The sequence below is a fragment of the Cynocephalus volans genome, chromosome 6, assembly GCF_027409185.1.
Source record: "Cynocephalus volans isolate mCynVol1 chromosome 6, mCynVol1.pri, whole genome shotgun sequence".
NCBI classification, from domain to species: domain Eukaryota; kingdom Metazoa; phylum Chordata; class Mammalia; order Dermoptera; family Cynocephalidae; genus Cynocephalus; species Cynocephalus volans.
Genome location: NC_084465.1, coordinates 147,740,047 through 147,812,135, shown reverse-complemented (window position 1 = coordinate 147,812,135; position 72,089 = coordinate 147,740,047). Strand labels below are relative to the sequence as shown.

Below are 72,089 nucleotides of genomic sequence, written 5' to 3'. Positions count from 1 at the left end.
TAGTATGGGATGTACTAGCTAGAGCAATCAGGCAAATGAAAGAAATAAAGTGCATCCAGATTGGAAAAGACAAAGTCAAACTGTCCCTGTTTGCAGATGACATGATCTTATATATAGAAAAACATAAAGACTCTACAAAAAAACTCTTAGAGCTGATAAATGATTTCAGTAAAGTTGCAGGATGTAAAATCAACATGCTAAAATCAGTAGCATTTTTACATTCCAGTAATGAACTAGCAGAAAAAGAAATCAAGAAAGTTAGCCCATTTATAACAGTCATGAAAAAAAAAGAAGAAAGAAAGAAAGAAAGAAAGAAAAATATCTAGGAATAAACTTAACCAAAAGTGAATGATCTCTACAATGAGAACTACAAATCACTGCTGGAAGAAATTAAAGATGATACAAAAAGATGGAAAGACATTCCATGCTCTTGGATTGGAAAAACTGGCATTGTGAAAATGTCCATATTAACCAAAGCAATTTACAGATTCAATCCAATCCCCATCAAAATGCCAGTGACATTTTTCAAAGAACTAGAAAAAACAATCCTAACATTCATATGGAACAACAAAAGGCCACAAATAGCCAAAGCAATCCTGAGCAAAAAAATAAAGCTGGAGGCATAATGCTAGCTGACTTCAAATTATACTACAAAGCTATAGTAACCAAAACAGCATAGTACTGGCATAAAAACAGACACTCAGACCAATGGAACAAAATAAAGAACCCAGAAATCAACCCACATACTTACAACCAACTGATCTTTGACAAAGGAAACAAGGACACACATTAGGGAAAAGACTGCCTGTTCAATAAATGGTGCTGGGAAAATGGAACATCCATATGTAGAAGAATGAAACTAGACCTGTACCTCTCCATACATACCAAAATCAACTCAAAATGAATTAAAGATTTAAATAAAAGACCAGGAACTATAAAACTCTTGAAAGAAAACATAGGGGGAACACTTCAGGGAGCGGGACTGGGCCAAGACTTGGTGAATAAGACCTCAAAAGCACAGTCGACAACAACAAAAAGTAAACAAATTAGATAATAACCAACTAAAAAGTGTCTACCAGTAAAAGAAACAATTAACAGAGTGAAAATATTTGTAAACTATTCATCTGACAAGGAATTAATATCCAGAATATGCAAAGAGCTCAAACAACTTAACAGTAAAAAAACAAGTACCCCATTTAAAAAAAGGGCAAAGGAGCCGTATAGGCATTTCTCAAAGGAAGATGTACAAATGGCCAACAGACACATGAAAAAATGGTCAACACCTCTAATAATTAGGGAAATGCAAATCAAAACCACACGGAGATAGCATCTCACCACAGTTAGACTGGCCCTTATCAAAAAGGCAGAGAATAATAAATGCTGGTGAGGATGTGGAGAAAGTCCCTCCTACACTGTTTGTGGGACTGTAAATTAGTTCAGTATTATGGAAAACAGTATGGAGGTTCCTCAAATAAGTAAGTACAGATAGAACTGCCATAAGATCCAGCAATCACACTGCTGGGCATATACCCAAAGGAATGGAAATCATTGTGTCAAAGGGATACCTGCACTCTCATGTTTATTGCAGCTCTATTTACAATAGCCAATAGCCCTATCTGTTCATCTGTTCCATTGACAGAGAACAGATAGGGAAAATGTGGTATATATACAGAACGGAATACTACTCAGCTGTAGAAAAAAATGAAATTCTGCCATTTGCAGCAACATGGATAAACTTAGAGAAAATTATGTTAAGTGAAATAAGCCAGGCACAGAAAGAGAAATACCTCATGTCCTCACTCGTAAGTGGGAGCTAAAAGAATAAGAAAAAAAAAAAAAAAGATATAAAAATCACAATAATTTGTTGAACTTTCAAAAGGAGAGAACAGAACTGAGGCCAACAGAGGTGGGAAGGGGAGAGGTGGTTAGTGAAAAATTAGTAAAGGGCCACAAAAATGATTACAATGTGTAAGGATGAATATACTAATTATCCTGATTTGAGCATCACATTTTGCACACAAGTATTGATATTCAGCTCTGTACCCCCCAGATATGCACATGCAATTATGTTTCAATAAAAACACACACACACACACACAATCCAGTTTTTAAAAAGTTAACCTTGAATGCAGTGACCTTGAGAAATTCATTTATTTATTAAAATAGTTTATTCCCTATGTTCCAAATCATGGTGCTTGCCAATCATGGCAGTATTATTTTTTATAAATTTTATTATTCATGTATCAATTTATTTTTCTAATTGCACTAGCTAGGAACTCCAGTACCAGAATAAACAGAAGTGGTGAGAGCAGACCTTGGTGTTTCTTTCCTCATCTCTGGGGAAAGCCTTCAGTAATTAATCACTGAGTGAGATGTTTGTTGGAGGTTCTATTAGACTTTCCCTTTAGCATACTAAAAAAGTTCTATTCCTAGTTGCTGTTTATCACAGATGGGTATTGAATTTCAATACTACGTATTTTATTTATTTTGTTTTTCTATTTCCTCAGTAAAATTCAGCCTCTCTGAGAGCAGGGATTTTTGTCTGCTTTGTTCTCTGTTGTTTTCCCAGTGACTAGAACGGACACCTGGAGTGAGGCCCAGCATGTTGTGAGGGTTAAAGGAGATCACGTATGTAAAGCAGCAGGTGCAGTGCCCAAAGCACAAGAGAACCTCAGTAGCGTTGTGGTTTTTGTCATCATTGTGATGGTGGTGAGCTCACCATCTGTCCAGGGGTGTGTTCATGGGCTTGTCCACTATCAAGGGCATTCACAAGGATAGTGAAATGAGTGCCTTTTGGAGCTGGTCAGGCACTGAAGCTTTCTGAAGCCTCCCTTCTTGCCTACCCTGGCGCTGCCCCACGTGCCTCCCAGGACAGGGCTGGAAACCGCCCATGGACCCCACCAGATGCTGTCCATTCACGTCTGGCATCTCATTACCTGAGTGATGCAGGCCCACAGCAGGGTCATTGCCAGCAGAAGGAACCACGGGGAGAGAAACTGTCTAATGTGGTGTGGCGCTGGCGTGAGGGAGGCGTTGCTTGAGATACTCCAGGATGCAATGAAGGAGAGAAGCTTTGAGACTGGCTTTTGTCGACAGTGTACCCGACAAGGAAAGCAGGAAGTCTGCAGAGTATTCTTTCAGCAGAAGATGAGGGGCCCGTGCCACTTAAACAGCAAAAATTTAGACAAGGTAAAGCACTATACATTGGTATTGATGAAACTTCTGGAACCAGCCCAGGATTGACCCTAATTGGACATCTTTGGTCTTTAGGACACCAGGACATCGAGGAATTGCCAAGAATCCTTGATCTTGTCATTCGAATCCTGTTTGGCTCAAAGGAGTAGAACCAGCAGCACATTTAACTTATTCAAATTAAAATAAACTTGTACAAGTCAGGGAAGGGGCTGAGCAGAGCTCTGGAAGATGCATACACAACATCTGCCCTGCTGTTCATCTCAATAAGCCTATGCTATAGAGCAGGGTGTTTCCACCTCAGAACTATTGACATTCGGGGGCAGATAATTCTTTGTTATGGGGGCTGTCCTGTGCCTTGTGACATGTTTAGTGGCACCTCTGCCTTTACCCACCAGATGCCAGTAGCAGCTCCACCGCATTCATAGCAATCAAAAATGTCTCCAGAGATTGCCAAATGTCCCCCCGGTGGTGAGGGGGGTGTGGAGAGTCAGAATCACCTCTGGTTGAGAACCCCTGCCCTAAGGTGAGACGAGCGTGACAATCTGAGCATGAGAATCTGCTCTCTGTTCTGTCTGTCTCAAAACCCAAGCCTTTCTCATGTTGTGAGCATCTTGCCACACTGAACACAATTTAAGGACATTTCTTCTACTCCATAGCTTGTAAATGTAACCCAAATATTTTGTCTGGCATGGATGTTTGGCATATTGAGAGATGCTCTTATCATGGAAACTTCGAAAAGCACTATTCAAGCCTCACTTTGACTTGTGATTTTGACCTTATGCTCTAACTTCATAGCCTAACCTGTAAGTAGGATGTTCTTCATTGTAATAACCCTTTGCCACTCCTGGGATTATAAGAAAGAATGATGGAATTCAAGGTCTTTTGGAAATAGAGGCAGGCAAGTTGCCAGTCTTGAGAAGGTAGGAGTTGATAGTCATGCGAGAGTGAAACCGTGATACAGAGGAAATGTCCATGAAACTTGTGTGGGCAGAGAGTGGACTAGGGTCAAGGCTAAGCTGCCAAAGAAACCAAAAATAGTGTGTGATAAGGAAGACAGATGTTTCCTTTTCTCTCATGTGACAGTCCCCACATTGGGGGACTGGCTCTGCTAAGTAAATCAGTGCTTTGACACACTAGCAAGGACCCAGATGTCTGTCCTGTGACTCCATCATCTTCTAAGGCATTGCTTTTGGCTGTGAAGCTGAGGCCCGGTCATGAGATGTCACTAAAGGCAGGAGAGGGAGAGAGAGAGTCCAGGGCAGTAAATTCCATCTTGAGTAAGTGACGCAGAACCGATCTCTCCTGCTCACGTTCCCTTGATGAGAACATAGCTGCGTGACTACGCCTAGTTACAGGGAAGGCTGGGAAATGTAAACTGTGGCTGTGTGGCCAAGTACCCAGGCAGAACAGGAGGACAGCGGAGGAAACCAGAGCCTACCAAATGAGGAATTTGAATTCAAATTGTGTTGCCCTTCAGAAAAGGACTAACATGTTTTTCATAATCTCTCTAGACTGTATTTGATCTCCTCAAACTTTCCACACATTCCTTGATTTGGGGCCAAAGAACGTTTAAGGACAGGCATCTACCACTCCTAAAACACACCCCTAGGGGAAGAGACAGTCAAGCCACCCCAGGATAGGGGTCGCTTGAGAGCAGATGGGGCAGCATTTCTCATTTTTGGTAGGTCCTTAGGGGTCCCTCTCACAATGCCAGGATATGGCTGAAGGTGGCGTGTGGCTTGCGTGGTAGGGCACGACGTCATCCTACCTCCGTGAAGAATTTCTGCCCTGGAGGAATGACCTTCCCAGCCTCTCCCTGGGGGTCGGAGCTGACTTTTCCTAACCAAGAGGCCCATGGAAAATAATAAAAAAGAACAAATTTTTCTCCCCTTGCCCTCCATTTTTGGTCTGGGCACCTGAACACTGTCCTGGGACCTATGGCTGCGCAGGGCTGGAGATGGGACAGAAATGAGCCCCTCTCCTTTCCCACCTCCTGGGTATCCTCAGGAAGGGTCCAGCAAAGGCAGGGGAATGTCGGGGGACAGAGGACAGGTCAGAGGTAAGGAGAAGGGAGCCGAACCTAAATGCCAAAGAGTAAGGGAGGGCTGACCCTGAGGCTTGTATTTCCCATGGGGACAGTTGATCCCAGCTCCACCCACAGCCAAAATTGCCCGTGCCCAGGTTGAGTAAGATGGCAGTCAGCTGATTTACCATTTCCACCGACCCAGCCCTGCACCCCGTCACCTGCTGCTAAAGCACCCAAGAGCAGAATGAGAGGAATGCCAGTCATGTGACACTTGCCACAAGCCCAGGGTTTGGGAAAAGGGGGAATTAACCAGAGGAAGCCTGGCACGGCCACAGCCTCCCAGATCGTCTATCTGCGGAGAGTTTCTGGTTTCCACATGCGAATGATACTCAAAATTTCTCAAGCCTGTAGAGTTTGCTGACGTTCTCGGAGGGGCTTTTATGTGTAGTGGCTGTAGCTGCATAGTAGAATCAACTGGGAGAGTTCCTATAACATCACTGATGCTAATCCAAACACCCAAGAATTCTGATTTGATTGATCTGGATAAGGACACAGGCATCAATGTTTCTAAATGTGCAGCCAGGGCCAACACACTGACGTATAGGATCTCAAGCGATCTTCACAGTTATCCTATTGAGAAAAGTGGGACATTTTATGACTAAGGAAACCATCTCAGAAAGTGAGATGATTTGCTAAGATCATCTGGATACCAGTCATTAGATTATTAGCCAGAAACCACAACTTCATTGCCCCTTGGAGGAAAGAGATAATGTTTTTTAGAGTGAATTCATAGGTTATCTGTGTGGTGTCTAGAGATATTGTGATTGCATTTTACTCTTACAAAAGTTAATGAAGGAAAGCCATCAGGATCCTCTGTGTGCCCTCCTTGGACGGGCCTTCATGCAGGAGAGCAAGGACCATTCAGCCGCTGGTTTACATGTGTTTCCAATGCGCGAACATTTGTTCCACATGTATTGGGGCTCTCCAGGAAGCTCAGCCATTAGATATTCATGTCTCATTTTTTTCTTGTCTGGCACAAGACAAGGGCTTCCTCCACCTTGGAGCCTCCAGCTCTTCCACAGCTGCCTTCAATCACTCATTGCCACCTCCCCCAGCAAACATCGCCTCAGGGCCTGGAAGCAAGCTGTTTCACGCAGGGCCTGGAACATCTGAACCACAAAGACAGCCTTGAACTAGAGTTTCCTACTTGAGACTTCTTGAGGCCTGCAGAGGACATTCTGGGCTATCATGGGAATAATTTAGTGCTGAGGAAAGAAGACAATGCTGCAACAAGACTCTGATGGGATTTGGGGGCCCCATTTGTAAACAGGGGACTCTCCCACAACTGCCTGAGGATGTTTGGGACAGGTGTCTACTGCTACAAGGGTGGGAGAAAAGAGTTAAGCTAAGGGACACTGTCACCTTTGGAGCATTAAAAGAAGTGCAAATGTGCACATGCATCTTCACCCACATGCACAATGCACACACCACACACACATGCAACAAATAACACACAATGCATGTGCACTCTTCACAAGCTCATACAACACACATGACACATGCAGTCATAACACATGCATGCAATACACACAACACACAGTACACGTACACTCATTGCAAACTCACACAATACAACATATGCGAGCAACACACATGCAACACACAACACATAGTATGTGTGCACTCAGCACAAGCTCACACAACACACACATGCAACACACACAACACACAGTACATGTGTACTCAGTACAAGCCCATACAACACACACAGCACAGGATGACAACACACACATGCAATACACAACACAAAGTACATGTGTACTCAAAACAACACACATGACACATGCAGTCATAACACACACATGCAATGCACACAACACCCAGTACACATGCACTCATGCAAGCTCACAACACACACAACACAAGTGGGCAGCACACATGCAACACATGACACATAGTACATGTGCACTTAACACAAGTTCACACAATACACACAACACATGAAGTCACAATACACACATGCAACACATACAACACATAGTATGTGTGCACTCAACACAAGCTCACAGCACACACAACACACACATGCAACACACACAACACACAGTACACGTGCACTTGATACAAGCTCACAAAAAACACACAACACATGCAGACACAACATACACATGAACCATACAATGCACAGTATATGTGCACACCATACAATCTCACAACGCACAGGACATGCAGATGCAACACACAACCTACAGGACACGTGTATACTGTGTACACAATACATGTGCAATATACACCCCCAAGCAACTTCTGGGGGACCTCACTGAGCACTTCCAATGACCAGCCAGCAGGGGACAGCATTGCAAAGGCATTGTAGGATGAGCGTTTCACACCCAGAGGCAGCAAGCATGAAGGATTAATTAACTTAACAACCTGTATCCTGTGCCTGGGCATTGTGCTGCATGCTTCCAGCAACAAAGAAAACATCCATGTCCCTTCCTATAAAACCAAGATTCCTTCAAAAACTCTAAAGAATTGGGGGGCTTTATCCAGAGTCAACATGTGGCCACCCTGGCTCTGAATCTGGGCTTGGGTAAGAGGATTGCTGCCTTAGATCCAGCTCTGCCACTAACTGGGGTTGTGACGTTATGTGAGCCACTTAATCTCTGTCCCTTTTCTGTAACACGAAATGGCTGCTAGGCCAGCCTTGTCCAACAGAAATACAGCATGAGCTGCAAATGCAAACCACACGTGTAACCAGATTCTCTACCGTGCCGTTCAAAAAAGGAAAAAAGAAACAGGTGACATTAATTTCAGTAATACATTTTATTTAACCCAATATATCAAAAATAGTATTTGAATGTGTAATAGAAAAATATTGAACTAGTTCACAATCATTTTTTGTGTGGAGTTTTCAAATTGGGGTCCATATGACACAGTACATCTCACTTTGGCCAGATCACACTGCAAGTACTCAGGAGTCACATGTGGCCAGAGGGGACCATGTTGGACCGCGCAGAACTAGAGGATTGAGTCCCAGGCCTTGCAGTGTATCAGAATCACCTGGGGAGCTATTAAAAAAATGATGCGTCCCCCAAGCAAACAAAAGCAACAACAAATACAGCCCCTAGGCCCCACAATAGTAATTCTATTCTGTCTGAAAGCCTGAGGTTATTGCTGAAATACCCAGTGACAGCCTAGCCCATTTCTTTCCCTTTTCCAGCGTGTACCTCCATCCTTCTTTTCTATAAACATACACATGCATGCTGTTTGGAGTCTGAGCTTAGAATTTCCACAGAGGTCCCTTTCATCACAAAACACAAAGTGGAGAGGGACAAGACGATCCGTTTCTCTTCCATCTCTTCGTTGCTGGACTCTGGGTCCCACGACTCCTGCTAACATCCCTTGGGAGAAGCTCTGGCATTTGTCCTCCTGCCCCTAGTAGATGCCAAGTCTAGGAAGGGCCCCTCCTCTTGTCGCTGTCCCTCCAGGCCTGTTGGAGCCCATCCTTTGTCAATGAGGAAGCAGCGATCGAGCAGCTGCTGCTCTTTCCTCTCTGAGCACAACACCGAGCTCAGCCTCTGCCCATCCATGTCCCCTGCACTCACAGGACACAGACCTGGGATGGGGAGGGCGGTGTCTCTTGGGGTTTCTTACCTGTAGTCATGTCAGTTAATGGGAAGAGTCCTGCTGATTGGCATGGACTGACAGCTTTCCAGAGGGGGACAACCAGAAGCCACCTGCCGCCTCCTGGCACAGGTGTCAGGTGTGTGGCTGCTCCAGTTCCAGCAGTCACCCACCTGCCTGAGGAAAACTGACACAGTTTGAATGACTGAGGGAAAAAGCTATGTCCTTTGGCCCCTCGGACAAGAGGATCATATAGCAAAACCCATTTGACATCACTTCTCTGTAGGGAACTGAATATTAATTTTAAAAACAAAGTAAATCTTTGTTACCCTATCCAGGTTGGGGAAGAGAAATGAAATTTGGAGAAAATGTTGTCTGATTATGTAGCACTTATTTTTCTAGACATAAATATCTCCTCTGCCAAGGTATTAGCTGGCCTTGGAAATGTCCCTAAACTTCCTGAGCCTCTGTTGTCTTATCTGCAAAAATGAATAAAAATACCTTTGTATTGTTGTTGTCAAAACCAAATAAGTAAACTGTAGCTGAAAGTTGTCAAGGACTGTGATGGGTCTGAGATGTTTTCCCCACTTGTAATCTAACAAGTGAACCTGCCACCGCTTCATGGGTGGTGGTAGAAGACACAAGACTCCTGGGTCAGACCTAACAGAACTTATGAACTTACAGCCACAGCAGTAGCCAGAGCCTCAGCATTCTCTTACACCAGATCCTAGACCCCGCTTCCCACAGGGTGATATGAAGAGGGCCCAGCGAGACCTGCACCAGGCAGGAACCCCGAGTTTAGGAAACTCACATTTTTTAGAATGGGTATTAAGCCAGCCTGAACTTTGCCCCACAGGGAGACATTACCTTTGTTGGATGGTAGACAAACCTGCCCATTCCACTGCAGGCAGGCACTGTTGCTGTCCTCCCAGACTGCTCGCTCTGCAAACATCCTTGGAAACCTAGTCCAGAACAAAGGCAGCCAGCACCATTGTTGGCACAACAGCCAGAAAGGCGAGAGATCCATGCTGGTTTCTTCCCCACAAAAGCGCTATTTAAAGTGTCAGGGCTATCCATGCATGAGGTATTTTAACTTCATTCATTCTGACCATTGTCCCGTGAGAAGGGAGGGGGAAAAACCACGCCATCATGCCGCTTACACGGACAGGGAGTCTGAGGCATGAGCAGGTTACATACATGCCCAAGCCACCCAGCTATTTGGTGAATCTCCATGTCCAACCCTGAGAAATCTAGACTCCAGGCCCTGAGCTTTTCCACCACACCATTGGTATGACGATCACTGGTGTCAGTCAAGGCTCACTCATCCCCACCACAATCGACAGACTGTAACACCCACAAACACTCAGCAGTCACTGTCGTTAGAAACTTCTGCAGCTTCCATGGCTGAGCTCATCTGAAAGCAGGTAATATGTGTGCTAAGTAACTAGGCTTTGTTCTAGGTTATCGAACTTCGTCTATGGTCTGCTCCGACATGCCAGCGTGAGCGTTGGGGGTGTTACAAGGCACCCTGGGAGCTGCCTCAGGGTGGGGTGAGCAGGACTGAGGGGCACGAGGTTGGCAGCCACCGACACTCACTCCTGCACTGAGGTTGCTGCTGTGTCCTCTGCAGGATTCATACCCCAGAGGTTCTTTCTGTGCAAGGAAGGGAGCTGGGCTCCAGGGTTATGTGGCTGGGGACTGAGGTCTCTCTGTGGTTCAACACGTGTCGATGAGGGTCTCTTGCTCTGGAAGGGCTCTCACTGTGCTTCTGCAGGGGAGTGGGGACCATATAGGAGCACTGGTTCCTACACTGTCGCCTCATGGCACTCTGCTAAGCCCTCCCCACGCATTCTTATTTAACCTTCCCAACACCCCTTTCTGTGGGTGACATGCCTGCGTCACATAGTCAGTGACAAAGCTTTGACTCCTTCAGGCCCCATCTAGCCCTAGGGCCCAGATTGCTTCCTACAAAGGGCTTGTGAGTTATCTGCACATTTTCACGAATGAATAGGAGTCTAGGAGCAGAACCCCTTAAGAGCCTTTCTTTTGTGCCAGCCCGTTGCAGCAAAACACCTAGATTGATAGATAAGCAGGTCTGTGGGGTTGGCTTGCAGGACAAACTGCCAGCAATTGCCACCACCAGCCTGGATTGTGACTCCCTCTGAATGAATCCTTCCCTGGCGTGAACATACGCTGCCCTCTAGTGTTTAAACACCGCCAGCTACCTCCACCACACGGGACGCTCAAGGTGGCAGCCCTCATCTTCACTTGAGTGGCAGAACAGAGCTCAGCATTTTCCCATTTTGAAGAATGAGCCACTTCTCAGGGGTCTTTCCCACCCAGATGGCAAGGGCCCCTATGTGGAAATGTCCCAAGCGTCAGTGTGCTGCCTGGGGCTGCGGCCACCTTCAGCAGGCTCCACTCTATGAGAAGGGAAGAAAAATTCTCTGCAGGTGGCTTGTGTACACTACTTGTTACAGTCTGTCATCCCTGAAGCCATTTATCCTGATGGCTAATGCTAAGTCTTCATATTTGGCTGGACTTTCAACTTGGATCCCACAAACCTCAAATACATTTCTTATTCTCTCCCATGTTACTGTCCTTTTAGAAAACAAATGTATTTCAAAAGAAATTCACCTGATCCCAGAGCTGACTCCGTGAAGTGGGTGGCCTATCAGAGGTTCTCAGACAGGCCATGGGCAAGGCATATCAAAGAAATCCGCCGTGAGAAGCCACCTCTTACCTTCATATGATGCTTTCTCTCCATTGCATGTGGTACTGGCATCTATGCAATGGTTCTGTGACTTGAAACTTCTCTGGATTAACAGAAAAATAAAACCCTTTTTGGGCCACCATCATTGGAAGTACCCAAACTTAATAAAGATGACCTATTGTAAATGAAATAAAAAATTCTGCCAAGTTCAGCTTATTTTTCTTCATGGTGCAACCTTATACATGTGGGATGGATCTGAACCAGATATAACATGGGAGCAATTATAAATCTGACAGGCGATCCTCTGAGAGTAGCAGATCCTTATAATAAAGGCAGTCATTTAAAAATTTTGGTATAAACTGTGCAGCACAATCTTGGCAAGGCTCAAATGTAGCGTTCTAAGTTCATGCATGTAAGGCTTCCCAAAGGAAGAAATAACTCTTCTGACAGCTTCTATTTCTTCTCTCATCATTGAAGACAAAAAGGGCAGACCTGATGGCAAAGTTATGAGGCCATCGAAATAATCCTCCCAGATCCCAGTCTTACATTTCTTCTTTTCCCTGTAACAAGCATGAGTTTACCTTTTGCTTTCTGACTTTCTAAGGTTCAAGGTCAAACCTCCTAAATACGTTTTCTGTTTCTGCAAAATACCTTACCCCCATACTTAGCAACTTAAAAGAACAATAATCATTTACTATTTCACATTGTTTCTGTGGGTCAGCATTTCCAAGGAGCTGAGCTTGGTGGTTTGGGTCTTTGTGAGGTTGCCCTCAAGATGTGAGCTTCAGTCATTGAAGGTTTCCCTGAAGCTGCAAGATCCACCTCCAAAGTAGCTCATTCACAGGTCTGCAAAGCTGGTGTTGGCTGTTGGCTAGAGGCCTCAGTTCCTTGCCATGTGGACCTCTCCACAGAGCTGCTTGAGTTTCCTCATGACATGGTAGCTGGCTTCCCTCAGTGAGGTATCGAAGAGAGCAAGTTGGAAGCTTCAGTGTTTTTTATGATCTAGCTTCAGAATTCACACAATGTAGTGGATTGAATTATGTCCCCCCAAAACTCACTGCAGCTTGAATTGTCTTCCCCAAGTTTTATGTATTAAAAACTTGGCCCCCACTATGACTATTAAGAGGGTGGGAAATCCTATCATGGTAATTGAAAGGTGGAGTCTTGAAGAGGTGATTGGATTATAGGACCATGCAATTGTGAATTAAAATGGTGGTCAAGGGCGTGGTTCTAAGAGCTTTACAAGAAGAAGAGAATCTGTCTTTCTCTCACTCTCTGTGCTTCCACCATCTTGCAATGTGAGACCCCTGGGTCACTGTCACCACCACCAGGTGGACTTTGGACTTCCCAGCCTCAGAAACTGTAAGCAATAAATTTTGCTTTCTTTATAAATCACCCAGTTCTGTGTATTTGTTATAAGCAACAGAAACTGACTAAAACACACACCATCCTTTTTGCAATATGCTAGATGGCCACAAAGTTCAGCCTTATTTAATGTAGGAGGAAACTACACAAGGGTATGAATGCCTTACAGCAAGAATCATTGGGGCCATTTTGGAGGCTGGCTACCACACCTACAGCTCACTTTCAGGAGCCTTTTAAGAAAAAAGACCTCTCCCCTATTAAAACTGAAAATAATCTGGTATCAATTATTTACACAGGCTGATTGAGTGGTTAGGTTTCAGAATGGGTTTCAGTCAAGAGTAACTCTTGTCACCTAGACCCCTGTGTTTGCCATTTACCTCTCCTCACATGTCCCTTTGGTGAATAGCAAGGACCACTGACTGGGAAAAGTCATTTTCTTCACTTGAATGTACATCTCCCAGGAATGCAAGGGTTTACAGTTGACAGACCCTAAGACTGGACTCCAAAGGCAGCTGCTTATATCTGGCCTTTTTAGCCTCATGGTTGCTCCCTGGTTGCATTGGAGACACTATTAAAAACTCCCCTTTTCTTTGGGGAAGGATGTTTAGACTTGGGTGAGATAAAATCTTCAGTGCTGCCTGAAAGGTTCCTGTCACACCAGCTTTGCACAGACTCATGGGAGGCACACAAGCTATTCTGTACTGCTGGCTGGTAAGCATCCATCTGCCCTGGAGCTAACACCTGTAGGTAGTTTAAGTGTGACAGAGGCTGCTGGTTGCCAGTCAATATTTATGGTCATTCTCTTCATTGGTAATAAAATTTGGATTTTATTCAGAACCACAATGGTGCTCAGTGAAATGGACTACATTTCCCAGACTCCCTTGCAGCTAGTTTAACCATGTGACTAAGTTCTTGCCAATGGAATATATACAAGAGAGAGTAGGACTTCCTGGAAGTCTCTTTAGAGGAAGCTAACTCATCTAGGAGGAGAATTCTTTCTCCTGTCAGCTACCCAAACATTGTCCAAGATGGCTGACACTCTGGCAGCCATCTTGGACCATGATGTTACCTTGAGGATGGAAGCCACTGTGTGAGAATGTTGGAACAGAAAGACAAAAGGATCCTAGCTTCCTGATTGCCACGGAACTGACATGCTAGCTCTGGACTGCCTACCTCAAGACTGCTTTGTAGTATGAGTGAAATTAGCTGTAGTGTGAGAGAAAATGTTTAAGCCATTGCTGTTTCCAATTTTCTGGCATTGGCAGCTGAACCTGATTCTAACACTAGCATTTAGTGTTGCAAGAATGTTGTCTTTGAATTTCCTGATGAAATGGAGGATCATCTTCTCATTCTCCTGGGATGCAGCAAGCTAAAGTGGACAGCATGGACTCTGGGGTTATAGAAATAGGCTTGAATCCCTGCTCTGCTGCTAGCTGTGTGCCATGAGCAATCATTCAGCCTCTCTGTACCCACTTTGTCTCCCATAAAAAAACGATGTGCATTAAATTAATTAATGCATATAACGTACCAGGCTCACAGGTAGGGACCTAACAATGTTAGTTTCTTTGTCTTTCCCCTCAACTACATGTTGAGCATTTTATTTTAAATACTCAAAAGAAATTCTGGATAAATGCACATTTGGGTATATTTCTACACAAGCCACCCTGCAATCATAATATTAGAAAAATACCAGTGGGGTTAGGCTAGGTAAAATACTCACAGTTAAGGAATACTCGCAGTAGGAAGCACAGGACAGAGGGAGGTAGTCAAGAGCAGAGTCTCTAGAACAAACATCCTCTAACTCAAAGAAAAGCGGGGCTCTGCAGTGGAAATCAAACCAGAGGCACTGGACCTGTGAGAGCTGGTGCTCATTTTTCCATGGAGTTGTTGTCCCCAAAACCCTGAGCAATAGGGTGACCGATAGCATTTCCAGCCTGTGTGTTGCAAGTTGACCATCGGGGGAAAGATTTATGTTGGGGTAGAAGCAGAAAGCCTGATTTAGCTAGTAAGACACAAATATCTCTGAATCTAAGTGTATTTCAAAGGATCCCAACAATGAAATTGTGAGGAAAGCAGTCTCTTTAGGCCACTGTAGATCAATGCCGTGGGCTGACTGCCAGGCTCATGACCACCCCAGTGCCCTGCCCTAGTGTAAGAAAAATATGTTGGGAGAATTCAATATCGTCAGTCCCTTGGCTGGTCCATAGCTATGGTGAGGGGGAGAAAGGCATGATAAGTTACTGGAGTGGGGTAGTGGACCACCCTGGTGAGTGAAATAATGGCAGGACTCCCACACTGGCGATGACCCAGTCCTCAGTCATGCAGAGCTATAGTTTTCAAATTGTTTTAGACTTGGACCCTTCTGGCACAGCAAAAGACTCTATGCACTCCCAAGTTTGCCAAAAAAATAATTATACCATCTTAGAATTGGAAGAAACCAGTTGACTTAGTTCCATCCCCTTTTTTACTTATGGAGTGCAGAGTTACAGAGAGGGTGGCCAAAGTCACAGCTAGTTAATGGCAGAGCCAGGCCCATGACTAAGCCCCCAATTCCTAGGCTGTATGTTTCATCTTATAGCATTAACTTGGTCAAGGGACTTTTTTTTCAGTTATACTTAAATATGTGGATTCAATTATCAACCAACAGGGGAATAGTCTTTACTTTAAAACCTGCACTTAGTGTGATCTGAAATTTCAGACTACCTAGACTGCCCTGAAACACTCATGCTGTAAGCCACACACATGTGGAGCCTGGGAAGATACGAGAATAGCCTACCAAAGCTGCCGGGAGTGGGAGGAAGACTAAGCTGGAAAGAAGGGCCACATTTTTAAAACTCAGAAACAATAGCTTAGAAGTTTATTGGTCTGACTGCTCTGAACAACACATCCAGAGCATGATGGTGTACCAAATCTCCACCCGCCTCTAGATCTGCCACACCAGAAACAGGAGGGGAATCCCTGCAAGACCAATGGCTGGATCTCAAAATCTACAAGCTTCCAGACACACGTTTTCTCTGTAAGGCATAGGTCTAGCCTCATTCTCCATGCACTGAACACCCATGTGTCAGGTGTCTTTCTATATATTTGATTCTTATATTCAAGCAGTAGAAGAGGCAGATAAGGTAAAGGAGACAGGGAGGTGACATATGCAAAGCCACATGGTTAGTGATGAAGCTAACATTGGCATCCAGTCCCCACATTAATTCTAGGCCTCTTTCCACCATGTCAGGAAGCCTTTGGGGAAAATGCAAATAGGAGCTTTACCTCCTAGGAAATACTCGATGGAGACCATGGGTGCTGGAACTCCGTGGGCCACCTGTCCCTCTGTTACTCACACCATTGGAACTGTTCCCCCGTGAAGCCTGTGCCCTCTGGGGACCAGCCTTCAGGGCTTACAGGGCAGCTCCTGCACCCACAGCCATAGACAATGGACATAGGTACTTTCATGAAAAATCTTTATTCAGAACATGTGTTACTGAGCAGGCCAGCCACCCTGAAATACCCAGGGTATTTACAGGGTGCAGAGAAATACAAGAGATCCTGGAGGACGTTCATCTGCATTCACCAGAATTGCACCTGCTGCCTGCTCCGCTCCTTGCAGTGCTCACTCTTCCTCCCCACCCTCCCCTCTCATCACCTGAAGGTCTCCAGTACTTTCTGATCTGGGGGTGATGACCACAGCTGGCTGTTGACCATTGCCAATTGTGTCTCCTGGGACCCTCTCTACCTGCGTTTGGTATTAATGATACCCAAAGAAAGGATGAGCAGATATAAAGTTTCCGTGGGGTTGCAGGGTCTTGTCTTCACCAAATTTTAGAACTGTTTTTTTTGTGTGTGTGCATAATGTTTCTGCCTAGCTTCTCTGACAGGCCTGAGTGTGAGGGCTTGAATTTCAGCTGACCCAGGTGCAGAGTCCTTCACTGGTTTTTATAATCGGTGGGTTACTGCTTTTCTCCCTGGCTGGGACATATGGTTCCCATTTCTAATCTCTGCCACATGCAGCTCAACTTGAACATGCCTTTGTCTCCCTCTTGCTTACTTGGCTCTGTGCAGGGCAGGGGTGAAGAGAGGTAGGGAAAGAAGTGCGACTGCTTTGGCTTTGCTGCAAGCCCCACAGGGCCTGGCTTCCATATGGAAGGGCTTCCTCCTCACCCCCAATCAAGGCATTGGGACCAACGGTTGGACAATCCAGGCTTGCCTTTGGGTTTACAGCTCTAGCCACTGAGCAGAGGCCACAGGACAAGGACCTCCCTGTCCTCTGCTGTATTCGCAAACTCAACTGTGACAGGGGCTCTCAAAAGCTGACTACAGGGGCCGACCCCGTGGCTCACTGGCTGAGCGCGGTGTGGGCGACACCACGCCAAGGGGTGCGATCCCCTTACCGGCCACAAAAAAAAAAAAAAAAAAAAAAAAAGCTGACTACAGGAATCCGCAGGAGCTCTGGCCACTTCCCCACGCTGCTAAGAAACCCAAGGACTGTTTCAGTGGGCAGATTGCTAGACCGTATCAACCTTTTCAAGAGGCCTCAATCTGAATTTATAGTCTTAACCACTCCCCTTTTCCTTCTTCCCAGCAAAACACGCAGGCTGGGGACGATTTTTCCTTTGTTATTTTATCATCCCAGAGTGGACCCTCCCATACTCCTGGAAAAGGACTCCCACTGTGTAGACTCTTAAAGGTCATTTGGAAAGTGTCTCTTAAATCCTGTCCTGAGAAGCAACTCTCCTCCCACAAACAGATGCACAGAATCTGCAGTCAAAAACAAACAAAAAGAAAATGCAAAAATCCCCCAGGCCCTCAATAGCTTCAGCTTAAGAAACACACTCCGCATTCTCACCCCTCCCTTAAGCCGCCCCTGCACAGATGGCTCTGTCCGAACAATGCGCCCAGACACCGAGGCAACTGCTTATAAGAACTTGGGACATCAGAAGTGTTTCTTTAAACCTAAATATTGAGAGAGAGAATTCTGCAGCACTGGTCACTTTGCAAGTGATACTAATCTGACACTTAATTGTGTATTATTCAATCATTTTAAATAGACAAACAACAACAAAACTCAGCCACAACATGCAAACATAATCTTTGGGGGTCACAGGATGAAATGGTAGGTTAATGTGATCTTACATCAGTCCCTGCTGCTGAGTGCTCGGAGGTAGTGGCTTCAACAGTAGATCAGCCTTGTCATTTTTCCTCGAAGCCCTAAACCAAGATGCTGTCTGAATCAGTCATTTTGCTGCTGCAAAAAGCGGCCAGGGTCTATCTAGATTCAGAGTCATTTGAGATTAAATGCTTGAACTTCCATGAGTCCTTCACCAACAAAATGGAAGAGAAAACGTTCTACCTAGAATTTCGGTATGAATCAAAACCTCAGCCTACGCTTCTAATAAGGAAACCAGGATCTCAAAGGGTAAATCATATTTTAGGGAATTTTAAAAAAGAAACCTATGCGATCATGAACAACATGGAAATAATTCTGAAGATCCAATCAGGGGCTGGTTGCATCTTTAGGGAGGAGTTTTCTGTGGTTTACAGAAACAGAAGTTTGGAAATAATACAGATATTTGGTTTTCAATCATTCAGAAATTTTCTTCAAAAAAAGGTAGTTAATCAAATCATCATTTTTTCCCTTCTTTTGCAAATCAAGAAATACAAATACATTTCATATGTAATTCCTCATACAAGTTTTAGTCCAAGTCATCAGAATTATAACTTTTAATTTAATTTTATAAGCTCCAAATTATTAAACACCAACAGTAAGTTGTGTGTATAAGAAAAACAATGACAAATACAAAAAATGAAAGCTTTTTTTCAGCCACAAATAATAGCAGAGTTGTGTATGTATGAGAAATAGAAATAATTTTTAAAAAATGAGTATTAAATTCAAAACCTCAGGGGAAGCTATTTTTGATTAGAGACTTTTATTTACTTCAGAATATGAAAGTTTAAAAGTCAAATTTTCAAGTTACATAAATTTTTAAAGTTACCTTTTTCCCCACAAAAGATTTACATACAGGCTTAAATGCAGAAAAATTAAGGTTAAAGTATACATATTGATAAGTTTAAATAAATTTGGAATGGTTTCAGAAAGATATGCTACAATAATTTAGAATAAAACGAAACAGTAGAGCATCATATTTTGGTTTGCTTGAGATATACATAAGGTACAATAATTCGTTTTCTTGAGACTCCTCTTTCTTTTGAGGAATAAGCTAAAATTTAATTATTTTGAGTAAAGAAGTCTTTAGGTGGTGTTAACAAAATTTAAGAGGAAGTCAGAACAGAGTTAATATATATGTATATGTATGCATATGTGTGCATATGTACATGTATATATATGTATATGCATATATACATATACCTTCTTTCATTTGCATTTAAAGAGGGAAGTACGACCCCAAACCTCCAGCCGGTTCAGCCTTCATTTAGTTCCACCAGATGATTTGAATGATTCCACAGCCATAACAGGGTGACCACCTCTTCCCTACTAAATTTTTCCTGGGAAGAGATGTGGCCCATCTTACTGCTGCTCTGAAAACGCGAGGCTACTATAACTTTTCTTAACAACCGAATCCTGGAAAGAGCTGACTATGAGTAATAGGTGAGAACCAAGACTGCCAATAAGTGCATTTGAAAAGATTTTTTAGGGTTATTTGGATTTTGTTTTGTTTGTTGTAATCCAAAGACATGGAGTTCTCATGAAATAAAACCATATGGTACAGATAAGAACAGGCCAGGAAAGCCCAGGCAGTCATTTTAGGGCCAAAGGACAGACCACCCAACGATTCACATTTTAGGAATTTGAAATGTCTAAAAGTAGATAAGGTGGTTTCTCAAAAAAAAAGAGAGAGAGAAGGAAAAAATAAAGGGGGAAAAAGGAGAGGAAGAAAGGAGGAAGGAAAGAAGGAAAGGGGAGAGGGAAACAAGAAAGCATTCAGGAAATGTTAGCTAACAAGATTACCTCACTTAGAAAAAAAGGGCAGATGCATAAAAAATGCATAAACTTTGTGCAGGTTGATGCAGTATTAAACACAGCAGAATACATAGGCCTCATAATAATTTGGAATGCCGTATATCTATATATAACGTCTCCAAGCACTTTAAAAAAATATGCAAAGACTCAGTATCATTCTAAATAAAAATACCTATTTCTTTTAAAGGGGCAGGGTAGGGGTAGGAGAAAAGTACGGTCTCGGGGCAGATCCTCACAGACAAAGATGAAACTATGTTTTTTGGTAATTCTAGTTGATATGGCAGCAAAAATTGTTGTAAAGATGTTGGCTGGTTTTGAGAGGGTTATTTTCAAATATAACCTTATAGCTACATTTGAAAAACAAAAAGATCTTTGTGAAAAGTTTATTTTATTAAAACCGTGATATGCTATATTGACATTTTCTAAAATAAAACAGAAGTAGCAGAGTTGTGAATGGGTAAGGGACAGATGCTTTAAAACACAAGTGAACCCTCTTTGAGTTCCTCTCACACAAAGGGATACAGACTCTTAAATAAAATAATACTTCTTCCTTAAAAATCTGCCACCTAACAATTGTTTACATCATAGAAAAATAGCATTTTTGTAAAAAGAAATATAGTTACTTTGTTAAAATGGTCTATTTTAAACCAGCAATTATTTTTCATATAAAGAATTTCTAAATATCCATACAGAAAATAAAAATAGATTAATACTGAGTGCAAAGCAGACAATGGCATGTTTGCATACGCTCAAAGTATTTCATTGCCAGATAAATAATACTCTTAGTATATTACAGTACATGTTTTAATCTTTCAGGAACTTAAGAGATATTGCTTTTATCCTCTGATGGCAAATTACTTATAAACAGAGTTACTTCCCAGGAGCAGAAGACCAAATTGACTAGAGGTGGATCACATATATTCATTCACATTTCCCCTAATCTGAAAGTGCTGAAACACTGGGCAGTTGCCTGTGTCTCAAACTCCCTAACATAATCATGGACCCACAGGCTATGGCAATGCAAAGGGGAATTTGACATTCACGGTCTTTCCAAAATCATTTGCTAGATCTTCCACGTTTAAATTCTCACACAGAACCTGATCAACACCAAACTGTTTACCAGCCTGGCCAAATCCGTCATGAAGGAGAGCTTAAGTGAAAACTCTCTTCTGAATATCAGCATTAAATCTTCATGCTGTAAAATCAGATGGTTTCAAAGTACTATTGCTTTATCTCCACAAAGCAGTTCTGGAGGGATGACAAGTGTCCTAGTGGCAGTGGCAAAGGATGTGTCAGTACACTAAAAACCAGCAGTTTCCAACTTGTACGTGGGCAAGCTGGGCTGACAGACTACATCAGAGAACATTTAATTAGTAAGCTAACATGGTCCCAAGTTCCATTAGCATTTCATCAGACCCTCTCCACTCTGCTAGGGTCATATGAATCTGTAAAACAGAAAAAGAAGAAAATTAGTGGTATGTTTTAACTGGTCTGTTTTCTGTTTAATCCTCAGACCATAAATGAATTTGTTTAGCGAACAAAATCCACAAATGCATAAAAGTTAGTTTTTAGACATTTCAACAATCTTGTTTTCACTAAGGAGTAAAAAACGATTGTTTAAAGGCTTTTTTTTTTTAAAGGAACATTTATGGTCATTACCAAACACAGATGGGAAAATGAGAGTTGCTTAATATTTAGAAGGTCCTTTCCTGTTGTTCATAGTGGAATATAATTAGCTTTAAATGCAATGCTTCTCAACTGGGAGTGATGTGCTTGGCTGATGCTAAAGAGATTTCTTTTCTTTCTGTTCTCTGGTAAATTACAACTCTAATGAAAGCCTGCTTTAGAATGTGCTTCTTCGTGATCAAATGCTGTCCCTTGAAGGCTTGGGGATTCTGAAATCCTGACCACTTGGCAAGCAAAGAGAAGCTTTCTGTCTCCAGCAGCCAGCAATCAGCATGCAGCCCAGGGCTGGATGCTCACCTGTCAGCACTGGTCTTCTAGGGCCTTCACCCACAGGTGTGTAGAAGTCTGGGCCACCACACCAATTCAGTCTACTGCCTGCACCGGAAAACCCCAAACTGTACCGAGATGACCTGGATTTCCGAAACGGGACACCACACAGAAGAGCAATAATCCTAAATGGCCACAACTGGGGCAGCTGGGTGTTGCTAAGTCTAAGTCTGATAATGTCCAATTTACAGATCTCTGGGGCCCAGGCAAACCTGAGGCTCACACAGGCACAATATCCAGCCATAGCAGCTCAAAGGTTTCCTAATTTTTGAAGAGAAAATGTTTAAGAAATCTGGAAGGGGTATAGTCATTATGAAAAACATTACAGAGGTTCCTCAAAAAATTAAAAATAGAACTACCATATAATACAGCAATCCCACTACTGGGTGTATATCCAAAGGAAAGGAAATCCATATCTTAAAGAGATATCTGCACTCCCATTTCATTGAAGCATTATTCACAATAGCCAAGATACGGAATCAACCTAAGTGTTCATCAACAGACGTATGGATAAAGAAACTGGTAGGTACACACACACACACACACACACACACACACAGAATCAACCTAAGTGTTCATCAACAGATGTATGGATAAAGAAACTGGTAGGTACACACACACACACACACAGGAATATTACTCAGCCTTAGAAAAGAAGGAAATCCTGACATTTACAACATGGATGAAACGTGAAGGCATTATGTTGAGTGAAATAAGCCAGACACAGAAAGACAAATACTGCATGATCTCACTTATATTTGGAATCTAAAAAAACGTTGAATTCAATAGTAACAGTAGAATGGTGGCTACCAGGGCTGGGAGTGGGGAAAAAGGGGAGATCTTGGTCAAACGGTACAAACCTTCACCTATAAAATGAAGAAGTTCCGGAGACCTAACGTACCACATGGTGAATATAGTTAATAATACTGTATTATATACTTGAAATTTGCTGAAAGAGTAGATCAGGTGTTCTCACCACACACTCAAAAAAAAGGTGACTGTGTGAGGTGATAAGACATGTTAATTAGCTTGATTGTGATTATTCCACAATATCTATGTACATCAAAACATCACGTGTATACCTTACATATATACAATTTCTGTCAATCATACTTTAGTAAAGATGGGAAGAAAAAAGCAAGGCTTAGCACAGTGCAAAAAGGTGATTCATTAAAACAAAAAGAAATCTAGAAGGGTGGTACAACTTGAGAGTTAGAAAAACAATTATAAAACAATCTTTTCTGAAACTCATCGGGACAACTGTGTATTATGAAGGCCCACATAGACTCCAAATTCTGTAGCAGTGAAATGTTTTACCATGTCCTCCTCACACTTTATCAACTTGGCCAAGATAGATTTAGGATTTGATAAGTATGACGATTGTGTCAACTATGACAGTGTGGAGAGCACTGTGAGTCCAACATTATAAACCAGGTGGGACAGTCTCTGAACTTAGGCAAAGGCATCTCCTCCTGCTCAAACATGATTATCTGCACCCAGGGCCCAGCGTTCATGTGAGTGAGCGCCCTCTGACATTTTACACTTAGCAACAGCCACGTGCCAACATAAGACATTAACAGCTGAGCACTACGCTTTTGTGCTCCATCAGCCTCACGGTGTGCCGATTCTGATGGGGCCCTCCTGTGAGCAGAGATGTCTTCTTCACCAAGAATGAGGTGGGCAGTCAGTAGGACGAGAATGTGGGAAGGTCACACCTCCTGCTGGTGGGAGGTCTGGGAGAGGCTGAACATGTATTAAGCCTCAAATTACACAGACACTGGGCACTGAACAGCTCACCTCAATGCCAGGTACCCTGAAGATACCACCACCCCACAGCTCCACAGGTGAAGCTCAGGGTCCAGACATGGGGAGCCACAGAAAGAATTCTGCAGAACAATAGGGTTTCCTCAGCTCATGGATGGTCTAGGTCCAACAGCAATATGATGTGTGCCATGTAACACTATTTTAAATGTTCTAGTAGCCACATTAAAAGGGATAAAAGAAAAAAGTAAAATCAACTTTAATAATATATTTTATTTCATCAAATATATCTAAAATATCATTTCAACATGCAATCAATATAAAAGTCGATATTTTAGATTCTTTTTTTTTATACTGTCCTTGAAATCTCATGTGTATTTTATACTAACAGCACGTATCAATTTGGATGAGCCACATTTCAAGTGCTCAGAAGCAATAGGTGACAAGGGGCTACTACATCAGATAGCACAGGTCTAGAGCATAGGGTGGTTACCCAGAATATTTAGAATCCTGCTTCCTGTGGGCTCTATTTAAGTGATAACTCCTAAAGGCTGCCCTGGTGAATATTTTGTGTATTAAAAGCCCTGAAAGCTACTGCCTCTGAATATATGCTAACATCGAATGACCTTATTGACTTCTAATGGCATTATTTGGCATCATTAAACCTTCCCAGATTTTCCCCCACTTTGGGCCTCAAGCAGTTAGTCTCTGGAAGCAGGAAGTCCTGTATGCTACCAGTGCCAGCAAATACCCTTCTGGATAGGAACATATGCCACCAATTGGACATGGACTGCTGTGATCTGAATTAGTTTTGGGCTGCTGATTTCTTAGCCAGAGCCAAAAAAGACCACTAAAAAGATGTTAGCTGAAATGACCATCTTTAATCTGAAATAAAGACACTTTCTGATACGATAGCTACTACAGTGCAACACATAGTAAGGTTCTGGAAGGGTGTGTGTTTGCGGGGGCTACAGATACACATGGTATGATCTTGTTTTACGTTCCAGAACAATCTGAAGTTAAGTAGGCTGTGAATATAGGAACAATGACGTGGCTCCAGCACACCAGGTAAGGGAAGCAGGAGTAGGGTGGGGATGGAGAGGGGGATTCTCATATTTAAAAGGATAAAACACGTTAAAAGGAAAACAAAGTCCAAGAGTTTATCAGCAACAAGGATTTATTCTAATGTATGAAGCAACAGTGAGTGGGTGGAAAAGTGAACATATGTCAAAAGTTTTACTACCTCAATCATATGACCCCTATTCCTCTCAAAATGACTGGAACTGCATATTCAGGCCTGCTGACTATCACACGAAAGGCCCATGGAGGGTCTCTTGAGCCTCAGCAAATATAAGAAACCTTCCCTAATGGTGCCCTGCTATCCAATGACTTGAGAATGCCCAAAGAAGCTATAAATATGAGTTAGCTCTCTGTCTGCAGATTTTTGGCCACTTTATTGTGTATTAACAAATGCATGAGATGAAAAGAAGAGAAAAAATAATTAAAATTTCTACTTGTTGGTAACTATGGTTAAAAAAATAAAATGGTCATGGGGGGGTGTTTTTAAGGGCTGGCTGAAAGTTAAATTTGCATTATCTGGGTGTTTTCAGATACCTACTGTACCCCCATTCACTAGCTGAATGGTCAAGCTAAAGATTGAGAGAGTGCTTTATTGAATTGAGAGTTTTATACTATAAAATACTCCCTGAAATACCACATGTCATCACTTATAAGTGGGAGCTAAGAGAGAAAGAAGAAAGGAAAAAAAACCCACAGTGGTGTGTTAGACTTGCAGAGGGAGAGAAAAGACCTAGGGCTGCCAGGGGGCAGAAGGGGAGAGGAGGGAGGTCGGGGAGTAATTGGGTGGGGGCCACAGGGAACAATCACAATGTGTGGTAATGGGCATGCTGATAGTATTGATCTGATCATCACAGCTTGGGCACAGGTGGTGACGGTCAGCTTTGTACCCCATAATATGCATAATCAATAAAAAAAAATTTAAAAATACTCCCTGAAGTATGTGGTGTTTTACCATAACAGGATTTGTCTTAATTTAAAATCCTTACATTATTCAGAAAGAGGGAGTAGGACTTATACAATCATTTTGATTTTTTTAGATGAGAAAACTTGCTTTAGAAGCCCACACCAAGTTTTTAACTAGCGCCTAAAATCACAATTGGGGGGGCCGGGGGTGGGTACTGGTGAGGAATCACACTGAAACTTAAAATAAATCCCAATAGCTCAAAAAAATGGACCATATGGCACTTTCCCCACCATGGCAAAGGCTCCACATATTTAGTATTCTCTTCCTCAACAAAGACCCCGTGTGTCAAATCAGAGGATCCAACAGGGCCCTGACAAATGGATTATTTCAATAATGTATTTTGCATAAGGAAAATCCTGAAGAATCATACTGCATTTGTGGGAAAATTTAAAACGTGCCCACGGCGATTTTTTTTGTTTAGTAAAAATTTCTGGATTCTTCCAGCTAAAACAACTGCTCTTTTCTATCTACTTCTAAATTTTTGGATTTCAAATCAGAAAACGGGGTGAGCAGAAGCACCTGCTGGGGATGGCCTAGGAAGGTGGCCAAGCCCAGCTCAGGTGGTGGCCACTCCCTAACCCTAACTCTCACCTCATGGGGGCGCAGTTTCCCCTTCCTGTAAAAAAGGTCTGCGCTAAATGATTTCAGGGCCCTTCCAGTCCGTGGTTTATGATGTGGACCTTTTGATATTTATCTCAGCTCTTCTTCTAATCATCTCTAGGATATATAATTGATTAATTCCCAGGGCCTGAAGAAAATGCTGGAAACAGATGTCAGGAATTCTCTGGGCCTGTTTGTGTCAGAGCTGAGATGGTGAAATCTTGTTTGGGGAAAATCACTGTCACCACTGATGGGAAACTGGCTTGTGGTTTTATGCATCAGAGAAAGCTCCGAAAACACAGGAAGAAGGTAGGGTGGTGGAGAAGGCCTGCAGACCTGCAGGATGCCTCGCCAGTGCTCAGCAATCAAAACTTAGGGGACTTTAAGAAACACAGCTGGTGAATGAATTTTCTGGGGAGGGATATTGAGAAAGTACACCCTGTTAATTTTGTGTATTAAATCTTTTAAAGCTTCATAAATGCTGTGGTTGTGAAAACAGAAAAAAATGGGAGGGATGCAAAGAATTTTGGAAGTTGCAAATGTAACACACAGCAGAACAGGACAGATAGTTTATTGAATTAACCTGGTGTGTCTTTTCTAAGTGGTGTGTCTTTTCTTAGTAGGTTAATAAAGAGCAGTGAGGGCTATTATTTTAGGAGGAGAGTACAGAGTACAAATGCCATGGTCTCCAACAAGACTCATCTAGGAGCCTGCACCAGTGCTGGAAGACTTATCTCTTCATATTAAGAGGCCTGAAAAGTTGTTTATTGTATGTAATTTTACATAGTTATTTACATAGATAATTTCTATAACGATACATTCTTTTAAAATATACTACAAGATCTTGATTTTTGAGGAAAGCTTATGGATAATTCTTTGAAAATAAAGAATCTTCGAGTAAAACAATTCACACTGTCAACTTTCTCTTTTCTGAATATGCAGATTTGCATTATCCACGAACCTGGTATTTTTTTATGATCTAAGGACTCCAAACTAACAGAGAACACCCGCCCTCTTGCCTAACTCCTCACCTGGGCACCAGAAGTCTGGATCAACGTCCTTCTTCTTCTCCCTTTGTGCCACCAGTTGCCTGTTTTCTTCCCTCGAGATGATGTCCTTGGAGAAAGAGAGCGAGTGCCTGAGTCTCCGGGCCCGCTTCCCACCGCTCAGGGAGACCTGGCCTCCTGGCTGCCAGGCCTGGCCCCACGTGGCATGTGCTTCCTCGGCCTCCTCCAGGGAGTCAGAGTTCCTGAAGCTCAGGAATCTCATGCGGGACACAGAACACACCTCCTTCATCCTCATCAAGCGGTCAGGGTCTGCTTTCCTCTGAGGGGAAGCCAGTTTCTCTTGTAAACTTTCAATCACCTTGGAAGGGCTTCTGAGCCTCTTTTCGGAGCCTGCCACACTTGGGCTCTTTTCTATAAAATGGAACAAAGTGGACCTGAAGGGGGGTGTTGTCCCCACATCCTTTTGATTGAAGGACTTGGACTCTGAAGGGTCGGGCTGAGGCTCAGGGCTAGAGGCTTTGCCGGAGATGACACCATCCTCGCCTGAATGCTCAGAAGCCTGGGGAGCCCACCTGGTACTGTCTCTTTCCCCTACAAAGAGAGGGCTTTTGGTCCAGCCACACTTCCTCCTACCATAAAAGGCATCGGTGGATTCTGGAGGTCCATCTGACGGTGCTGAGCTAGGTAGTGGCTCTTCCCTGGGTGACTCTGGGCTGCAGGCACTTGCCTCTGGCTTGGGAGGGTGGCTCTGTCCTGCTCTCCTGGCACCTGGCAGGAGGGACTCCACAGCCACCTCAATGCCCAGGATCCTTGCAGCCCTGGCTTGCAGGGACTCACTTGGGGGGATTTCTGTGGCACTTGATTCACCCAGATACCCATCAAACTTACTGGCACCCTGCTCTTGTTCCACTGTAAGCCCCACGGACCGCAAGTCTGGTGCCGAGAGTCCTCGGTTTTTGCTAGTAAGGGCCAGTGGGACCACTGTGCCCCTCTCTTGCCCACTATCAACCTCTGGAGGGACCACTTTGCTCAGATTCACAGAACTTACAGCACTGGTGAGTGTCTGACTTTCCTGTGGCTCCCTCGGTTCATCCAGATAGGATGGGGGGACTGGTTTTGTGTCCCTTGATCTTGACATCATTCTTTTCAAAGGAACTGGGCTGACCGCTAGTGCATTCATTCCATTGCCAACCTCTGCAATCCAGCGAACATCTGCAGTCTGCAAAGAGTGACCTCTGCTCTCTTCCACCTGCACTGGGCCTGGGGATTGAGAGTGGGCACGCGGGTGGCCGGGTTTCCGCTCCTCACCCCAGCTCCAAGACTCACTTTTAACTCTGTCCGACCTGAACACAGGGTTCTCCGGCTCCAGCATCCTCAGCTGTTGCTCAACCCTTCTTTCCGGGCTGTTTGCACAGAAGCCCAAGTTCGTGGGTCTAGGGTCAGCACAGTCCCCCCACTGCTGTTCTGCCTCACTCTCCTCCCTGCCGTCACTGCTGCTATGACTGCTTTCTTCTTCTTCTTGAAGCTCCTTGTTAAAACTTTCTAACTGACTTATCAAATCCCAGGGACGACGACTCACTGGCTTCAAAAGGAACTGCCCGAACGGCTGCTGACTGTTGCACGGGCCCGTTGTCTCTCCCTTCACCACCTCCGGCTTAGGCACAGGACTGGCTCTGTGTCTGGGGACATCCACGCAGGGCTGACCTGGGCCCGCTTTTGGCACGGGTGCCTGATTTGCGCATGAGGAAGTCCTGGAAAAAGCACTGGTGCTGGAGGGACTGAGGGACACTTGACCTTTCAGGTTATGAGCATCTGGCCTCTGTTTCTGGTCCCTGGAGGCGAAGGCTGTGTGCGCCTGTGCTTCGGGGGCAGCAAGGTCTAAGGACTTGGGACTCAGTGTTGCATTACGGGGACCCCCCAGCTCTGCAACAGGGAGGAGCTTTGAGCTTTTGGATTCTTCAGGAAAACTGGTTTGTGTTTGCTGATCTCTATACTGGTGCTCTGGCCAAGAGCCAGAAGACTTGAGTTCCCTGTGTTTTGTAAGGTGAATGAGTCCGAGGTCATTTGCTCGTTTGTTTTCTTCTGGCTCCCCCAGCTCTTGTTTGGGGAACTCTGCTCTCCCGGCCATGCTTCCTGTGAGGGCCTGCAGCTCCAGGTCGGTGGAGGACGTGCTCAGCAGACTCTGTTCTCGCAGAGCGGTGCTCTTATCACACCCATTCTTCGGGTCAGCACTCTGTTTTAAGTCATTGTTGTTCGTATCTATATCTGGCAGATGGGATTCTGATTTAACTGGGATGGAAACCAAACAAAATATAGTCTCATTTACTTTTTTCTTTGAACTTTTCTTGGTCTGGATCCCAGCTTCGAATTTTTTGAGCTTGGTTCGAGTTTCGCAGGTACTCCTCCTGCTCCGTGGGTTTGGGGAGGAAGCTTGGCCTTCCGCAGGACCGTGCTGGCTGCATCTCATGTCACGCCTCTGTCCTCTCTCAACATAGGGGTCTCTTTGGTCAGGGATGCCATCGTTTTCTCTATCCCTGGGGGGCTGGCCCCACAGCCACCGGGGGCTGAGATCAGCAAAGGCTGGGCCTCTCTCATTCCCTGACGGGGGGATCAGGCCCTGTGGATTCAAAAGGGCACCATCATGTTGCATTTTTCCATGAGCAGGTTCTTGGGGGGTGACAGGACCAGAGTTATACAGCTTGTCATCAAGCTTTGTTTGTTCACAGAAACCCTGGAGTTGAGCTAGTTTAATATGTCGTATCCGTGGATCGTCAAAGGGAATGTACTGTACAAAGCCGTCGTAAGCAGCAGCAGGACGGGAGCGTGGAGGGAACCCTTGAGGAGAGAGTGGGCTTGTGCCGTAGTCATCCCCAGTTCCAAGGGCACCTGAGGGAGGCTGACCACTGGCACTGGCCTCAGGCAGGTGCTGCTGACCACGACCACCACACACGGGTCTGGGCACTGGATCTTCTAGGTAGGGGTTTGGGATGTGCTCAGGGGGTGACTTGTATGACGGTGGAGGCACATACATGGGAGGTTCCAAACCAGAGTCTGACACACAGGGCTCATGCCTGGGTTCACGAGTTTTGGCGAAACAGAGAGCATATGGATCCGTGTGTACACTGTCCTGAGAGCCGCAGTTTTCGGCCCCGCCCCTGAAATGTTGGTGTGAGCCATAAGATGGAGGCTTGAGGGGTCTCCCAAACTTCGGCCGGGGCAAGGGAGCCAAGGAGCTACCCTTCTCAAGGTTACTGGTGGATTGCAAATCTGCAGCACAATTTGGAGGATGCAGGGGCATTTTAACAACCACGGGTACATGTCCATCACTTAACGGAATGGGAATTTCTGTGCAACCCAGGCTCTCAGGGGAAAGACCTCTAGGCAACGACTGGGATTTGCTTTTGTTTTGAGGATTCAACACAGGTTCTCCTTGAGTGAATGGGCACAGATCTTGAAACAGTTTCTCCCCACCACCATCAGACATCTGCCTCCCTAATTTCCTTGGCTGGCTCCAGCTCTCGAGGCTTACATTCTGCCATTTGGCAGGACCTGACATTCTCAGCTCTTCTTCCCAAACTGCCTTCATCATCACATTCTCTGTCCTTGCTCCGACTTCCCATGGACCCTCCCTCATGTAGAGGGGCAGACTGTGGGCTTGGGCCATTCCTCTGCCCTCCAGATCTTCTCGGTCCCTTGGACTCAGCAAGCTACTGACCTCCTGTCCTCTTCTCCAATAGGCCTGGTCATTACGGGTCTGAGGCTGAGAGGACCATGCTGAGATGGGTGGATCATAAAACCTACAAAACAAAGAGGCCCAGATGTTATGCACAGAAGGAACACACACTTCGCTTCTGCAATTGGTGTTCAAAGTCAAACTCAGGTCAGCACCTTTGAAAAACTGGTTCCCAACCACAGTACTTGCCGACTTTAAGGAAAACATGTTCCACTGATTATGATTGGAAGACAGCCATGTGTTTTGCCATCAAGAGCCAAGGAGTGGCAGCAGCAGGCTTCCCACAAGAACACCCAGGGCACTGGCTATACTCCAGAGATATCACAGCCCTTAGAACTTTAAAATGCCCATGGGAACAAGGGTAAATCCTAGAGCAGTGTTTCTCAAGGTGTAGTCTTGGACCACTTGGAGCACTTTCCTGGCTCAGTCCAGACCTACCGAGCAATCTCTAGAAGTGAGTCTGGGAGCCTGTTTTAAAAACACCACTCTCGAGCAGTGGTTCCTAAACTTTAGCGAGTGTCAGAATCACCAAGAGGGCTGTTAACATATAGATTGCTAGGTTCTATGCCCAGTTTCTGATTCAGTAGGTCTGGATGGCCATGATTTGCATTTCTAGCAAGTACCCAGGTGCTGCTAATGCTGCTAGTCCTGGGACCCTACTTTGCAATGGTGGTTCTCAACCATGACCGCACATTAGAATCCAGAGGGCCTTTAGAAACCCTGATGCCCAGGCAGTAGCCTAGAGGAGTGACTATACATTAGAATCTTGGAAGGAGAGGGAGTGGGGAAAGACAACCAGGCATCAGAATCTCCCCAGGTTTCCCCAGGTATTCCTGGTGCACAGTGCTCCTGAGAACCATGGCTCTAGTAGAGTTCCCATGCTTCGCTGATGGTAAGGATCAACCAGTGGGCCTGCTAAATATACACATTCTGAGTCTCTCTCCACAAAAGTTCAGATTCAGTAGGTTTGGGTTAGGACCTAGGCATCTGTATTTTTAACAAGCATATTAGGGGATTCTTACCCTCAGGCAATCTGGGAAACACAAGAGGAACGCGGGGCAGGATCTGCTAGGCAGGAAATGGTAGTATCCAGTGCAGGCTGCGGTTCATTACCTGGCTGCACACTACAATTTCCTTGTGAGCCTTTAAAAAATATCAGTGCCCAGGGCCCACTTCCATATATGGATTTAGTTGGTCTAGTGAGGAGCCACCACCAGTATATTTTAAAATCTCCCCAAATGATTCTAATATGAATCCAGGGTTTAGAATCACGGTTCTAATGTAACCAAAGGAAGTATCTGAATAACATGGTTACACTGGGCAGAAATATTAAGCTTCTGCCTACAAATGACCAGAGACTAGGACTACAGCACAGAAAAAACATTAACTGCGAGGAAACTCTGGCAACTCAACTATATTGATTAACCATGGGCTAAGAGAAGAATGTTTCAATTCTAAAATCGCTGTTTGTTTTTTAAAAGATTAAAGTATTAACAATATGTATTCATGGTTGAAAGAATATAGGAAAGTACAAAAACCAAATATCACTTGTAATCTTTCTACTCAGAGATAGTTACTTTGATTGATGTCGTCTAGTTTATGTCTGTGGGAGAATGTGGATTTTCAAATAGCCTTGGTATTCTACTAGGTATCTGGATTTATGTGAACATTCCCCAATGCTTGTAGTACAAACAACAGCTGACACTTACATAGTGGTTACTATGTGCTCAGTCCATACTAAGTGCTTTCTGTACATTATCTCATTTAAGCTTCACCAGCATCCCTCTGAGGCAGGAACTACTGTCCTCCCCATTCTACAGAGGAGGAAACTGAGGCACCGAAGTTAAGTAGCATGCTTAACCCTAACATTCATTGGGCACCTATGCTGTGTCATGCATTATGCTAAGCACACCAAATAAATCATGTCTTTTAAACTTTACCCATTATTTCCCCCATTTACAGATAAGAAAACTAGGCCCAGACAGGTTAAATAGCTTTCCCAAGTTACACAGCTTGCAAGCAGTTGGGGAAGAATTCTAATTCAAGAAATGCAAACAAAAAGCCCATTCAGCTAACTACCGCGTTTTACTTCTTCCAATGAATGAAGATTGAAAAATTTCAATCTTCCAATGAAAAATTCCTCAAGTGCTTAATTTTAATGGATTAACAGTATTCTGTCATATATGTACATGATTTACTTAACCATGTACCTATGTTGGACATTTATGTAGATTCTGTTCTAAAATGCTTTGAGAAACATTATTGTTCACAAATATTTAACGCAAGCCTCAGATTAGATTTTTTTTTTTTTTGCACCTGGTCGAACCCTTGACCTTGGTGTTATAACACTGTGCTCTAAACAACTGAGCTAACTGGCCAGCCTGATATTATTTAGAATAAATCCTTAGAAAAGGAATGAGCAGATTGTGGGGTATTACATAATGCATACTGTCAAATTGACCTTGGCTAAATCAGTCCAATTTAAAGTCCCACCTGTAGTGCAGAGGTGAGGTGGTCTTGTTGAGCCTTCTCATCCCTAGTTATTACAATTATTTTTTCCTTATTAGATAAGTGAAAATAACTTCTCATTATTTTAATTTGCATTTCTTTGATTACTAGTAAGGTCAATTTTTTTTTTTTCCATGTGCTTTGGTATCATTAAATCACATTTTGTGGTTTCAAATGATTTCTACAACACAGTCCACCTGTGGCACTGGAGTGAGGATGATGAGGGACAGGGAGGTGCTCCAAGGCCAGGCCATCAGTTCTGCGCAGCGACAGGAGGTAAAGGCCTGGGAATGGAGTACTTGCTGGGATGGGGCTGGAGGAGAACCGTTCCCAACACAGGCAGCAGGTTGCTGTTCTGCAGGAGTCCCTGGTGAACATCTATACGATTATTAATCTCACTTTTCTTACTTTGGAATTACTTCTTTGCCTTAAAAGGTGAGGGTAGCTCCTCCAATCCTGCATCACCACTACCCTCTGATAACTCGTTAAGCAGCTGCTTACAGCAAAGCAGAGTTATGGGCTGAAAAGGTGGAAAACATTTAAAATCAATGTGAGGTAAAGCATTTGCCACTGAGCAGCCTAAATGCCCCTGTGTTTACTGCTCATACACAGTGCAAGCTGTCATGACACTGGGCATGGCAGGAGGTCACAGTTTCTTTGTTGCTTTTATTGTCATCAAAACCATGTTTTGATCATTTAGGTTCTGAATGCTGAGCAGAGCACCCCTTGGGTCAGGCTCTGAGAGGATCAGTCATATTGGAAGCCATTGCTGTGGGTCTCCTTGCACACTCCCCTCCCCCGTGCCACCCACCCACTCAGGTGAGCCCACCTAGTAGCTCTAGAAGCTGGCGTCCCTTCCCTTAGCAATTCCTGTGTGACTCCCCATCAGTAGCCTGAGAAATGCCATAGAAGATGAACCATTTAAGTCTTCCATACCTACTGGCTATCAGGTCTCAGACTTTGTAGAAAGTCCAAGGCCAAGACTTAAAAATTGTAGCTTGTGCTGGCTGGTTAGCTCAGTTGGTTAGAGCTCAGCCTTGTAACACCAAGGTCACGGGTTCAGATCCCCATCTGGCCAGCCACCAAAAAAAAATTGCAATTTAATAAGACGTTACAATTGTCACAGACCTGATGGTGAAAAAGTAAAATAAATCATTAGGAACTACGTGGTTGACGCTTGCCTCAGAAACACTTTACTTTCTTACCTCTGTTTTTAAGCTGATGGTGAGGAGCCTCTATTAGGCACCACTGTTATTCTTTACAATCCTATAAACATTTTCCTGGAGTGCCCAACTTTATGGGCACTGTGTGGCTTTGGCTCATTTTCTTACATGATATTCTGGTTTCACGGTGAACGTGGGTTGTGCTTAGAGAGGTGGCTGAGATCCTAAGGTGCTATTTGTGTATGTATGTGTCATCAGCATAATCAGAACGCAGATTAAAAAATGACATAAATAGGACAAGAATATAAACAGACTGTAATTTCCTGCAGAAGGAATGTGGTCAGTTTTTTTCTCCAACCAAAAATGTCACGTTACTACCTTCACTTCCAAAACTGCCATATATAACTAGCCAAAATGTCTATGCATTCTGGATTACACTCTTTTCTATGTGCACAATACACCAAAATCCCAATTTAAGGAAAATACAGGTCATCCGGGAAATTTTAAATAATCTATTTTAAATACAGTCCATGCGACATAGAAAACTATGAAGCATTTATTTAATAAATGCCTGTTTTGTATCTAGTATGAGCCAGGCTCTGACAGGCACAAGTAGCCCCCACATGGTAATAGTTCTGGTAGATTTGTCCTTTAGGCAAGTTATCAAGTGTGGATATTCTACTGGCTTCAATATATGACGTCCACTGCCAGCTAAAATATGTGCTACCTCATATGGCTTCAAAGCCAAGAATATGTTTTCTAATACCTTTGAGGAAACTAGGTGAGATCAACGTTTTCTTTATAGAAAAATGAAATTAATTTATATTTTTTAAAAAGTTAACAATGGAACTTTTTACAAAAACATGCTGAACACATTAACGACAGGGTGGGAAAAAGATAAGGAAAGCAAAGTGGAATGTGATAGCACAAATACATTGTGTTGACAAGGTCAACGGCACAAGCAGGGTCTTTATACAGAATTTCTGGGAAAACAGGACAGAGGTGAAACAGAAGTTACTCTTGCTACCAGTTCCATGTCTGATCATAGAAAAGAGAAAGAGACTAATAAAATCACTGATAAAAAGTGTTCGGAAAATACCTAAAATATGAACATGTGAAAAACATCTAAAGTAAAACTAGCCAACCGATTAACTGAATATGTAAGAGCTAATTATGAAATAAATTAGGAGAAATTTCTGTCAGTTCACATCACGCATTTTCAGCTATAATAGAAAATACTGCCCTTCTTTTAATAAGGAAAAGTCTACTTGGAATGGCAATATGTGAAATGACTTTTAACCACTGTTTCACACGCTCCAATAAGATTATCTTCTCAGTGGGCTCCAACGTCTTTATGAACTACACCAACTTGTGATCATCTGGGCATGTTATAGTCTAGCACTGTGCCCAATATCCAGGGGGCACGTGTGGTTTAATAAAAAATTTGAGGAGAGGCCTGTTGACTGCCTGACTGAACTGGAGGTTCCGTGGGAAGTTAAACAGGAATGGCAGTTCCCCTCCCTCTTCCACGAACAGAATCCTGTACCTGGTCCTCCTGTCCAGGCAGTTGTAATCACTATGGAGGTCAGCATGGGGGCAGGGAGGCCCCATAAAGTCATATCCTGGTCGGTGATCTCTTCCCGGTTCCTAAGCCTGCAGTCTAGCAGACGCCTGCTGCCGCTGATTGCCTCTAAACCTTGGTATCACATTCTAGACCAGTGGACAGCGGTGGCACATTGCCCCCACCTGTTCTTTTAAGAGCCACTCCCCTCCCAAGGGGGCCAGTCATTCATACCAGATGGATAAGCTGAGCGTAGAGGTTGTAGGTATCACTAAAAGAAACATACTCCTCTCAGGAGAAGTTCTCTTCTCTAGGGTGGCAGAAGGTGCTTTGGGCATCTCTTTAGAGCAGTTCATAGTCATCCGCCACAGTGTTAGGTGCCTGACATGATGCTTCTGTGATGGGGTCAGTGTCTTTCCCTATGGACTTTGCTCCTGATGCTCTTTGAGGCTGGAAGCCCGTAATTTCATTTTTCAGCATGCCTTGTTATATTCAATATACCATACTATGCAAATAACCCTCTGACACAGGGCAAAATATAGGCTAATTTTGGAAAGGGGAAATATAGGGTCAGGAGAAGATTAAGAGTGAAGTAGAGAGGTTAGCATAAATTAAAGATCAGTCAGAAAAGATAAATAAAGCTGCTGTGAAAACGTAACGGGTATCACTATTCAGCAAAGTTCAATTTGAGCAAGAATCGTCAGTTACATGGATAGAATCGTAACTAGAAAACACACAAATGCCTGGTGAGGCTGTTCATGTACTGCTGTGCCTGCTTCTTTTTACGATGTCATGATAAGTGACTTTAGATTATATATAATATAGATCCAGTTAAGACAAAGTAGCTGGTAAACTATTTCAGGAGGTTACTATTTTGTTATTTTTTTTTTCAATGCACATACTTAATAATGGGTCTGGAAGAGGAAGCATAATTAATTTTGGACTTAAATGATGCTAAGTTTAGATACATGAACAAGCGGCAGAAGTAATTCAAAAGCACTCAAGTCATCAATGTGCACAGTGGTAAATGAGTGGGAGGCATCTTGGAAAAGCACCTACTGATATACCTGGATGAAAGCACTGGAAGTCACGGTTCCTCAACAACACAGGCATTGAACTCCCAAGCTTGGGTTTGAGTGCCACAGAGACGAGCTCAGGATGAAAAAAGCCATTTTGGAAGCCATCCCCCCGCTGTAGTGCCAACTTGCTCTGCCACAGGACTTGATATTTTTAAAACTCTGAAAGCTACAAACGGACACAAAGTGCTCTTTTGTGGTTGTCAGTTTTCTGAATCATCTTTGAGCTAGGTCTTTAATATACTTTTGATCTTGCAAGGTCTAGTAAAGACCTTTTATACATGCTAAGTAAGTCAGAGACCCTGCTCCAGAGGCCCCACTTTTTATAAATTAGTAAATTCACAGCTGGTGCTGATATGAATGACTGAGCCACCTGAGAAAGTGTGGTGAAAACTGAAGTAGTACGTATAACTTTTTGATCCACGTAACAAAATCAGGGACTGGGAGAACCACTCACTCAATGGGTACTTCTGGAGTTAAGTCTCATTCATGAGGACCTCTGACAACCTAGGCACAGAAAAGAAAACGAAGACAGAAGTGGCAGGGAGTGTAGCGATACAAATGAAGGAAATCGGGCACCAGGGTGGGCAGAAGGGGAAAAAGATAATAATATGGAGAATGGGTAGGTGGGACTTGATGGAGGGCCACCTGGGTTGGCACTGACTGTGTGCACTGAATTGTCCTCAATGGAAAGTGCTAGAACCTCTCAGTGAATCACCTCATCTACAAACAACGAACAACGTCCTTCCGACAACCGCACTTGTGAGAGAACAAAGATCTGCTTCATAAATCCCCCCTCTCTGACTCATGTCATTTATTTACACGAGCCCATTGGTTTTGCTCATTAAAATGGCAAGGGCACATGGATGACTTTCAATTTAAAGCAAGAAGACACTCTGGAGTCCTCCTTATTACAGCAGCAGCCTTCCCACCAAGACACGTGCCAACATTCCTAGCCACACAAGGGTCCCAATGATCAATCACACTTCCTCCACATGAAAAATAATCTCATAGACTGTCATGATGCAGCAGCAGCCTTGAACCCATGGGGAAGCCAACCTCAGCGGGTCTTCTGAAGGAGGGAAGGAAGCTCTAGAGAAATGATTCTCCACCCAGTACTGTTCCCTTCCTCCCCGATGTGGCCCTTCCCATCTGACTGCTTGGTAGCTGTACCTGCACATACTACAAGTAATTGATCACCTTCTAACTAATTCCCTGGCTTTAGGAAGAAAGGGCTTGGATAGAGAAAAGTGGAATGAGAAGATGATGTCTGCATTCAGGCCTGGGGAAGCCCAGTGAGCCTGCAGCCAACCCCCAGAGAGGGCTGCTCCGGGTCAACAGAACAGCTCAGGCTGTGGCATCTGCACAGGGCTGGGGAAACCATGGGTGGCTACTGGCTTCTTAGCACACCCACAGGGAGCAGTGTAGCAACGTCACCAGGAGAGCGTGAACATCTGTCTGGGCACTGGACGGATGGCATGGGTTTAATGCCAACACCACAGCTTCCTAACTGGATGCCTTTGGCACCGTCTCTAACCTCTGTCTGCTTCTGATACTGCAGCTGTACTGAAGGATTGGTAATGAGCCTTCCTTTCTGTGTTTGTTGGGAGGGATTAAATGAGATAATACATTCAAAGTGTTTGGCACAGTGTCTAACATAATAAGCCCTCATTTTTTTCTATTATTACTATTATTAACCGGATTGAACTACATTCTCAGTGGAGTAGGTGATCTTGAAACTCTTTGCTTGCATTGTCTGCGAAGGGCGTGCAGGTAGCACAGAGGAAAGAGAGGAGAGAACTGAGTGACTGTCTTCACAAGATGACTATTTTAGATGTGTATTGTCTTTCTAGTCGAAGTCAGTAGGCCTTCACAATAGCAGGAAATAATAACACAGTTGACTGTCATAACAAGGCACTGCCCCTTCCGGGCACGGCTGGCCTCTGAGGAAGAAGCTACACCTGTTTCCACAGTGATTATGGAGAACAAACCAATGTTTAGCTTATTAAAACAAAGCAAGAAGAGCAAGCCATAATCCATTTTCTCTCACAGACATCCAAATGGTGAGGCAGACGATTCCAGTACTCTCACGTTTTCTCTTTAGTAAGGATGTATTGTAATTTTTTACCAAGTTAAACTATCTTCACTGGTGTAGTCCCCAGAATGCCACCACAGACCTGAAGACCCATCCTGCTTCTCACCTCCCTTGCTCATTTCTATCACCACCTCAACAAATACTTATGGAGTGTTCTTTGTGCCTCTGACTTCCAGGTCTTTGGGAGCTGAGTTGAGCGTAGTGAGGAGTAGGGACGGTAGCCGCTGGAGATGAGGACACCAAAGGGCCAGAAGGGCTGCAAAGACCCTGTAGTCCAGACTCTCACACTACCCTCAAAGGAGGCTTCCTAAAGGCCCTGAGGCCTCCAGAGGGCACAGGCAGCATGTCACCTGCACCTCCAGTCTAGGCTCTGCATTTGTCAAGATCCTCAGAGGGCTCTCTGAAGCAAAGCGGCTGAACCTGAAGACCCGCTTGTCTTTTTGTGAACCCATGTTTCACATGCTTACCATGTAGTGTCTCTCACTTGGCTACTTCCTAACTCTCTAACTCACTTGATTCTCTAGCCAAAGCAGCAGCTCTGCACGAAGAACTCTCCTCGTGGGGAAGGCACGGCTACCAAGGTGATGGAGCTCTAGGCTGTGCTGAGGCTGCAGTATTCCTGCTAACTCCAGCAGGGCTTCCTTACACTGTACTTGCAGATGTCTCATGTGCAAAGGATCCCCCTGCTTCTTGTTGTGACAGCAAAGCAACACAGGAGCATGTACGGGAGAAGGGACCAGTGTCCAGACACTTCTGGAAGGTTACATGGCTTGTGAACAAGAATGAAGTGCCTTGAAGACAGGTGTACACAAAGACAGCAGGGAACAGGAGGTCTGAACCTTTGTGTGTGTTCATGAGAACGTTGGCTCAGGAAATACATACTTTTCCCTCTGAACAGGTCAAAATATCAAGGTCTACCACTTAGGATATGAAACAAGCAATTAAAAGACAGATAATGTATGTGGATTCATAATTTTGTAAAGAGAATTACGTGGAAACAGATGTTAAACTTGAAATGTTCCTTTTTTGGAAAACTGTTATAAGCAGGATATGATTTGCAAGAAGCTTTAAAAGACTCTGAAAATGAACTGTTTACCATATCCAGTAGCATTATCTAGAATGAATGTTTACTGATAAAATATAAACCTCCCAAGATGAGGGTCCCAGAGCACCACATCACACACACTCCTAGATGACTAAGTCTCTAATTAGTTATGATGGCCACTGATGACAAGAGATAATTACAAGTTATTCTCATGGTTAACTAACAAAAAGCCTTACCAGAATTCCTGGGGCTAAGCAGAGAAGAGCCTATTATGGTATGACTTTCAGATTCAAACCTCTGATATGGGAAGTTATTTTACAGCTTCCTCCAATTATAACATTTCGAAGGAAACACATTAGGGAAACCCTGAATGCCTGATAACAGTCTTTTACATATTCGAAAGGTAGCAAAGCATTATTCAGTTATGGCTACTTGCATGTTCAGTGTGAAGTTTCCTCCATGTACAGATAACACGTAGCTTTCCCCCTTTGCTCACTTCCCCTTTGCGTGTGTGTGTGTGTGTGTGTGTGTGTGTGTGCACGTGTGTGTGTTAGCAAGCCAGTGTTGGACGTGGCCTGCAGAATTTGTTCTGTGCCATGTGAGTGACTTTCATGCAAAGGCTGCAGCCAGTTTCATCCTCGCAGTCCATTAACTGAGCCCATTCAGGAGTAGTTGGTTTAGCATCTACGTGAACTCTGCAGGAAGTAAGTGACTTAAAAAGGGGGACAAGCCGAGTCTTTGGCGTTACTTGATGAATGGTTTGTGAAGAGAGAAGAGAACATATTCTGGGGTGCATGGTCAGCCTCTCTCCCCTGGACACTGTCCTCATCTACAGCCCCTGAAGGGGGCATAGCTCAGGCATCCGTTTCTCGACATTCCCTCCTCCCCATCCCTCGGCCAGTCCCTCCCTGCTGACCGGAGCAGGGCAGACACCCTAATCAAGGCTAAAGCATCCACCAGCTGTCCAAAACGTGCATTCTATCTCTCAAAAATGTGAACTAGGAGACATGGGTGGCAGTCAGCAGCATGCTGGAAGCTGAGCCATCACATGGAGCAAGGTGGAGTGACTGTCTCCATGAGTCACAGTGACCAGCAAGTGGCAGCTGGCAGCAAAGGGAAGAGAAGGATGCCCAAGTACAGAAAGTCATGGAGATGAGGGACGACATGGAGCACAGACTGAATGAGCCCCCAAGGGAACAACCCCCAAGCCAGTCTTTGCCCCCAGCTTTCTTGTTGGCATTCTAATGAGGCTCGACTAGTCCTCCTTCATTTCCTCCCCATGAAAGGTCCCAAGAGACCTCACAGTGTCCTTTCAACAATCCCTCTCTTTTCACTCAGGTAGGATCCTGTTTCTGGTACCCAAAGAATCTACAAAGGAGAAAAACTTCACTCCTTACATAGGGACTGTTCAGCCCACAAGAAGCTATGCTGAGTCTTGGACTGTTCCATGTCCTCCCTTGATCCTTGCTCATCCTGCAAGGGCTTGCATATAAGGGCAGGAGCCATCGACCCCCCTACCTTGACTGCCCAGCGCAGAAGCCGGTGCCCCTCCTTTCCATGATGGGACCTTCCCCAACTAGCCTCATATGAGTCGCTGGCAATACCTTCTCCACTTACTATCCCACCGTAGCCCAATATTTTGAAATATACAGTGCTTACCCACTGCCTTGACATAGAAGTGCTAGGTTTGATCCAATAAATTTATTATGAAAGAATGAGTGTATACTAAATGCAAAATTCAATAGGAATTAGCCAAGTCAGAGATGAATCAGATATGGAATCAGCCTTCAGGAAGCTGACAACCCTGGTGGCCAGGAGAAAGTGGAGGGAGAATTCACATGAGAATAACTTCAGAGGAAGGAACCCAGAGTAGAGCTGACTAGGTGGGGTTTCCAGTGGGAGATGGGGTGAGAGGGTTGTGGGCATTTCTAGGCAGGGCTTAGAGAGTGGGGGACACATGGTGGCAGTGGCTTGGTATGGCTAGCATACTGGAAATGGGAGAGGACACAGGAAATGAGAAAGGTGGTGGGGCTTGGAGGAGGAAACCTGTGGTGCTCACTGAAGAGCAGGAGTGGACAATGCAGACATCTAGCGCCAAGAAGGTCCCCTGGGCAGGGAACCCCACAGTCAGGGTTCAGAGTCCATCTCCTGTACTTTAAATGCTCGTAAGGTCACCAGTCATAAGAAGGATGGTCCAATACACTGATAAATAGCTCTGGAAAAGTGACTCTCTGTTCGTTGATTGGATAAACTGCGTACAGCTGAGAATGAACTCTCGGTCCTTCTCCACCACTTGAGTGTAAAAGTTTTTTGTTTTTTAGTAAGTTCACACATTCCTTCACCTGGCTTCACAACAGAATTGTCATTCTCCTCCTGTCTTACAGGCTCAATATTACTTGAACTAATAATAATGAGAGCTCAAAGCACAGCCTCTTCAGCTAATCAGGAAACAAGTACCCTGCATGTTCGGAAATCTAGTCAAAACTCCATATTTGTACTCTTTTCTTTTTTTTTTTTTTTTAAGTTTTACTAGAAGTTACCAGTCCTTAAATAAGAAACTGTGTTCTAACCTGATGCTAATTGTCAGAGGGAAAAAAACAAGTCTTCACTGTGTTCACCAGAGAATCTTGATGTTCTAGCAAAGTCGCAGACGATGGATAATACGACCTCCCATTTTGTAGCCCCTAACAGTGTCCACAGTATTATGAACACTCTCTAACGCAGGCATGACAGGATGCATTCTTCACACAGCTCCCCAGACAGGAAAGGAAGGCAGAGGACAAGGAAGGGAGAAAAGACGGTCAGCACAGGGCAACGGAGAAAGGAGCCCACAGAATTGAGAGCCCCTTTCAAACTGCACCAGGCCTCACACGGGGAGAGTGAGCCAGGCCCAACGCTGCCGTAGGGTGGCAGTGTCAGTGTCTGGCACCTCTGGACCGATGCACTGGATGAGCAATCAACATTCTCTGGGCTTCATGTTTGCTCTGGTTTGAATGTCTGTCTCCTCCAAAACTCAGGTTGAAATGTAATTGCTGTTGCAATGGTATTAGAGGTGGGACTTCTAAGAGGTGATTAGGTGAGAGGGCTGCACCCCCATGGGCAGGAGTGGTGCCTTATAAAAGGGCCAGTTCGGCCCCCTCTTGCCCTGTCACTCGCCCTCTCACCTTCCACCATGGGATGCCGCATAAGAAGGCCCTGCCAGATGCCGGCATCTTGATACTGGACTTCCCAGCCTCCAGAACTGTGAGCTGATTAATTTCTGTTCATTATAAAATACCCAGCACAGAATGGACTAAGACAATGCTCTTCGGCTATAAAATAACAACAGGAACAGCATGCCTATGTCTCCACTATCCCAACAGAATAAAACAAACCCATCTCCATTCAGCCCCTGTGGCCTTCCAAACCACTCTGACCTCCATCTTTCCCAAGAAGTCAGTGGGCCCTGAAGATTGGCCCAAGATGTGGGGACACACTGAGGGCAGACCTCAACCCACCCAAGAATGTGCAGAACAGGAGCCCTCATGACTATTCCCAATCACCCCGATGGCCTGGAGTTGAACAAGGCCATCCTGGGCCACATATGCCCCCCAGACCTGGAGACCAGCCCAGCAGAGGGCACTGTGACAGATAGGATGGGTGGCCAGAGCACAGCTGCACTTTCGAGTGACTTAAGGCTGGAATCTGGCAGAGAAATATTTACTCCTCAGATTCAAAATTCACGTAAGAATTGTTTTTCTTTTTTAAAAAAAATTTTAAGCTATCAACTATTGGCACCTATTTATTTCTTCCCAAAGCACTTTTTTTCTGATGGGGAAAAATAATACTCTTCCATGTCTACCTTCCTGTTTGCCTCCTATTTTCAGTTCTCTATTGGCTACTGAAGAAAGAAAATGTCTTTTCATTTCAATGCAGGAAAACTTGCAGCTGGTCTCTGGGGCTTTGGGCACTGGCATGGATTTTTGCAAACATGTATACATTTTCTCTTTCTACCCTAAAAGGGAACCTTCAATCCCAAAACTACTATACACCTCCCAAGTTAATCAGCCAACCTCAGAAACATGGAGAAGAGGCCAGATCTATCGAGAACTCTGTCATCTGTACAAAATTTCTCAGTGCTACATAATGCCACTTATCTGAGCACTTCACTATTGACAGAAAGAAAGACTGCCTGAAGATCTGAGAATGCCTACCCACCTATGGCTGGGCGGGTGGTGGGCTCATTTGGTTCTCAGGAACCTGTTATCACACAAGGAGCCAGAAAGTCCTATGCAAGCAGTAAACAAGGTTGGGAGCCACACTGCCCACACAGAATTTAAAGGAAATTGTACTGCCTCCGATTCTGGGACCCAACTCTAAACTGGTCCCTCAAGTACGAGGGACACTATACATAACCTACACTGCACATTCGGAGGGATTACATGGTACTGTCTTAACCTCAGTAGAAATTGAGCTTTCCGCTTTTCAACAGTTGCTACAATGGTGGGATGAATAAATTGAATCCATTAGCATATATTAAATAACCACTGTGAATCTAGGACTGCAACAAGCTCTACAGGAAAGACAAAAGAAATAGGAAATAACGTACAACCTCAGTACCTTGAAATCCAAGTTAGAAGATACAGATATACTCGGCACAAAACCAGAAACAACAGAAGTAAGGATAAAATCAAGCACAAGTTTGTGTAGTAGTAATCAAGGCTTCTTACCCTCAGCCAACTCACCCCAAAGCACCCTCTTCCAAAATCCATAGTGGGCATGCTTTTCAGGGAATATGGCTGATGAGAGAGTTAAGCCCAAGACAGCAGTGGACATGGGTATGAGCAAGGGCAAGGTTAAAGAAAAACATCTTCCCATTCTTTTCCATTCTGGGTTTCTTTCCTGAACTGGCTCCATCATTGGTAACTATTGCCCCTTGCTGAAGAAGGGGTTCTGACTTGGTGACATAAATCTGCTTTTACTACCCTGGGCAAGAAGACAGGCTGGCATTGTTGCTTTTGCCCAATAACCGAGGTGTGGAATGCTCTGACTCTAAAAGTCCCTCCCATGTTTGCCCAAAAGCTGTCAACCAATAAGGAAGATTCTTTCCGTGAAAAGGCGACCTCTATCCATGGAAGGCTAGTTCATTCCCATCAGACTTAGTTCACTACCCTCTGTGTGTGTGTGTTTGTTTCTCCTGCTTCCATTTGTTTCCTTTGTCCATTTCTGGCTGGTTATACACAGTTACATAACATGCTCTATATACTCAGAGCTCTACTTTCCCAGTCTGTGCCTGGTCCCATGGCAGCATTAAAGAGACACACAGTTATATGAAGTGGTGACAAAAGTTTCCTCCAAGTGGAAACTACTTGGAAGAGAGTTTCAGGACTCCTCTCCCATGCTGGTTCTATGGTAAGCTGCTCAAAGCCCCTCTTTTTACCTGCCCTGTTCCCCCAGCCAACCTGTCCCCTTTTTGTGTTGTAAGGAAACCCCACAGACGCAGCTGTATTCAGACAGGACACCCACGTTGGGGCCAGTATGCGTGCATGAGGAAAGATGGGTCAGAAGCCAGTGAAGTCAGACGAATATACAAGAAGGAAGGTTTTCTTCTTCATAAATGCAGAGAAATACAGACCCCTTTTCAACTCTCTGCAACCTACAAAATACTGAGATGTATTCACAACAAAGCCAAGTGTACTATGAATGTGTGCATGGACACAGCTTTTACGAGTTCTAAAATGAGTCCTGTCTGAGGCAATATGAAGAGTTTATAAGCAAACAAAGCAGCAGAGTATTAAAACACAGCTTTTAGCATAGCAGAATTTGTGTGCTCACCACTGTGTATTGAAGGCCCACTGTGGCCAAGCCCTGTGCGAGGTGCTACTGGAACACTCCAGATCCCTCAATGGAAAGAAGCCTTCTTGTCTGCCTCTCTCCCTCCCTGGCTTCAGACAAATATAAAGAGTTGAAAGAGTTTACTTGCATATGATATAATGCCAAACTCCCAAGTCAAAATAAAATGCTGGGTTAACATTGCAGCTTACCCTGCCTCAGAAGTTCTCAAAGAAGACGCACTCTGGGGCTCCCCGTGGCCTCTCGGTGTGCTGCGGCAGCTTTTGGAGTCACTCACATGTCCCTTCCCCAGGGACGTCTTGCTCTGTGCCAAGGCTGCAGGGCCATCGTCACACCCATTCAGCAGGCCGTGGCCAGCCCTCGTCCTTGCCCGTGCTTGCTGGCGCCCCTCAGCCTCATCCTCACGTGGCTCTGGGAGGTCTCTGGACAGTTTGTATCCATGAGAAATCAGGAGATCTTCCACGCTGTACATGGTGCACTGGCTTCATCAGAGCTCAGCTGCTAGAACCATCGTGGTGGCAGGGCCCATCACTGAGGGGACAAGAGAGAGCTCTGCTTGTGACCAGGTCTCCCTGAAACTGAATCTGACACCCCTTTTCCCTTTACCCCCACCAAACCTGACCACAGTTACGAACACCACATAGCGCCAGCACAGAAAGCAGAGTAATGCACGTTGCTCTGCCCAGAATCACTCTCCATTCTATTCAGGTAGAGGGTGGATGCAGCACTGGTGCCACAGGATGTGGTGGCAGTTCTGAGGACCTCACCCCCAATGACAGCCCCTGGTAAGAGAGTCTGGAATAGTGTTTAAGCAGTGGAGTGATTAACACTGCCCACTTCCTTGCCCCCCTCAACTAAAACCAACAGGCAGAGGAATGAGGACAGAATAAATACAGACTTGGAAGTTGCAATTACTATTCCATGTTTCTAAAATGAGAAACTACCGGTATCTAGCTTAATCTTCTACTTCCCTGCTTTCATCTGGCAGACATACCTTTTGCACTAAAAGGGCACAGTGAGAACCTGAACTAGCATGTAGCCATGATATACTGCGATCTGAATGGCAAGTGCGTGTGTGGCTGCCCCACGGTGGGTAACTAGCAGCTGAAAATAGATTTTAAGTCTTTAGGCTAGTGGTGAGAACACAACACACTGATCAGGCATACACATCCAGTCCTCTACACAATCCTCAAGTTCTCCTTTCTACATGAAATTTTTAAGAGTTGAATTTCTTTCCAGTGAAGCTTGGGGAAAAGTTCTGCATCTCTCAGCCAAAGGTGCCCACACCCAAATCCTGCCACGGTACCTCCATCGACAGCAGCAACTTCCCCAGCATCAACTGCCTAATGGCGGGAGCACCAAAAAAGAAGAAAAGAAAGGGAGAGAAATCTCCGTAAGAGTTAACACAGGTGGGGCTGCCATGTTTACTTCTACATGAGAGAATGTTCTTTCCTAGGTCTTCCCTTTTTTCATGAGGTGTAGGACAGACTTTCGTCAGAAGGACCCACCACTGCCTCCACAGGCAATGCTGGCCCAGTTGGAGAGTTCGGCCAGCTCCAGCTCCAGGTGGCTGGTGGATGGAAATAGAGCTGCTGCAGCCACCATGAACAATGGCCAGGAAATGCTTGCTGCCCCTGTGCAGGTGAGAGGAAGTCGTGCGTGCTTCCTGTCAGTGGCAGTCTCACTCGGGCCCGTGGTGCTCTTCTGCTGACTGGGCCTATCCTCGCTCTTCCTCACCTACTAGACTACAGTAGCAGGAAGGTCTCAGCTGTCAGCATGGGGAGGATCTAATACTGGAAGTCTATAATTTTCCGTGATGTCTCTACATGTTATGGAAGGTTGACAAGCTGGCAGTTACTGTACTAATAGAAAAATCTCCATAGCACCTCTGACATTCTGACACTCTTCCTAGATGTCTTTCAGGGAGCTGCACCAGTTGGGTCATTCACTTAGACAGAAAAGGAAGGAGCAGAGAAGCAAGTGCTTGTTCTTGCAAGAACAAATCAAGCAACTCACCGGGCAGGGACTAGAGGAAAGAGACCCCATGCAAACGCAGGGCTACAGGAACATACACTCAAGGCCACCAGGGCAGGGTCTCTGTTTTGTTCAATGCTACATCCCCAGCATCTAGCAGATGGTATGCTCTCGATCAATACTTGTTGAATGAATGAACAAATGAGAGAAAGGGGCATTCAAGCTAGGTTTTGAAGGATGACCGGGAGTTCAGTAGATAAACTGCACATGTATCTATATGAGAGGGGGAATTGGCACTTAAAATAGACTGTGGGTGTATTTATCCCAGGATTGTAATAGAATTCTAGTAACCTAGACCACAGTCCTTGGACTCACTGGCTCAAAGTCACACATCCAGTCGGCACTGCAGTTAAAGTTAGAGTTTAGGTCTTACCACACTCAGTTTCTCTCTCTCACTATGTCAGTCTCTTTAAAAGAAAAGCAAATTGCACTGTGCTCCAACTGGCCACCCAACACACTGATTCCAGCAGAGCTGGTTGTGCTGCAGTGCATTTATCAGGATGGTAAAGAACATATAGCCCTCACAAAAACATATATGTGGGGTGTTTTCCTACTAGGGTCAGGTAAGCTGGTCCTGAGCACGGGTTTGCATGGTAATTATACTTAGCAAACTCTTAAGTGGCATGACAACCAAGTCAAGCAATAAACTTCTTTCAGAAAGGATTCAAACTCATAATAGCCATAACCTGATCTTAGAGGTCAAAATACACATGCTTCAGCCTTCAGGACTCAGAGCCAAAGAGGGAAGGGGATGACTCCCAAGCCCCAGCGCATCACCCAGATGGCTGTTCCTAGCTGCCATCTAAATTCATGAAGACCTCCCTCCCTTAGGCTTATGTGTTTTACCTTTTTAATTGCAGCTCAGAACCTGCACTGCTGCCTCATTTGCATACCCATGCGAAACATGACACTCTCCCCTCATACAGATTTCTGAACAGTCAAATATTTTTCCTAATCCCTACCCTATTCAGCTTGCTTTCTGTAGCATCCTTGTCTACATAAGATAGAATGGGCTGTCTCAATGGGGAGCAAGCTCCCCATCACTAACAGGTCAATTACAGTGGCCACCGGGAGGGACCGCTAAGGAGGAGACTTGGCATCCAGACAGTTGCTAGACTAGAAATAGGGCCCTTTAAAGGTTTCTTTCCAATCCTAAGCACCAGCCTTCTAAATCAACAGCATTTAATTCTATTACCCACATACCAACTCAAAGGGTTGCTGTAAAGACAAATGCACAATGAAATCTGACATATATGTAAGTTATCATCATCACTGTTATAGCAATAGATCTCACAACTTGGAAAGGTATATGTATAGTTAAAATAGCACAGGATCATGTGCTGTCCCAGAACTAATGCTGCCGACCTGTCCCAGCTACGATTCCAGCCCAAGCAAGTCATTAATCACACCAACATGTGCAAAAAAGGTCATGGCCCTATCTTCCCATCTCACCAGACTGTTTTGAGAGCCTAATAAAATGTTGAAGTGTAAACCACCATGCAAATATAACATTATGAACTTACGATGCTACAATGGTTCTAGTTTGTCTCTCAGTAGTTCTTGCCTTATTGAAAGATTTAACAATAATTATTAATTTTCACCATGTAGTTTAGACCATTTCCTGATTTCTCTTGTATCATCTGGTATGTTGCTCTTGATTTCCAAAGTCATACTTGCTTTCTATCACCCACATACCTTGTCTTTTGTGAATGGATACTTCAACCTCCATTCAAATCACTTAGAACAGTAAATATCTTTTTATATAGTCCAAAACTTTAAAACACATTTCCTGAGTGCCTATAATGTGCCAGGCACTGAAATCATGATAACGAATAAGACACATTCTTTGCCCTTGAGGATCTTACCATCTAGCTGTAGGGACAGCTGGAAAACAAGCAATTAAAACAGCATATGCGCGTGTTAGTGACAGGAGCTTGCCACCTCCCCATAGTGTCAAAGCACCATGACAGGGATAAAGAGAGGATGATATGAAAAAGGCCCTACGAGTCTCCAGGGGTCAGGAAGGCTTCTGGAAGATTGCTTCTAAGCCAAACAGATCCTCTACCTCAAGGCTGCACTATGAGATCACTCTGTAAGTATGATTTTCCAGCCAGTTCATTTAAGAAATTTTTCCCTTCACTACTTTTATTTGTTGCCTTGTATAAATGCTCCTAGTTGAATATCTAGGAAGAGTCATTGAGACTGTGCAGGTGCCTACCTGTAACCTCAGGTAAGGAAGAGACTTCTGGCATTGTCTGGGCCAAAACACAGTAAGAGACAAATGTTCCCACTTTAAATATCTTTCTTTCTATGAATATTTAAATACCACGAATGCAGAGGAAACATTTAGCATAAGAACAAACATTTTAACAGAACATTCTATCAAGCGTTTAGTCTGCCCCTGAAAGTAAGGAGTTTCCTAGTTGGGAGCTTCTTAAGCAAAGGTTAAGGTAACTGATTTGTAAATTACTTTGTTTTCTATAGTTCCCCACTGTAGGTGTCTGTACCCACATCAGTTAAAACTTTAAAGGAAAGATATTTACCCTCATATCCTGATACTACTGTAATGTTCTCTGTTCTATTTCACTTTTTAAAAATGCTGGTCACCACCCACTAAATTAATTTGGTGACCCACTAACGGGTCACGACCTAGTGACTGAAGAGCACTGGTGTAGCAGTCAGTTCTGCACTGGTCAGTGTGTTAGATTCAATGAACTCTGAAATTTCTTCAAGTTCAAAGGTCCCATCAATCTATGAGAAACTCGTTCGTCTAACAAGTTAATTGCTCTGTTCTCAGCAGCAAATACACCTGTTCTGTCAAAAAGTTGCTTTCCAAGAAAAGTCACAGCTCCTAAGTGAAGTTGCTTTCCTAGTCTTAAGGGCATAAAATGAAAAGAAATAAATCTCTTTAGGGGAAAGTACTGTCTTCTGCTTCCTTCCTCACTCCACCTATGACTTCGCAGGGGCCTGACACCTGAGGGCCCCTGAGCATAGTGTGATTGAGTGACACATAAACCCCGCACTGCAGAAGCAAAAGGGCCTTCGAAGTGAGGTGGGTTTTCAGTGCCGTCACCTTTTATTCTCTTGCTTTGGTTCGAGAAAGCCAAGAGGCAGCTTTCTGTTTCTTTTGATTTTACTGTTATTCTCTTCAGATTTTCCTACTTTTCCCTTACCCATATATTCCTAGACTTAGCCCACCATTGCAAAGACAAAATTTATAAAGCAATTTAAAAACTCTACTGCCACTATAAAAACTGACAGCCTAATAAGAGAGACACGTATCCTAAGGGATCCACTTCTCCAGGTAGCCCCTGTTCAGCTGTTTCTCATTATCTCAGGTAGGAGTTGCTCAGATTCGCCTACACAGGCATAAAGAGAGGTGCTTCAGCACAGTAAGAAGAACTAAGAAGAAAGGCCTAGGTTTCCACCCTGGCTGTTCTACCTGCTAGGTGCCCTTTATCAAGGTACTTAACTTCCAAGCCTCGATTTTCTCATCTATAAAATAGATGAATCTGCTACTCATTCCAAGGAAAAGTATGTGGCCCCTAGGAGCTATACGGATGTTAAGATAGTAATTTCTATTAGACTTTGTGGCACTGCTCGGTTTAACTAAGAGAAATCAGGGCTAGACCCAGCCACCCAGCTCAGAGAACTTCTTACGCGGCCTGCACGCATATGTTCTTCCCTGATTTGGCCTTGTAGAACCTGAGTTGAGTGAAACACACCTTTCGATTAAAACATACTTTGTAGGAGAGTATATACAGAGAGGAAAAACTGGATTTATAAAAATTCCTTTTTTCGTAGAAGAAAGATTTTGTGCCGAGTGTACGACATTCACAGGAAAAAAAAAAAGTTAAGAGAAATGCAAACTATTTTTTTCCCTATCTTCTGTTATTAAAGTACAAAATAACAACAACAACAAAAAGAAAAACTTTAAAATGTATATTGTAACTGAAGAAACAGCAATGGAAATAAAACACAGGTAACACAGAGCAGGGTGGGAAGACAAAGTTGAGTCCCCAGGCCCCTTGCTGCTCACTTCTATTGCACTGGTTTAAATCACCCTTTCATGAGATAGGACCAAAAAAGAAATACTACTAAAGTCAAACAGTTAATGGAAAATAGAATTAAAAGATAATACCCATCTTTCCATGAACTTTTGGAAGACCCCTCATATTAGTATGCACTCTCTAATTCAGTAGGTTTAAAGGAGGTTGCATGGAGGAATAACAATGCTGAAAAGCCAGATTTTTCTGGGCTAGGTTTTTTGATTGATTGATGACAGCACTAGGTTTATATCCTATTATCTTTTTCTCCCCTTGAGGATGCTTACAACAGGGTGTAAAGTGCTTAGAATACTCTCCAGCATATGCACAACAAGTTCAACAAGAGTATCTTTCAATTCATGGTTAATTTATTCTTCTCTTCCACCCCGCTCCACACCAATAAAACCTCTCTTTACAAACCACAAGCATAAACCTGTTCTTTAAGCTCAGAACTGCAGCCCGCATGAAATATGTAACATCAGCCATCCACGATCATCTGTAAAGTGCCAGATACTGTATTATTGTCTCCATTTTACAGACAAGAAAACTGAGGCTGAGTCCAAGGTTACACAGCTTGCAAGTGGTAGATCCAAGATTTGAACTCAGGTCTGTTTGGCTTCTAAGTTCATACCACTATTCTAGGCTCACCCATCTATACTTCCTTCCTTAACTTCAACAAAAGTTTCCTAATTTACCAAATAAAGCACAAACATAAACAAGAAAAGACAAAAGACACAGTGGTATTAAAATTAAAAGCTATATATGTTAAAGTAAAAAGTTCTCCATTATTCTCTAGGATTAGGATGGCTCTTCTAGATGATTCTTTCCTCATGCACACACCACACGTACATCATGTGCACACTTGTGTGCACACACGCACAAGGGTTTATGCCTCGCTTGACTGTAACATCTTCATGGCAATACTAGTGTTAATTTGTAAATACTAAATAATATGACTCATTCACAAATACACCATTCATTTACTTCATGACCTTCACAGACATTTTCAATCATTTTGGATTCCAAGTCTTCATAGGTAACATCAAGCTATCATGAAACCTACTGTGTGAAACAGAAAGACAGACAAACTACATCTATGATAAAAGGGAATAACTTAAAAAAAAATACACTAAATTTTAAAAGAAAAAAAAAGATCTATATAGAAATTGCTACTTTTATCTACAACATTTGTAGAATTTGGGCTTTATTTGAGTAGACAATGAAAAACCCACAAATGCGGTATGGGCAAGAGAAAGTTTGCTTAACGGTAAATCTGGCAGGGAAGGGGAGGACTAACATGGATGGAGCAAGGATGGGGGACAAGTAGTTAAAGTCCCTCCTATTATAATGTGCCTGGGTGCTAGCAGAGGAGATAAGGAAAAAATGGAATAATAAGAGTAATTTTCAAGAAAAGTAGTTAGTACAATGGATTTTAGCCTTGGTGACTAAAGTAATGATCATTCCATTAACAGAAATACAGAAACTGGAAATAATGATTGGTTTGAGAAGATGACAGATGATGACAGAAGATAACATTTTTATTTAACCAACCTATTCCCACAAAATTTTCTTTTCCTGGAATCATCATCAAAAGGATTTTCATCAAAAGATTAATTATTTGTCCCTTCCAAAGAACTTGAAAGAGACCACTTAAAGCAATCTAACTGTGTGGCAGATCTCTAAGTTCTTTAAATATTGGCCTATATCACTTATATTCAAATGCAGGTACTATAAAATTAGGAAGGTAGTAAATTTCGTTATGGTAATTAAAAGGTGGGGCCTTGAAGAGGTGATTGGATTGTAAGGACCATGCCCTAGTTCATGAACATGGTTCTGAGGGCTTTAAAAGGAAAGCACGTGAGAGTCTATCTCCCACTCTGCCATTTCTGCCACATGAGACTCCAGGTCACTGGTGCCACCACCAAGGCCCTTACCAGATGTGTTCTCTGGACTATGGACTTCTCAGCCTCTGAAACTGTAAGCAATAAATTTTGTTTTCTTTATAAATCAACCAAATTCAGGTATTTTGTTATAGGCAACAGAATCAGGCTAACACAGAAAATTGGTACCAGAGAAGAGGGGTGTTGTGCTTATAATACTTGAAAATGTGGAAGCAGCTTTAGAACTGGGTGTTGAAGAGAGGCTGAAAGAATTTGAAGGAGCAGGTTAGAAAAAGCCTAAATGCTGATGAGGAAAGTTTGGAATGTCTTGATGACTGGTTAAGTGGTGGGAACCAGAATACTGGTATAAACATGGACTGTAAAGACCATTCTAAGGAGGTCTGAGAAGTAAATAAGAAGGGACATATTGGAAACTGGGACAAAGATCACCCTTGCTATGAACCAGCAAGGAACTTAGCCACATTCTGTTCATGCCCAAAAGTTTTACAGAAGATGAAACTTCAAGGTAATGGCCCAAAGTATCTGGCAGAAGAAATTTCCAAGTAGCAAAACATTCTGGAAGCTGTATGGCTATTTCCAACATCCTATGCTGAGTTATGGCAGAAAAGACATGACATAAAGCCAGAATGTATAATTAAAACGGAAGAATAGCATAAGTATTTGGAAAATTTGCCACCTGTCCATGTGGTAGAGAAGCAGAGCATTTTCAAGAGAAAAATGCAATAGTGAAAACTAGTGACTGTTTGCTAGAAGATTAGTACAAAAGAAAGGGATTCTCAAGAGAAGGAGAAAAAGGCCCTGAAGGCATTGTAGAAATCTCTGGGGCTGACCCTTCCACCACAGGCCCAGAAGCCTAGGGAGACAGAATTGTCTCAGGGAATAGGTCCAAGGTGCCCTCCACGGGCTCGCTGCCCAGGGACACCTTGGGAAACTGCCTCTAGCACCAGCACCCAGACTTCTTTGGCTACTCCAGCTGTGGCTAAATTGGCCCCAGGTATGGCTGGACCTACAGCTTTGGAAAATACAAGCTGGAAGACTTGGTGGCATCCACATGGTGTTAGGTCTACAGATCTGCAGAATACCAGAGCTGTGGAGGCTTGGGAGCCTCCACCCCAATTTCAAAGGATGTATGGAAAAGCCTGCGGCAGGAAGAGGTCTGTCGCAGGGACAGAGTCATCACAGAGAGCCTTCAGTAGAAAAGCAGAGTGGAAACATGAGGTTGGAATTGCAGGAGAAAACCCGCAACAGTGCCATGCCTAGTGGAGCCGTGAGAGCAGAACCACCATGGAGACCTCAGAATTGTAGAGCTACCAGCAGGCAATGCCAGCCTGAGAGAGCTGAAGTATGGCCAGGGACCAGAAAAGCCATAGAAGCAGAGCTGCCCTAGCAACTGGGGACCCAGCCCCTGCACCAGCATGCAGAGAATGTCAAACATGGAGTCAATGTACATGAATCAACATGATTCTAAGATTTATTGCGTACCCTGCTGGGTTTCAGACTTGTTTAAGGCCTGTAACCCTTTCCTTTTGGCCTATTTATCCTATTTTTTTTTCTTTTGTCTTTTTTTTTCGTGACCGGCACTCAGCCAGTGAGTGCACCAGCCATTCCTATATAGGATCCGAACCTGCGGCGGGAGCGTCGCCGCGCTCCCAGCGCCGCACTCTCCCGAGTGCGCCACGGGCTCGGCCCTATTTATCCTTTTTGAATGGGAATATGCACCCTATGCTTGTCCCACCATTGTATCTTGGTTGTAGACAACTTGCTGATTTCACAGATGGGACTTTGAACTTTGGACTTCTGATTTGAAACAAGTTAAGACTTTGAGGATGAAATGAATGTATTTGTATGTGAAAAGGACATGAGTTTTGGGGACCAGGTGTGGAATGCAATGGATTGAATTGTGTCCCCCCAATCTCAATGAAGTTTAATTCCCACTGTAACTGTTGAGGATGATTAAAAGGTGGGGCCTTGAAGAGGTGATTAGATTGTAAGGACCATGCCTTAGTTCATGGGCATGGTTCTGAGGGCTTTAAAAGGAGAGCGCATGAGAGTCTCTCTCTCTTCCTACTCAGCCTTTCTGCCACGTAAGCCTCATCAGTCACTGTTGCCACCACCAAGGCCCTCACCAGATGTGTTCCCTGGACTTTGGATTTCCCAGCCTCCAGAACTGTACGCAATAAATTTTGTTTTCTTTATAAATCACCCAGTTTTGGGTATTTATGTTACAAGCAACAGAATCGGACTAATGCAACCTTTGAGTCTCAGTCTTCTCCTGAAAGAGTAAAATGAGAAGGTTGAATTAGAGGTTCTTTAGGGTCCTGCTAGCTCTAGAAATCAGCTCCCTCTCATTAGGCTGTTCTCCCTTATCGTGAACAGCATGCATTCCTAAGTCAGCTGGCCATAGGAAAAAGGATACAGCTTCTGGCCATGACACAGAACAAAGCTAAATAGGTCACATGAAGACTGAACTTCTAACCTTGGCCTCATTAACACCCATGCAGAGGACACCCAAGAAAAGAGAGAGAAATAGCCACAGACTGAGAATAGGAGGGAGACTGGGGAGTGAAACATCTAGCAATTCTCCATCCCAGAGTGTGGGTGTCGCACACTTATTCCGACTTAAACTCCTACAGACCCCTGTTTTACACTGTATATGCCAGGCACTGGGCTCTGCGCTGGAGAATTAAAGACAAATAAGACCTGGCCAACGACCCTACCTTGTGGATGCGGTCTAGGGGGGTGTATTCCTATTCTGGATATTCTCATCACTAGGGGTTGAGACTAGCAAATGACAGTCATTTAACAAGTACCATTTTCTCCTTCCTTTCCATTTATAAAAATAAAAATATGTTTTATTCTTCTGTTTACAGTTATAAGGCTCCCCAAGACAGTGAAAGGAAACAAAATATTAATAAATTTATTAAATCAACCAGAACCCTTTAAAAAAATATGCTGAGAACATGAGCTGAAAATTAATAAAAGAAACAAATACCCAATCAAAAATATGAAAAAAAGGTTCATCCTCACCTGTAATCAAAGAAATGCAAATTAAACCAAAATGCCACTATTCACTTATCAGATTATGGAAGCTTTCAAAAAGCAATGTTTGTTGTTGGTGAAGACATGGTGAGATCTAAGGGCTCTCCTATTGGTAGGTGTAGGAATGTATATTGGGCGGGGGCTGTGTGTAAATGGATATTTCCTTTCTTAAAAGCGATTAAGTAATGTGTTATATCATCTTTAAACATCCGAAACCCTATGGACTAATAATCTCACCTCACTTCTCAGAATCCATCCTAATGAAATAATCAGAAATAGATACCAAGTTTCATATAAGGATATTTATTCAAGTCTTATTTATAATAATAAAAACTAGACTAAATGTCCATTTGAGGAATGGTTAAAAAAATTTTGATGCATCCACATGGCTGACTATACTATGTACACACATGTACAAAACTATGTTTTTGGGTATTTAATGGCACAGGGAAATGCTCATGATACCATGTTAAATAATAAAGACAGGATACGGAACCCTATATTCGGTGTGATACCAATTTCATTTATATATATGCACCCAATGGTGGAAAAACACCAAAAGGAAACACACCAAAATATTAACAGTGGTATTAGACTTCTGATTTTTTAAAAAAATTTTCTTCTATATACTTTACTGGATTTTATGATGTTCTGCCATAAAATGTATTAGGTTGAAACTTATGAAGTCATCATTTTGCAGGTCAAAATGGTCAAATATTGGCTATTTGATATATTCAATATACTTAATATTAATTTAATTTTATATATTAATATTCACTTGAGTATATATAACAATATAACTTAAATATATAATATATATTATGATTAATATTAACTTAAGTTATATTACTATAACAATATTATTTCATTAGTCATCGGCTATCATCATTCTTAATAATATATTGTTATAATTAATTAAGTTATACTAATACAACTTAATATTATTTTCATCATCAGAAAAAACTTTTATAAACAAAGAGTTGCTTAGGTAGGATTAGGAAAATGTATCTTTGAAAATATATTACGTATTTGGAAGACTCAATGACAATAAAAGAAACACTGAAGAAAAGAATAAATAAATAGTAAATTACATAAAGTTCTAGTATATAGCACATGTATCTTATGTGCTATGGAGACTCTTAACCTGTTTCCAGAAAGCCTAAAATCACATGTTCTGCTGAAGAAATCTAATACAGGTTTACAACCAGCATTCTATAGATCTTCATTCGACATTGCTACACTTTGTATTAGTCTGTTTCTGTTGCTTATAACAAAATACCTGGAACTGGGTGATTTATAAGAAAATGAAATTTATTTGCTTACAGTTTCTGAGGCTGGGAAGTCCAAACTCCATCTGGTGGTGGCAACAGTGACCCAGGGTCTCACACTGCAAGATGGTGGAAGCAGAGAGAGCAGAAAGAAAGACAGTCTCCCTTCTCTTTTCTTTTAAAGCCCTCAGAACCATGCTGCTGACCACCATTTTTAATCCATTCACTAGGCGTGGTCCTACAATCTCATCACCTCTTCAAGGCTTCACCTTTTAATTACCATAATAGGATTTCCTACCCTCTTAACAGTCACATCGGGGACCAAGTTTCTAATACATAAAACTTGGGGGCACAATTTAAGCTTCAGTGAGTTTGGAGGGGGGCATAATTCAATCCACATCACCCCTCTAACAAACCTAAAACTTCTCAGTTGTTTTCACTGACATTCCATACTTAAGATGTAATTGGTCCCTCAAATTGTTGGCAGTTCAGTGTAAATATTTCCTTAACTGACAACTTTAAGGTCTAATGTTATGATTAATATATAACAAGCACTTTCTTTAAACAAGAGGTAAATAGCCAAGACTTAAAACAAACCAGAATGGAGTATGTTGCATGAGTTTATAATGCTTCTTACAGATTTTTTTTTTAAATAATAGAATTGTGTATTTTATTGTGAACAATGGGATTGCCATTTCCCTTTCCAGTCTCAATTATTAAATAACTCAACAGTTCCAATGTAAGTTCTGGGACAAGTTCGCACAGACTATTGTTAGCATACCACATAGTGTGATGACCAGTTCTGCCAGGGCCCTCAAGTTGTTCAAATCTCATCAAACATAAAAAGCATATTTAATCTGTGAAGTAATCATTTTAGGAGGACAACCATCACTGAGTTAGGTTTCCTTAAGGTGACACACACACACACACAAACACACACACAAACACAGAAAAGAAATGAAAATCTTGGGTCTAAGATCAAAAGGACCTTGGAATGTTAATCTTGCTGGGTTGGGTCAGTATTAAGGCATTGATTCAAAAACAGAGAGAAAGAGAAGAAAAAAGGTGCCAATATTATACGCATACTTTTTTATAAGCATTACCTGTTCTAATTCCTCTTTTTTTCTTTCTCCCCACAATTAGTGTGAAAACACACACAGATACACCCACACTCTCCTGTTTTCTCTTTTCTTTTTTTTTTTTCTAAAGTCTGTCACACAATTACTGCTCTGGCTACTTCACCCCCATTTTTATGAGATCCTAAGTACCTCATTAACATTTCTCAAAGATTAGAAGTCATTAAGAAAGAACTGAAATTGGAAAAGATTTTTTTAACCTGGAATTTTTGACTATTTGCAAAAATAGCTGTAAAATTTATAACAGATTAGAATTTTATTTTGTTGTTATATATGTCAATCTCCACATGTACAGATTCCTAAAATATTCTACTAAATTTATAATGTACTAGTTCTGTTTTGGTTTTTAAATACCTTTAGAATAAAAGAGCCAAGGCTTTATAAAAATGTTAAGATTTAAATTATTTCATACAATTTTTACATTTTTATTCACTTCCTAATTACAAAAGTCATATAAAGTTATTTCAAAAGTAAACATGGCAAAATTCAGTGCTTAAGTAAAAAGGAAAAGTTCCCAGTAAGCCCAGTGTGCCAAGAGATAACCAGTAGCAAGTTTGGTTTCTATTTCTCCAACTGTTCTTCCTATACATACAGTTGCTTTCTTTCTTTCTGCTTCTTTGAAATATATCTTGGTGCCTCTTCATAACAGAATCTAAATTCTTTCATTTAAATGCAGAAGAAACAAGCTTTGTAGGCAAGCTATGAAGAAATAACCAATAAAAAGCAAACTATGAGGACACTTGGGAGTCTGATAATAAACCTTGCCAGTTTGGCCAGGCTGTTCCCAAAGTTGCTGGAATATACATTTAGTTAAAGAAAGTAAAGGTAATAAAGAAAGTAAAGGTAATAATGCAAATTTTAAACAAGACACTCCAAATTCAAATGAAGATAATTGAGGTCTTAATATCCTGGCGTGAGGAGTGTTCCTGTGATTTTCTAAACAACATTTATTGTTTCAAAGATTTATGAAAGTATTGAAAGACTGACCTGTCCTTCCCTGGGCTGGTGGCTTTAGCAGTGAACGTCCCTCAGCATTCCTTAAGTCAGCAAGCCCTTGAAGCAAAGCACAAAGCAAGGTTTTAACGAGATAACCCTCCCCACCCAAAAGGTGAAAAGCAACATCTGTTAAAAACCCAGATAAACTTCAATAATGGGTTCAGCAATAGGCCCAGAGGATTTCAGAGATAGCTCTGCTTATCAAAATAAAAACCACAACAGAACAATTGTTCCAATCCAAGGCTCTGTATTCTAAACTCTCTCTAGATTAATTAGCGTGGAGTCTTGCCAAGCTCATTAAAAGAGAAACTCCGGACTCCTACAGACTGGTGTTACTGTCCTCCCAAACTAGAGGGCTCTGCTAGTAAGGACAATGAGAACCTGGGGGAGCCACAGACTCCTGGGCTTTCTTTATTGATAGTATTTCTAGGATTTAAGTTGCATTTTAAAAATTAGATTACAAAGATCTCTTCATAGTTTTTTTAACCGAAATATTGGTCCTTATTTATTTTCCTTGTGTATCTTTGTTTCTCAGTGGCATTTTATAACTATTGAACAATACGCCACACACCTCTGGAATCTGTGATCACTCAGATGCATTATTAGATAACTGATGAGTTTATCAAGCCCTCTAGGGCATCTGGACACTCAGGCACTTTATGTTCCAAGGGGGTCTTTTCTTTCTTTTCCTGACACAGGCTTCTTCTACCCACCCAATCCCCCTTAAATCTCTCCGGTGCCAAGGTCTGACCTTTTGGTCTCTGCAGCAGAGGGTAAAGTTTTGCAGGAGGAAGGCACAGCAGATTAAAACCCTCTGTTCAACAAATACTTGCTCGCCCATTCCAGTGGGAATGAAACGTTTGCTACATGCTGCCTGCCCAGAGTAACACTTAGGAACCTCCAGGAAGCTTGTTCAGCTGGTGGGCAAGAATTAGATACTTAATATCAAGGTAAATAATTAAGTGCAAATGTTATGGAAAACCAAACGAATTTACCAAATTTCCAATTTCACATGAAAGCCAACACAAGCCCCATGAAGTACAATCTGTGTATGATTTCCAAAAAAAAAAAAAACTTTACACATTCTTGCCTTGCTGGATGATCATAATCCAGTTATTTTAAATTTTAAAGCTACCTGACATAAGGTGAGGTTTCCTAAAGTTTAACCTGTACAGCCTACGGCCACTTAGCTTACACTATTGAGTCTACCTTTTTTGTCAGAGCATTTCTGGCTACCTGAATCCCACCTCCCACTAACCCTCCATCTTCCAACCCTTACCCCCAATTCCTGGAATGTCTGTATTTTGTAAATCGGAAAAAACAAAAAGCCAGAGAAGGAAAACATGAAGCTGCTGGGGAAACATCACATTAAACTGTCACCGACAGGAAAAACCTGGCAGTTGTGTGGTCCACACTGCCCCACTCCTCTGTGTTGAAGGCAAGGCAAGGCCAGGCGACTAGACTTGGGGAGGGAGATGCGGGCATGGGCGGGGTGGGGTGGGTTGTAGGGGGAGCTGGAAGTGGAAAAGTGGCCGGTTCGGGGGTTAATATGCCTAAACTAATTCCCCAAAGTCCTTTGCTCCTAGAGAGCGTGGCTGACCAAGGACTAGGACACGGTCAGGTTGCGCTGGCATAAAGTTCCCGTTTTTTATTTTTTTCTTCAGTAGCCTCTTTTTCAACCCCCCAGAAGAATCCGAGGCACTAGGCTTCCTTTGCCAATGACAAGGAGCCAGAGGGGCACTCTCAGCAGCTGGTGCTGAGCTGCACCGTGGGCAGGGCATCTGGGCAAACCCTTGCATTTTGGGGGTGAACTGACAGCGACTGGGGGTAGGGGGACGGGGGCGCTCGCCAAGATCTGAGCGCGGAGACCCCGGGCAGGCGGGCAGGCTCCAGATCCTACGTACGGAGCCGATTAACGGGATTTACAGCACTCTCAGGCGGGGCTCCTTCCTTTCTCCCACCGCACAAGCAGCGGGCCGCGCTGCCCCGGGCACTAGCGGGGAGGCGGCCGCGATTAGCGCCGTAATCCCCAGTCCTGACCGCGGGTGCGGTGGTCGCGCGAGGCCCGGGCGGGGACCCGAGCAGGGAGCGGGCGCGCGGCGGCGAGCGCCAACGTCCCGCGGGCAGCTCCCGACAGCCGGGGACACCGTGGGAACCGGCGACCTCGGGGACTCCGAGCGGCGGCCGTCGGCTCCTGGGGTGGGGAGGTCCGCCAAGTCTGGGCGCGCAGGCGAGGGACGGGGTGGGCTGGCTCCGGCCTGTGACGGGCGACGACGAGAGGGGAGCGAGTAGCCCCCGCCCTCCGAGCTCCCTTCCCGCGGCCCGGGGGCCCCGCGGCCGGTGTGGGCACCTGAGGGGCGGCGACGCCTCTCGCAGCCTGGTGGGCGCTCCCCCACCCCGAGGCTGCCGCGCCCGGCTGCGGGGCTGGGCACCGCTCGGGGGACTCCGGGCGCGGCTGCGACCCGGGGCGCGGACATCCCCTACCGCTGGGGAGGGCTCGGACAGGAACAACGTCCCGGCCGGAGAAGTTGGGGGGAGCGCGGGAGGCTGCGGGCCAGGCCCACGAAGCGCCACGGAAGCCGCCGAATGGACAGTGGGAGTCAGCAGCGCGAGACACTCCGGGACTTACCGAGCGGTTCCCTCATGCTGCCCCGCGCCGCTGCCGCCGCTCCGGCCGGCAGGGGACCAACGCGACCCACCCCGCCCGCAGCCGCCGCGGCCGAGCATGCCCTGAGCGCCGCCGCCGCCCGCCCCGCCCCCCGCCCCGGATAGCCCCGCCCCCCCGCCGCCCGCCCCGCCCCCCGCCCCTCAGCCCCGGCTCGCCCCGCCCTCTGCCCCGGCTCGCCCCGCCCCCCCGCCGCCCGCCCCGCCCTCCGCCAGGGCCGCCCCCAGGCTCAGGCTCTCGGCGCCGGAGGGCGGCAACCCAGCCGGCTGAGAGGCTTCCGGGACCCGCCCGCCTGGGTGGGTGGCGCGGAAGGCACAAGGTGGGCTAGCCACCCTTCCCTCTCTTTTCCTATCATTTGGGTTTGGGTCAACCCTGTGCGAATGTACGCGCGCACACACACACACACACACACACACACACACACACACACACAACACGGACACATATACACTCACACGTACATAGATACACACAAACACTCATACAGTCACTCACTAATGCATGCGCATTCACACATACACATATACACACTCATACATACACATAGACACTCAGAAAGCACAGACACGCATGAACACAGTACAGCTACACCCACACATTGATGGCACGAAGAGCAGAAAACGTGGTGACAACAGCTTGGTGTTTGGGATTGATTTCTTTTACAAATGACATCTTAGCGTCTTAGCTATAGCGCCAGAAGTTGGAGGAGACCTTAGAGGTCAGCTGGTCTATCCTCTCTTAGGGCAGATGAGGAAACTGAAGCCAGGAGAAGGATTTACCCAAAAACGAAGGGGCGGGGGGTCGTCAGTGGGAGAGTTCATACCAGAAGGAAAATTTCCTGACCCCGGCCCTCCACCTTTCTCTTGCAGGGCTGGAGGGACGGAAAGAGTAGCCTGCTGCCCAGGTCTGCTCAGGGACAAAAGTTCTGGTACTTTGGAAGGCAGAGAGGAGACGCAAAATACTAAACTTTGCTGATGAGTTGGGGAGAGGCAGGGAATGTGGGTTAAATCAAGTCCATCACGGCAAGAATGGATGATACAGCAGACTGGTGTCCCTGCAAAACGAGTTTTAGGAAAACTGTTTAGCTACACCATGAATTTTGGACTGTGCTGGCTGTCAAAACACCAACAATAACTCAAGATTTTTGCACGCCCACCTTGTCTGAGCCCTTCATACACATCATTTCTTTTAATCCTCATCACAACCTGATGAGGTTAGGGCACCTCTTTACAGATGAGGAACCCGGGAGCTCAGGGAGGTGCACAGACAGCAAGTTGCAGAATCTGGCCCAAGGTCCCAGCTCTGAATTGCCAGAGCAAGGTGCATTTTTTTTTTCTCTCTATTAGATTATGTGCTTCCCATGGTGAGCAGAGCCCCTACCATGAGGAGGACCATATGATCTAATAGAGCAAAATAGTCAAACACACTTGCTGAAAAAGAAAGAACACTATAACCAAATGCAGTACGTCCAAAGAAGCCTGATGGGGAGATAGGAGCGAAAGCATAATCAGGTGCGCAAGAGTCAGGTCCCAGTCAGGTAGGTGGGAGCAACGACATAATCAGGTGCGCAAGAGTCGGGTCCCTATCTTGCCTACCTCTGGCACTTCCTAGATGTGTTACTTACATCTGTTAGCCTCAGTTTCCTCTCTAGGAAATTGACTGTGTTCACCTCATCAGAAAGTCATGAGAATTAAATGAGATAATGCCTTTTTAGCACTTAGCATAATTCAGGAACATAGTAAGATTGCAGAAAATGTTAGCTACTACTGCTGTTTGGGCTGGAGCCACCAGAGAAGACTTTGTAAGGACAGGTGGATTGTGGCTAGGCAGAGACACAAAGGAAATTGTCTCCAGGCTGGGGAATAAGACACACACACAAAAAAGGGGGGATGAAAACCAGAAGGCGTTTCTGGGGGAGTCACAGTTATGAACAGTAGTAATATTACTTCTTGTTATAAAAGCATCTTTCGAGGATGGATTACTTCAATGACACACACAATTTCTGTTTCTCCTCAATGTGCCAACTCAATGAAATAACATTTTGTTATTGTGGGGCACCTATATGTCCCCAGCACTGTGCAGACACATATGGAACCCAGTGTTCCCGTCAGGTCATTTATCAGCCAGTGAATTGAAATTAGGACTTGTTTCTCCATAGAACAATGTCATATTGTTGTGTTTCTGGGTCAGCGGCATGGAAGTTTTATACTGTAGCTAAAATGCTGTAGAGTTGCAGTAGAAAACAACATGAGGCAATGTGAGCCACTAAGCTAAACCAAACCAAATAGAGTTTAATAAGAAACCGTGTTTTAGCAGAAAGGTCTGAGCAGAAAGGCAAAGGCAGATTTGCTTAGGGGATCGCAGTGAGACGTGTACTAGAGATTCTAAAGAAGACTTAGCAATTTCACAGATTTTTATGGTTTTTTGACCCTAGCTTTTTATCATGGTGACCTCATTTCAAAATGTTTGGCTTCCCTCTGTCCTCAGTACTGATATGTCACTAGCCCTGCTCTGACTGCTCTGCTCAGACATGACGAAGTCCAGTCCAAATGAACAAGCAGAATGTAAAAGGTGTGGAGAGAAGCCAGGGGTGGCGTTGAGGGTCAAGGAGAAACGTGGAAGATTTTTCTGAGGATGGGGGAATAGAATTACAAAGCAAGGAGGGTAAGGTGGAAAAGCTGCATGCGTGTGAGTGAGTGAATTTCTGAATGATAAACGTGGGAGGAGAAATGAAGATAAAACGTAGTGATGAAAATCCATTGGGCCAATTTCCACACTGGTCACAGTACATAGACATGGGATGGTGGGCAGGAGACGGGAGAAACCAGACATGTGTATACACACAGTCCATGTACTTCACACACACATATGTACATGCATATACATGTATTTTTAACTATATTTTCAGAAAAGAGGACATTTCATCATGTCAGGTCTTTGTAATTCAGGAAATACCTGTGTACATTTTATTTTGCCCATAAGAGGAATCTCATTCCTTCTCCTAAACCACTCAATCCCCCAATCACCACCCACTCCCACTTTTCTGCAACTTCACTTTCTTTCTCCCACCTACTTGATTTTACGAGATTTAACCACAGGGAAAAAATACCTATCGTTTACATAGTGTAAATATAAGATATGATTAAAAGCAACTTTTAGCTTGATGATATTAGACTTCTAGCACAGCCAGACCTCAATGCCCGGCGTCCCCACCTTCTGATTCCTGGCGAACAGATTTCACAGACTCAGGAAGGAACTTGGATTATTGAGTCATCGGGGCAGATCTGTGATGACCAGAGAAAGAATGCTTAACAGAGTGCTTAAGGGGGGAAAAAAAAAAGACAAAGTCCTTGTTTCTTTAACTTGTTGCCTTTTCAAGGACCTAGAACAACCCTCCTCCCTACTTGCTTTAGGGCTCCTCTCCGATGACTATTAGGTTTCTTTTAGCTGATTTAGATTTTCTTTGATTTTTTTTTCCCCTTAGTCTGTAAAAACATTACCAGTTCCCATTTTCTTAAAAGATTAATGTTCCTGATAAAACTTTGAAGTACCTCTTCTTGGCTTGTTCTAGAAAGTCTAACAATGATGGTTATACAAAAACTAGAAAGGGTTTCATGTCAACAAGTGCTGAAAAAACTTGTTTTTAGATATTGACATGCTTTGTATTTATTCAGAGGCTATATATACTGCATAATTATTTTTTAACCATAAACTAGAAATCTGTTTCTCAATGTCTGCTCCATGGACCACCTATTTCAGGATCAACTGTGCATGGGGGTGGGGGGATGGGGGAGTGGGACTAAAAGCCAGATTCTTGGGCCTCATCAGCAAGTGGACACAATTAGATTTTCTAATTTCTATGGTTAAAATCCTGGAATCTGTACTTTAAGTGAATGCCCAGATGATTCCTACGCACAGTAAAGTTTGAGAAGCAGAGAGAGAGCACAAGAATTGGAAATCATGTGTCAAGAGCATAAGAGAGAGAGTGGTACATAGTACACATTCCACACAGTAGCTATCGACACTGTGTGATGATGAACAGTCACATAGCAATGTCCTTCAGGAATCAAGTACATTAAGTGTTGACTAACTGTTGACTTAGAAGATTTGACACTCACTGAAACCAAACTTATAACCCTGGGGACTAAGAAAAGGATAACAAACATTTTTCAATCGTAAACCTTCACTCTAAGGAGATTGAATCTGCATGGCTATAGCGTGAGAAAAATCATTTTTAATTATTTGCTATCTTTGTGTCAGTTTTTCCCCATGTAGGGCTACACATTAATGGAAAACAGCTTGTCTGTCTCTCTCACAAGCCCCGTCGTCACTCACCATAGCAAAGGGTTACTGTTTACTAGTGGTAGACAGAACATTCTGGGCACCCACTGCCAGCAGTCTACAATTCTTTGCCAAATTCATAAGGAAAACCCTTGAGTGTGGTGGCCTCCAGGGAATGGCAGTGGCTGGCTGTGATCCCACTGGTACAGGGAGATGCCAATATAGCTTCAAGTAGACAGATGTGGCCAGGACCAGAGTGGTCCAGACGTGGGCCCCTGCTTCTCCCCCATCACACACCAGCTCATTGAGACTCAATCAAAATTAAACCAAGTACCTTTTTTTTTTTTTTTACCCCAGTGTGACTTTTTATTTATAAGATAGGAAATATGTGAACAACTACAAACCAAGTTGCTTATCAACATTAATTGCAAAAAGAATGATTTCATTTGGAGAGAGAATGCTATATCAGGCTTTTATTAAGTCGGTGATGGCTAGCAACTCAAAAATAACACCAAGGAAGGAGGGAGAGGTGAGAACTACCTTTTATTTTATGTTTCTTATGTGCCAGGCCCTGGGTTAGGCCTCGACTTACATCTTTCTGTGTACAAAGGGATAGCATTTATCGACAGGGTTGTATGATTTCAAAGTAGTTATTCTAGTTAAGTGTTGAAGAGAATGTAAATCTCCCATTGAAAAACAAAAAACCAAAACCTTCTTAAAACTCCTTTCACATTTTGCTTAAGGTCCCAGTGTAGCATTTATCATGGTATACCTTGAACTTGCTTTATTAGCAGATGTACTTGGTTCAGCTACTAGATTCTGTGTTCCTGGTGGAAGGGAACTATTTAACACTGTCCTAACTGTGTTTTCTTAGATTCTGTTTTTGTCTATTTGGCATTCATTAATAACAGGACCAAACTAACAGCCAAAGTTGTCTACACCTCCCCCGTGATCCAGAGCCCATATTCGGAACCACCTTTTTTTGTAACTATCACTCACCAAGCCAATATTTTCCCTGCCCTAAATCAACCCAGGGCCAGGTACCAGACAAATCAGGACATCTGTGCGCCAAGAAGTACCAGAATGATTCAAACCAGCCTATCCTGAGCTGTCTTCCCTGCCTGCCTTTCCATGCCGTGCCCCTCGTTTCTAGGGGAACTGTAAGTAGCATTAATCATTTCTTTCAATGGCATCGACCTCTCAAGTGCCACCACTCAGTCACCTTTATAAATTAAGACTCAGGCACAAATCGGTCCTGCTCTTTACCACCTAGCACCATACCTTTGGACAGGTAGGTGAAACAACTGTCTGTTGAATTAAATTGTTAAATAAGTCTGAAGGAGAAATGGGCACTTAAACTCACACGGTGGAAATCCTGAGATCTAAAACCTCGCCATATGAATAGAGCCCAAAGGGTGAGCCCAGGGCCAAGGGTTGCCAAAAGAAAAAGAGAATGGCCAGCACTTTTAGAACATATCTACGTCTTCTTGAATTCTTTGCCAATTTGTTTTAAATCTGTTTAGGGTTTTATTTTTGCTTTTTCTGTGTTCTATCTTAAACCCAGCTTTCTGTCCTAAAACTCTGTTAGCTTCTTATGTGCCTGGATAATATGTATATCAAGCAGATTGCATGCTATTTGTGTTTTGTTTAATCCAGTAAAACTCAAATTTTCTAAAAGCAATTAATATCAAAACATGCAAATAAGAGAGGCCAAAGAGGATAATAATTGGTTTGTAGAAAGGCAACTAATAGACATGAAATATAAGTCTAAGAAAAGAAAATAAATTAAGTGAAAGTGAGCTTTTCATCAGCAATCATTAAAACGTAACAATAGAAGTCCAAACCCAGTGTCTTATCTAGCTGGAACAACTGGTTAGTGTCTCTAAGCTCCCGGGTAACTGTTACAATGTTTCCTTTGCTGCTTCCCCTCTCTCCCTCCCCTGATAATTTAGTGCATTTTTCCCAATCAGCACTGATAAGCTCCTGCAGGATGCCCATTTCTGCATGTTGTCATTTGAGTCTCTATCCCTGCATGGGTACCTGTAGCAACTTTCTTGTGAAAGAACCAATTGAGCTCAATTTTTTTTTGGCCAGTAAGGGGATCGCAACCCTCGGCACGGTGTGGTCTGTACCACGCTCAGCCAGTGAGCTCACCGGCCATCCCTACGTAGGATCCGAACCCGAGTGAGCCACGGGGTCGGCCCTCGAGTGCAATTTTCAAGTCAGCAGGGACTGCATGCACTTTTCAGTTTTCTCAAACTATTGCGTGCATTAATTCTTTGTCTACATATTTTTATAGTCTTCACTACAGTTCTTGAGGCCTGGAATGTGTATTTGAACTTTTGCTGAAACCACCAAATACCTAGAGGTTACCATAACTAACTAGTCACAGATGTAATATTAAATCCACCCCTATTTTTTCTCTCTATATACAGCATACGCTGTAGCCATAATATTATATGTTCTTGGAACAGATGCTATTCATAAACAAAACGAATATCTTTTCCAGGGAACACTGCTTAGTTTGTGGTTAGGGGCCACCTGTTTATCAGTAGACACATCTAAATGTGGGGTTATAATTGATTTTATATATTAAAAGATTAATAAAAAATGTAGAACATTTCCCAGTTACTAATTCTTTGCTGCAACCTCACAACAAATTGGTCCAATATTATCATCATTGTTTTTACTTTTCCCGGCTTTCCTAATGAACTGTAGTTTGAACAGGGCACTAGCACATGCGAAACCATCGGAGATGGTGGCAGATTGAAGACGGTGAGGACAAAATCTTCTAGTGTTGAAGTAATTGTGGGATGATAAAACTGATTTTCAGCCACTTGACGTACAATTTTAAGGTCTTAATGATTATGCTTAAAGGAAAATACATATTTAAAAATTAAAAGATAGGTAGAGTTCCTACATGTAGATTTGAAACACTAGTATAAACACAATAAAAAAGAGTCCCACAGACAGTAATACATCATTGCTTTGGGAAAACAAAATGTTCTCCTGTTCCTCATAAAGGCGATCACCAGAGGTTAGTATTATAAGCACTTACTTGGCATTTAAATTAAAGTCCACGAAACATCTTTAGCTCATAGTTAACTTTCACAGTAGTGTGTATTTATTTAACATTCCCATTCTCTAGGTTGCATGATTTATTTTGTGTTTCATGATATATTAGACAGTATTTCTACTAATATCTCAATGTAAGTAATACTTTCTTGCAGCATACCTATATGCATAAAGATCTCATTCATCACACCAGAATGTAAGTTTCTTAATAGCAAGATACCTGATGACAATGGTCATTCACAAAACATACCATTAAGACTGGAAATGTCATCAGCTGGATCTGTTAAAGTATGAATCAATAAATTTATGGGCCATTTGGGGAAAAAAAAAATAGTGGTTAGCTGTTATTGTCTAGGAACCGAAAGGTGGAGCCCAGAAATCTGAAAGTCTAGGAACCGAAAGGTGGAGCCCAGAAATCTGAAAGTTTGAAAGCCACAGCCTGTGACCAATCCTAATATTAACTTGATACTGACTGGTCACTCACTCCGTAGGTGTCACTAACTACAAAGCAATTGGCTATCCCATTCAGGGAGCAGAATGTCCTAACAGGGAAGTGCTTCCCATTTTCCCTGTTTGTCAGGAGGTGACATAACCTGGAGCAAGAAGAACGTGGGCTTTAGAGTCAGACAGATTTGGGTCAGATTTCAACGCTGCCGTTTATTGTGTGTCATTAGGCAAATCATTTCAGTTTTCGGAGCCTCAGTTTCCTTATGTGATAACAGATCAGAGTCTGGTTATGAGGATTAAATGAGCTATTACATTAGAGCGTTTGGTACAGAGTCAGTATTCCATAAACGTGAGCTGCTGTTGTGCCGCACGCTTCAGAAAGCTCACGTGAGAATGGGTAAGAGAAACGCGAAGCCCCCGGCACATTGCAACACTCCGCAAGTGGGGGGTATCTGCAATTTCTGGGGACTAAATGTAATTTATGAGCACAGGTGCCCATTTGTTGAGAACCATGGGAGGAAAGGATTTCATATTCATTTGCTTTTTGTGAGAAAAATGTTACAGAGATAACAGATGATTAACACATTTTCAGAAGGACCATCCCACTGAGGCTTTTAATTGAAAAGCAAGACTGTAGTTGCCTTCCTTCCTCCATGTTTTCCTTCCTCTCTTCGTTTCCTCCTTCCTGACAGGAGAACAGCACTGCAAATACAAGTGCATTTTCAGGTTAAAACCAAGTGTTAGAGCTCCCTAAAGCTGTTGCAATACCATGAAGTATGAGTCCAGATATCCTGAAAGTTCGGATGGTTATCTCTACCTTCATTTTAGGGAACTCAGCACAAGATTCCAAGAGAACACTTTAATGAGAGG

At 43.6% G+C, this 72,089-nt stretch overlaps 1 protein-coding gene across 2 annotated transcripts; it reads right to left on the bottom strand.

The window, feature by feature from the left end:
- Positions 1-19,006: 19,006 nt before the first annotated feature.
- JCAD (junctional cadherin 5 associated) lies at positions 19,007-63,473 on the bottom strand. 2 transcript variants are annotated; one of them, XM_063100299.1, is made up of 5 exons: positions 63,381-63,473; positions 60,743-60,808; positions 46,523-46,862; positions 27,343-31,115; positions 19,007-21,338 (listed from the first exon to the last, which is right to left on the bottom strand). In XM_063100299.1, the coding sequence occupies exons 3-5, from the start codon at positions 46,801-46,803 to the stop codon at positions 21,304-21,306; spliced, it is 4,089 nt and encodes a 1,362-aa protein (XP_062956369.1). In that variant the 5' UTR covers positions 46,804-46,862; positions 60,743-60,808; positions 63,381-63,473; the 3' UTR covers positions 19,007-21,303. The 2 variants fall into 2 exon arrangements, with proteins under 2 accessions (XP_062956369.1, XP_062956370.1); XM_063100300.1 differs by lacking the exons at positions 46,523-46,862; positions 60,743-60,808; positions 63,381-63,473 and adding an exon at positions 37,817-37,867.
- Between the last annotated feature and the right edge of the window lie 8,616 nt (positions 63,474-72,089).

What these genes read in the sequence shown, in the direction of transcription:
- JCAD (XM_063100299.1), bottom strand. Translation starts at nt 46,803, where the DNA reads ATGTACAGCGTGGAAGATCTCCTGATTTCTCATGGATACAAACTGTCC. An exon ending in TTGAGAACTTCTGAGGCAGG is followed by an intron (nt 31,116 to 46,522) that starts GTAAGCTGCAAT and finishes TTTGTTTTGTAG; the next exon opens with GTTTTATGATCCACCCATCT. An exon ending in TCCAGACTTCTGGTGCCCAG is followed by an intron (nt 21,339 to 27,342) that starts GTGAGGAGTTAG and finishes TCTGTTTTACAG; the next exon opens with ATTCATATGACCCTAGCAGA.